We start from the raw sequence: 72,089 nt of genomic DNA, 5'->3' as shown, positions 1-72,089 counted from the left end.
CGCATCTGGCTAGCAAGGAAGGACTCTAGTTCCCCATATGCCTGATTGTGACTTCACAATGCATGGCTGAGCTGAGGATACAGATTGTGGGTGCCAGACCCTTTGACTGAGACCAACACATATTTATGGACCATGAATCCCCACATTCTGGTGCCTCGCTGGTGTCACACATGTGCATCACACCAGCCACCTTTGAGTCTGAGGTCCCTTTTAGTTCATGCAGCCCCCCTCCCATGATCAGAGAGGGCCTCACAACCACTTTGCCAACCGAGAATATGGGGTGAATCCTATCCTCTGGTTTGGGGCTCTGTCCATCACTCCCTGGACCTGCTGGTGTTGCTCAGTTTTGTGCTCCTGACCAGCCAGGTGATGTTCTTTGTCTTTCCATGTCACCACATTTTAATCATCCCAGAATCATCATGTATGATATTGCTCATCCAGACATCCAGGGAGATGGTCTGTACCTTTCCCATGTGATCCTCATATTCCATGACTGCCTGCTCAGTGTCCAGGAGCCTAGTGAGTGACACAGGTAATCAAAAACCACCATTATGCACACTCACTCAGACACAGGCCTCGTTTGGGCCATACAGACTTTCCTCTGCCAAGGCCGGAATGTGAGCCATCTCTAGTCTCCTTTCTCTGTCACCAAAAGACAGTGGTTGTCAGCCTTCACAATGCTACAACTCTATAACTCTGTGTTTTGGCTCACCCCACCACTAAAATTATCTTCATACCTATTTGATAACTGTAGTTTGGCTACATTCATGAACCATAAAGAACTTTGTGTTTTTAATAAGCTTTTATTGTTCACAACCTACAGGTTGAGGACCAGTGCCCAAATCCAAGCCTTCTGATGATTTTCACAGAACTCAACCAGTTCATAGCCCTGACCCCATTGTTCCCTAACTAGGCTCACACCAAGGCCTAGTTGATTGAGTCTGTATACCACCACAGGCCGGAGAGTGCACACAACCACACCAGACTCCAAGTTCCCCAAACTGTCAGGTCTAGTCTGGTGTCTTGAAGGCTTCATAATATTCTATCATTGAGAATGACCCTAACCCTGTCGGCCTGTAGGATCCCTTACTCCAGGTATAATATTCTATCACGGAGAATGACCCTAACCCTGGCGGACTATAGGATCCCTTACTCCAGGCCTTCGGTCAAGAAGCCCATGCAATGTCCCATCCCAAAGCCTCCCTAAGATCACAACAACACTTGCTGTCTCCCTGTCCCAAGATGGCTCCCAGCACAACATTGCAAGTTCACCCAGCTATACTGCTCCAGACACTTAGTCCTAGGTAGGGTACCATGTGCAACGGCCCAGCAAGGTGGGTAGGCAGATCCTCACTTGCACAGGCTTCCCCATAAAGCCAGAACTATGTAAGTTCCATGGCCTGCACTCAAATGTGAATGTGAGCAACACAGACCTGCCCTCCTGGGCTTTGTTCACATACCTTCAGGTGCAGATGGATTTGCATGGTTTGTGCACTAGGCAATCAAAGAGGTGCTCTAGTCCCACACATGCCTGACCATGACTTCACAATTCAGGTGCTAAGCTGAGGACACAGATTCTGTGTGCCAGTGCAAGGGTGTGAGTTGCAGGCCATCACCACAGTAGGATGCCTAGCTGGGGTGCCACGTGTGTTCAAGCTAGCCAGCTTTAAGGCTCAAATCCATTCACGCAACCCCTCTCTCCTAAGATTAGATAGGGTCCCATAACCATTGCACAAACCAAAAATATGGGATGACCCCAATCCACCCTCCTTGGCTCTGTCCATCATCCCTGGGACTTACAGAGGTTGCTATTTTGTGCTCCTGACCAATCAGGTGATGTTCTTTGGTCAAATTTGAATCATCCCGAAATCATCAAAGATGATGTGTGTCCTAATTAGACCAGCCTGGGAAAAGGGTCTGGACCTTTCCATTCATCCATGTGATCTCTGCACTCTATGAATGCTTGCCAAGGGTCCAGGAGCCTGCGCAACGCCAAAGCATAGTGAGTCACACAGGTCATTCCCCACCAAATTGTGCCCACTCCCCCTCCCCAACCCTGGCCTTACTGGGTGCATACACTTTTACATCTACCAGTCCTGGAGAGTAACCCAGCTCGTCCCCAACTTATATATCACCACAAGCCAAGATCTCTGCTGGTTCTCACAGGAACCAGCCAGGGGGTTGCTCCTTATCCTGTTTTTCCCTGAACCTGGCTTACACTGAGGCGTAGTTGATGCAGTAGTGTGCACACCACCACAGGCCAGAGTTAGCAAAACAGCAGGCCCCCAGAAGCATCCACCTTCCACACCTCCCAGGCCTAGCTGGAGCTTTGTCATCTGCATGCCACTTCTTCCTAATCCTGACCTAATCTTTTTAAAGTGCCCCCTGCATTCAGGTCGATGCCCCATCAAAATACCCATGCACCATCCCATCCTGGTGACTGTCTAACATGGCACAGATGCCCCACTCTCTTAGTATCCCCCTCATGGCCTAGGTCATGCAGCATGCACACCAGATGAACCTTGTGAAGAGTCCAAAATTTTACCTCCCATAGTGCCCCAGAGAATTTATGACTACCTCGGCTTCTGTCCCATGTGCAGTAGCCCAGCAAGGTGAGTAGCCCAGATCTTCAACCGCCCAGGCTTCCCCAAACTCAACACACAGTTAAGGTCCACAGCCTGTGCTCAAATCCTTCAATGTGAATTACACAGACCTGCCTTCACAGGCTGTATTCACCCACCATCACCTCTAGATGGATTTGCACACTTTGTGCACTAGGCAAGGACGGGACTATGCGAGTTCCCCACATGCCTGGGCATGACTTCAAATTGCAGGGCCCGGCTGGGGACACCGAATCTGTGTGTGAGTCCAAAGAAATATTTGCACCCTATCACAGAAGTCCCTCGCCTCTCTGGGGTCCCATATGTGCACCAGATCTGCCAGCTTTGAGGCGCAACTCCCTTCATGCTCATGCAGCCCCCTCTCCCAGGATTAGAAGGGGTCTCTCAAACATTTCATGAACACAGAATATGGCATGATCCCCGTCCACCATCCTTGGCTCTGTGCATCACACCCTGGACTTGCTGGTGTTGCTCAGTTTAATGCTCCTGAGCAGTCAGGGGCTGTTCTTTTCACTTCAACAAATTTGAATCATGCCAGAATCATCATGGATGAGCAGCCTGGCAGGTGGGATGTACTTTTCCATTTGCCCATGCTATCCCTCTACTCTTTGAATGCCTGCTGAGGGTCCAGAAGCCTGGGCAACACCAAAGCCTAGTGAGTGACACAGGTCATTCCCCACCAAGTTGTGCCCACTCACCCAGGACACGGGCCTTGCTGGGCACATGCACTCTTAGAGCCGCCATCCTGGAGAGTCACTCAGCTCTCCCTACTTTCTCTATCACCAGACGCCAAGATTCCTTTTGGTTCTCACAGGAACCAGTCAGGAGGTTGTACCTTATCCTGTTCTTCCCGCAACCTGTTTTATCCTGAAGCCTTGGTGATGTAGTACTCTGCACACCACCACAGGCCGGAGTGAGAAAAACAGCCTGCCCACCAGATCACCCACCTGGTCCACACTCCCAGGCCCAGCTGGTGTCTTGTGATCTGCATGCCAACTCTTCATAAAATCTGACCTAACCTCACACCTTTAAAAATTGTTCCGTGAAAACAATTGTTCCATGATTCAGGTTGATGTAGCATCAACAATACCCATGCAACATCCCACACTGGTGAGTGTCCAACATGGCACAGATGCCCCACTCCCTTGGTGCTCCCATCCATAGCTGGGGTCATGCAGCATGCACACCAGCTGAGTTTTATGGGGGAAGTTATCTGGAAGTTTAACCCTACACAATGGTCCAGGAAATATCTGACTACCTTGGCCTGTGTCCCATGTGCCCAGCTAGTTGAGTATCCCAGAGTCTCCACTGTGCAGGCAATGACATACTGCCAGGCAGAGTTAAGGCCCATAGCCTGTGACCAAAGCTTGCAGTGTGACTATCACAGCCCTGCATTCACAGACTATGTTCACATACCCTTGGGTCTAGATGGACTTTCACACTTTGTGCACTAGGCAACCAAGGGGACAGTTCCAATTCCCCATGTGCCTGTCCATGACATCAAGATGCACTGCCAAGCTGAGGGCACAGATATGTGTGCCATCCCAATGGCGTTGAGGCCAACAAACACACTTGTAGGCCATTAACACAACCTGATGCCTCATTGGGGTCCCACATGTGCATCAGACCAGCCAGCTTTGGGCCCAGATCCCTTTATGCTCATGCAGTGGACCCTTCCCATGTATAGAAGTGGTCACAAAACCCTTTCACCAACCCAGAATAGGGGGTGACCCGGATCCACCTTCCTTAGCACTGTCTATCACACACTTGGCTAGTGGGTGTTGCTCAGTTGTGTGCTTCTGATGAATCACGTGATGTTCTTTTGTCCATTTCGCCAAAGATTAATCATCCCAGAATCATCATGGATGATGTTTCTCATAGTTAGACCAGCCTGGAAGATGGGCTGTACTCTTCCATTCACCCATGTGACCCCTATACTCTATGAATGTCTGCTCGGGGTCCAGGAGCCTATGCAACACCGAAGCCTAGTGAGTGAGACAGGTCATTCCCCACCAAGTGGTGCCCACTCACCCAGGACACAGGCCTGGCTGGGTGCATGCACTCTTAGATCTGCCATTCCTGGAGAGCCACTCAGCTCTTCCCCACCTTATATATCACCACAAGCCAAGATCTCTGCTGGTTCTCACAGGAACCAGCCAGGGGGTTGCTCCTTAGCCCACTGCTCCCTGAACCTGGCTTACACTGAGGCCTAGTTGATGCAGCAGTGTGCACACCACCACAGGCCAGAGTCAGCAAAACAGCAGGCCCACAGGAGCCCCCAACTTCCCCGCCTCCAAGGCCTAGCTGGTGTCTTGTAGTCTGCATGCCACTTCCTCATAAAACTTCACATAATCTCATTCCATTTTATATTTTTGGTTGTGAGCCTAGCTTTTCATGGCTGACCCAGGTCTCCAGCCCTCTCATATCTTTTTAACATGGCCCATTCCTCAGGTCAATGGAGCATCAAAATACCCAAAGCAACAACCCATCCTGGTGAGAGTCCCACATGGCACAGATGCCTTACTCTCCTGGTGCTCCCATACATAGCTGTGGCCATGCAGCATGCACACCAGCTGAGCCTTGTGAGTTGTGCAGAACTTTATCCTTTAAGAGTGGTCCAGAAATTTTTATGACTACCTCCACTTGTGTCCCAGGTGCAACAGCCCAGCAAGGTGAGTAGCCCAGATCCTCAACTGCACAGGCTTGCCCATAATCCCAGCCCAAAGTGCAGTGCTCCAACACTGCAGTGTGTTTAACATAGTCCTGCCTTCACAGGCTATGTTCACATACCATCAGGTCTAGATGGATTCGCACATGTTGTGCACTAGACCAGCAAAGGAGGGCTCTAGTTCCCCACATGCCTGGCTGTGGCTTGACAATGCAGGACCCAGGTGAAGTCAGACTCTGCCGGCCCAATCCAGTGAGACCCAAACACACATTTGCAGCCCATTAGAGCAGTCTCATGCCTCGCTGGGGTCTCGCATGTGCATCAGACCAGCCAGCTTTGAGGTTCGGATCCCTTCATGCTCATGCAGGCCCCTTCCCATGATTATCTAGGGTCTCACAACAATTTCCCCCACCCAGAATATAGGTGACCCCAAACCACCCTCCTTGATTCTGTCCATCACTCCCTGGACCTGCTGGTGTTGCTCAGTTTTGTGTTCTGGACCAGTCAGGTGATGGTCTTTTGTCTCTGCATTTCAGCACATTGTAATCATCTCAGAATCATATGAGATGATGATGCTCATTGTCAGACCAGCATGGCAAAGAGTCTGTATCTTCCCATCGCCCCATGTCATCCCCATACCCTATGAATGCCTGCTGAGGGTCCAGGAACCTGTGCAACACCAAAGCCTCGTGAGTGACCACCACCTAGTAAGTGATCAACCACCACTATTGTGCCCACTCACCCCGGACAGAGGCTTTGCCGGGGCATACAGACTTACATCTGACAAGCCTAGGGTGTGACCCAGCTATACTCTACTTCCTCTGTCACTTGAAGACAATGGTTCTCAGCTACCCTAATGATGGAACCCTATAGTATAGTTCCCTGTGTTGTTGTGCACCTCAACATTAAGATTATTCCCATTGCTGCTCTTTTTCTGGAATTTTGCTACATTTATGATTCGTAATGAAAATATTGTGTTCTTAATAAGATTTTATTGCACACAACACACAGGTTGAGAACCAGTACCATAATCTAAGTTCTCTGGTGATTTTCACAACACTCAACCAGTTCAGTGCCCTGACCCCATTGTTCCCTCTACCAGGCTCACACCAAGGCCTAATTGATGTAGTCTGCATACCACCAGACAGGGACACACAACCACAAAAGAGTCCAAGTTCCCCGCACAGCCAGGTCCAGCTGGTGTCTTGAAGGTTGTATAATATTCTGTCACGGAGAATCACCCTTAACCCTGAATGACAGCAGGGTTTCCTTACTCCAGGCCTACCTTGGGTCAAGAAGCCCATGTAATGTTGCATCCCCAAGGCTCCACAAGATGGCACACAGCACCAGCTGTCTCTGTGTCCTACAACTGCTGGGGTCATGCATCCTGGACACCAGCATAACCTTGTAAGTGTCTGGCCAACCACCTATGCTTGCCCACAAACTTAGACCTTGGTGGGGTAGAGTACCATGGGCAACAGCCCAGCAAAGTGAGTACACTAGACCCACACTTGCACAGGTTCCCCATAGTCCCAGGCCTAGGTAAGGTCCAGGCCTTGCAATGTGAGTAACAAAGATCTGCCTTCACAGGCTATGTTCACATATGCTCAGGTCTAGATGGGCTTGCACACCTTGTGCACTAGGCAAGCAAGGGAGGGCTCCTGTTCTCCACATGCCTGGCCATGACTTCACAATGCATTGCCCAAGCAGAGGACACAGATTTTGTATGCCAATCTAATGGTGTGAGAATAACACACATTTACAAACCATCACCACAGTCTGATGCCTCACTGGCATCCCACATGTGCATCAGACCAGTTTCAGATGCCTCCAGGCTCATGCAGTCCCCTTTCCCATGATTAGATAGGATTCTACAACAATTTCACCAACCCAGAATAGGGGGTGACCATGACCCATCCTCCTTGGCTATGTCCACCACTCCCTGGACCTGCTGGTGTTGCTCAGTTTTGTGCTTCCAACCACTCAGGTGATGTTCTTTTTTTATCTCCATTTCACCAAATTTTAACCATCTCAGAATCATTAGGCATGCCATTACCCATAGTCAGACCAGCATGGGGAAGGGCCTGTACCTTTCCATTGACCATGTGATCCCTGTATTCTATTAATGATTGTTGAGGGTCCAGGAGCCTGGGTGACACCAAAGCCTAGGGAGTGACACAGTTAATCCCCATCTGTGTGCCCCCTCACCTAGGACTCTGGCCTTGTTTGGGGCATACAGACTTACATCTGCCAAGCTTAGAGTGTGACTCAGCTCTATGTACCTCCTCTGTCACCAAAAGATTGTGGTTGGCAATCTTCCTTGTGCTCCAACCAGATAATATTGTCCCTCACGTTGTGGTGCATCCCAAACATAAAATTGTTGCTATTTCATTACTGTAGTTTTGCTACATTTTGAATCATAATGAAAAGAACATTTTCTTAGATAATATTTCCTTGGCTGGGATCAAGAGGTTAAGAATAGGTGACATAGTCCAAGCGCTCTAGTGATTTTCAAGCACTCAAGAGTTCATACATTGACCCCATTCTTTCTTAAACCAGGCTCACACCAAGGCCTAGTTGATGTAGTCTGCATACCACTACAGGCCAGACAGGGACAAACAACCACAATAGAGTCCAAGTTCCCCACACAGCCAGGTCTAGCTGGTGTCTTGAAGGCTACATAATAATCTCAATGGAGAATCACCCCTAACCTTGCATGATGGCAGGGTTCTCTTACTCCAGGCATATACAAAAAGCCCATGCAATGTCCCTTCCCAAAGGCTCCTTAAGATGGCACACAGCACCTGCTTTCTCACTGTCCCAAGATGGCTGGAGTCATGCAGCCTGCATACCAGCACAACCTTGTAAGTGTCCAGCACTACCCCCACCTACACAGCCCCATAAACATAGGCCTAGGTAGGGTAGGGTTCCATGTGCAACAGCCCAGCAAGGTGAGTCCCCAGATTCTCACCTCCACAGGATTCCTCATAATTCCAGACCTAGGTAAGGTGCACAGCCTGCACTCAAATTCTGTAATATGAATCATACAGACGAAGTGCCTTCACAGGCTATGTTCACATACCCACAGGTCTAGATGGATTTGCACAGCTTGTGCACTGGACCAACAAGGGACTACGCAACTCCACACATGTCTGTCCCTGACTTCACATTACAGGGCTGGGCTGAGCTGAGAACACAGATTTTGTGTGCCACCCCAATCACGTGAGACCAACACAGACATTTGCAGCCCATCACCACAGTCTGATGCCTTGCTGGGGTCTCACATGTGCATCAGACCAGCCAGCTGTGGGGCTCAGATTGCTTCATGCTCATGCATCTCACCCCCTTCCCATGATTAGATAGGATCAGACAACAATTTCACCAACTCAGAATATGGGATGACCCCAGCCCACCCTCCTTGGCTCTGACCATCACTCCCCAGACTTGCTGGTGTTGCTCAGTTTTGTGCTTCTGACCAGTCAGGTGATGTTCTTTGTCTCTCCATTTCACCAAATTTGAATCCTCACAGAATCATCAAGGATGCTGTTGCTCACAGTCACAGCAGCATGGGAGATGGCCTGTACCTTTCCATTGACCAATGTGATCCACATATTTTATTAATGGCTGCTGAGGGTCCAGGAGCCTGTGCAATACCAAAGCCTAGTGAGTAATACAGGTCATTCTCCACAAAACTGTGACCACTCACCTGGAACACAAGCCTCATTTGGGGTATACAGACTTAGATCTCCCAAGCCTAGTGTGTGACCCAACTCTACCCACCTCCTCTGTCTCCAAAAGACAGTAGTTGCCAATCTGCCTAATGCTGCAATCCTATATTATAGTTCCTGATGTTGCGGTGCACTCCAACATTAAAATTATTTCTTTTGTTAATTCATTAATGTAAATTTGCCACAGTTATGAATCATCACTTAACTGTTGTGTTCTTAGATAATCTTTTCTTGGACATGACCCCCAGGTTGACAACCAGTGCCATAATCCAGGAGCTCTGGTGATTTTCACTGCACTGAACAAGTTCTGTGCTATGACCCCATTGTTCCCTCAACTAGGTTCACATCTAGATCTAGTTGATGTAGTCTGCATACCACCAAGGCCAGGGAGGGACACACAACTGCACCATACTCCAACATCCCCACGCAGCCAAGACCAGGTGATGTCTTGAATGCTGCATAATATTCTATCATGGAAAATTACTCCTAATCATGCCTGACAGCAGGGCTCCCTTACTCCAGGCCAATCTTGGGTCAAGAAGCCCATACAACGTCCCAATCCAAAGGCTACTTAAGATTGAAAATGCTCTCTAAGATGGCACCCAACATCCCCTGTCTCCCTGTCCTAAGACTTCTGGGGTCATGTAGCCTGCAAACCAGCACAACCTTGCAAGTGTCTGGCACACCACCCACTTATACTGTCCCACAAACATGGGCCTAGGTATGGTAGGATACCATGCACAACAGCCCAGCAGTGCAAGTACTCAAGAACATCAACTGCACAGGGTTCCCAAAATCTCAGACTGAGATAGGGTCTACAGCCTCACTGTTAGGAGACCAGCAAGAAAACCAAACTACACCACTGTAACATGTGTGGAGGGCCTAGATCAGTCCCATTTAATTACATTAACTTAGAATGTAAAGCAATAGGCTTCATTATGGCATTTTCTTGTGTATCATTATGATTTCTTATTTGTTCCCCTCCACTGCTTCCCAACCCCTGTTCCCGGTCCCCTCTGCCTTTCTCCACAGACTCCCCTATTCTGCTTCTTAAAGTCACATGTATTCCATTATGCTCTTTTCCATGCCCCACTTAAGGCTGCTTCATTGTATGGCATCTACATTCTTTTATGACTCTTAGCCATGGTCCCAAGATGTCTTTACATAAAGCGAACAACGAGGAGGAAGAGGAAGAAAAGAAACCAGGAACCTCTGCTTCCCTTCAAGCGCACGAAGCTCATCACATTGTAGGAAGCAGTGAAAGCCTGCATTTTTGCAAGGAAGAAATTAAACTTGGGTTCTTATTAGATTCTTTCCCAAAGTAACAGAACTGAAAATGTTCTGGAGGAGCTCCTTGAGGTAGTTTTAATTTTGTCTCTTTAATTCCATCTCAGCTAGACAGAAAATGGAAAAACTGTAGAGCTTCATGTTCCAAAACGGTTACTCACCCTAGCTCCACCCCCACTCCCACTGCCACCCCCATAATACAACAGTCCAAAAAATAATGCAATATACCTTTTGGGAAAAGTGACTTTATAGTTGTTTTGGAACCTAAGAACATACCCTTTTCTTGCCTGATGATTTCTCACCTTAACTTCCAAGCAAAGTGTTTCCTAATACAGTACTTCTGCTAGGGACAGCTGCTTCCCAGTCCTGCCCAGTCTCCAGTGGGTAGTAATACTGGAAACCTCAGCAAGTCTGCCAGCAAGCAGGATAGAGGCCGCCTACCTGGCCAATGACTTCTGTGATAAGGCTTCTGAGAAAGATGTTATTCTGAAAGAACACATATTTCAGTCCTGCCTTCTGTCATGAGGGTAGGGTACGTGTTGGAGAATATATGGAAGAGGGTGGACAGCGTGAATGCAGGATATATGGCTGTTCCAAGAAGACAGAGGTAGATGAAGAACAGACTCTTAACTCCTTTGTCTTGCCCCCAAGTAATATAGTGAAATAGTTGCAGAGAGAACGCAATTCATGGGATATAGCATATGAGAGATGTCACAATAGAACTAAGCCATGTATCTCAAAAGCTCCAGGGGATTATCTTGCTTTGTCTTGTGGGCCAGCCAGAGAGCACTAGAAGAGAACAGGCCTGCCATATGTACAGTGCTAGCCTATTGGTAAAATCTGGCATAATGTTTTGTTAGCCCTGACTCATTCCATTATAGCCAAGAAGTTCTTCACCTTGCCAAATCCATACCTTTCTTGGATACCAGCAAAGGCCAGTTCCTTTCAGCTGGTCTTCCCAGCTGGACTTTGATTAGGAGTTCAGGGGTGCTTAATCGTGCTACATTAATTCTTCCTGACTCATCCTCCTGAGGGCTCATCAGATGGGATGAGCCTCTGTTAAATGCCTGAGAGTGGGTAACTCCAACATGCTTATCCTTACTGACCCTGTAAGTAATCTACCCACACCCTGGAGTTCCCATCCATCTGACATTATCTGCCATGGCTACCTTTTCATTTTCAGGGTGGAAAGAAAGAACAGTAAACTGATTTATGGTTTAAAACAGGCTCCGAGGGGAAGAAATCTAAAGCTCATGGCAGAGAGGTATAGAGAAACTGAAGGCAAAAGATTTCAGCCACTGTCATTATAGGAAAAACAGAGTACATTTGAAGGTACAAATTAAGGAATGGTGTATGGCAAGTAAGCAAAAAAAAAAAAATGCCTAAAGACTAATAAAAGGTTCTATCAATTGCTTCTGTGTCAGACCCAGCCCAAAAAAACAGCTTTGTTTTTGGGAGCTAAATTTTTGTCTCAAATATTTCTACATAATTCCAAAATGTTTGCTCTATACATCAGACCTCGCATGTGCTTTAAAGAGTGGAACAATATGACTAGGAAGATTCACTTTACAGCACCAAAGAATGTGAAGACTAAGGCCCAGGGCTTTCATTATGAGTTCAAGATGAAACACGAAGCTTTCACAATGTAAATGTCAGTTAGGTTGCATGAACAAAGTATAATGTTCATCAGTGAGCCAGAATTTATATTCTACTCTAAGCTGTTAAGCCCACACCTGAGCTGGGTGTGGGAGCATCTCCTGTAATCCCAGCATTGATGGGATCTGAAGGGTAAAGGCAGAAATGTCAGAAGCACAGTCAGCCTTGGTTACACAGGAGTTTGAGCCCCCCACCCAATACATATACGATCTGCCTCAAAAGAAAATAAAAGAGGAGGGAGGGGAGAGAGAAAGTCAAGGAAAGACAGACTATACTTGATATCAATTGTCTACTGCTAGATACTAAACTTCACAAACAACAAAACTAATTCAAGGTGGAATCCAAGACTTAAAAGCCAAGGTAACAGGTACACAGAGTTACAGGCAAGTCTACCCAGGAGAAGTATGAAACATACTACCTGAATACACCTGATATTGTCTAATCTTGAGTTCAACACATTAACTTATGTTCTGTCCTTTAATTCAGTCTAGGCTGGATGTAAGGTGGAAGAGATTAAAAATGAAGACAAGGCTTTTCCTATCATCATAGTCAATGCTGACTGTTCAATATGTGAGAGACACATGGGAATAAGCATCTGTTTTTCAGAGGTCTGATAATTTCAAATATCCAACCTAAATTTTCAGATGATATGTTCTCATTTTTGGTTGGAAAATATGGTCACCATAAGTGTAAGGCATCCATGAAAATACACAGTATATAATTAGATCAGCACAATTCAGTTTGAGAGACAACATGGCCTTAAAGGGCTATAAGCATTAAAAGGAGATACACCAGAGAGGACCAATACAACTAAATGGACTTTAACAGACAGAGTTGAGTTGGGCCTTGGGAGATGGGTTATATCTGGATACAGTAAGGATGACATCAGGAGTGAGGGTCATCATCTAAGCAAATTATAGGACCATTTGTATTTGTATAAAATCTTGCTCAGCTGCATCTTACTACATCAGCCAATGTTTTTAGCACCAGGACCAGATGCTGAGATCAGTTGTTAAAAGGTTTTGCCCAATCTCTTGATATCTCATGATCCCACATCGCACATAGCCAGTTCATTCTCTGGCTTCATCTGCATGACCTCCCAAGATGGTCTATTTCCCCTAGTCAAGTAGAAGTCAAACAAATCTATTTAACTATGCGCAAAGAATCCCAACCAGTGATTTGATATGATCATAGCACTCAAGGCCAAAACTCATTCAACATTTTGTTCTCATATCTATATTGATTTAGAGTAGATACATAGATGTGCTGATATAAACCAGTAGGTAGATCATTTCAAAAGAGTAAGTAAAAACAAATAAATACAAATAGGAATCAAGTACATATATTAAGGAACTATATTATGTGAATAGTAAGTCCCATTAGTAGATAAGTGAACAGGGAAAGGCAAGAAAATTTTGTGACAGAGTAAGGTTAATAGAAATTATTGTTCCTTTGGCACGACTTAGGAAAGCTTGAGGTAATTAGAATATCAAAAATTGTTTGGCAGCTTTTGTAAAGGAATAAAAGTTTAAATGGGGCTTTAGCTCATCTGACAAGTATAATTGCCTTTACTCCTACTTATAGTTAGTTTTTCATTTCTAATGACTTTTAAAATAAACATGTCCAAACCCTTGTATCACCAAAATACTGGCAAACAATGAAGAAACCCTTCAGAGCTATGAAACTCAAATGGTACTGCCATTATCAGAATAATTAACATCAGACGCATTGACAAAGAAATAAGTAGAATTGATTACAAAAGAAAATTGTCATAATCCAGAGAGGTCCTGCGAGTGGACAGTTAGCTTCTTGAAGGCTTCCTATGTATTTCAGGTATCTTGCTAGCTGCATATATGTTACAGGCATTGTGAACAATTTCTAGGAATGACTTACCAACATTATACACATTGCCTAGGAATTGTTTACAATTCCTGATTTAACATTCTGCTGCAACAAAAATACCAGTTAATTTGAACTTCATCATACACTGGCTTCAAAGCAGAAGGCAGCATTTCTGCATGCTGGCCGGGTAACGGGAAGATTAACTTTGATGTAAACACATAGACAATGGCCAAGTATTCACTTCGTAGACTCATATGCAGAAGACTATGCATGAACTGACTGAAAAATAAGTACAAGGAAAATTTCCTTTCCTTATTTTTTAACTGAATTAATTTTAAAATCAATCATAATCCAAACATATAATGCACAAATATTTCAGAAATGTATTAATTTTTGTAAGTCTATATTTCTTTCTTTGCACTGTTTTTGAACAAATTAGCGATTAGCTGTATTTATTTTTAAATAGAGCAGGATTTGTACACTTCTATGTGTACTGAGCTGTCTGAAGCAGTCCCCTTGGGAACATGTTCTGATGTTGCTGGTATTCAGAATACTTTTGAAATGCTGCTTTGAGAACTGCCTTCTGAGCCAGTTTATGAGTGGGACAATCACAAAATCACATTGTTTTCTTATCACATTTCAAAACTTCGCAGTACAGCCATAGTAAGTATACAATTTGCATCAACCAGATTCATCTTAGAAATCAAAATGCAGCCACATTGTTACTAAAGCCCTGTCCCAGGCCACCCCCAGAACTTTTGCTCAGGCTGGATGTAAGACACCCCCTCCACTTTCCATGTAAGCACCCTAAAAGACATGTTCACTTGTAAAGTACTGGCTAACATTTCTTTCAAAAATCTAGACTAAGCTTTTCCAGTGAAATTTCATGGTACACTATGTTTGGCAGGACCAGGCAGCTAGACTGTAAGCTTCATGACAGCAGTGCAATGTCTAAAGCCATCTTGTGGATGTTGTCAATAACTATCTGTGGAATGGGAGGTGGATGGATGTGGGGGGAACTGTTAATGGATGTATGGATAGATGGATAAACTTCCTTAAAGAGTTATTATGGATCTATCTTGGGACATTGCTCAGTAATAGAGCACTTGCCTAGCATATACAAGTCCCTGGGATCATATCCCCAGCATAATAAAATAGCTATTATGGCATAGTAAGTATAAATGGAACAGCGATATGCAAAGGTGATAGCTATATAGAAAGTTCACTCTCTAGCAGTGAGTCCAGGATATCACTGTTTGCCAGGAGCGAACAAAGATCATGGTGGTGGCTCTAGTGTCCTTCGGGAGTGTAAGCTGTTAGCTTAGAGCCATTAGAAGTAGTTAGTGCCTTGATTCTTTTGGACCAGTTGCTCATGCACATTCCATTCACAGACTAGGCCTCTGATACAGGTCGGCTTGCCTGCAAACAAGTGCCACAGGGGTTCATTTTCAAGGGTAACCAGTGAAACACCGTTATCTAAAGAGGATTGATCTGGGTTATATAGCAAACTAATGGAGGATGGAAGAGCTTTGGATGGAAAATAAACTACAGGAGCCCCGCACTGCTCCTTCTATTCCTTTCAAGCTAGAACTACAATGCTGTAATCTCCTTCTTTGGTATGCTTACCTCCTCCATAGGCTAGACAAACAATGCTGAGGCCCTCTGCAGGTCCCCATCTAACTTGAGAATAGGTCCTGTTTCCGGTCTTAGTGACAACAGCAGCAGCAGTGCTAATAGTATAAAAGTAGTAGTAAAAATAAACATGAAAGCGCTGCTGGTGCTAGTATTGATAACAGTGCTGAACTTGCTGGGTGCTTTATATGCAATACGTTTTAGTTCTCTCGACCAAGCTATGGAGTCAGCCATAGTGCCATTAGTTTTGTAGTGTAACAAAGTGAGACTGTGCTAGGTTAACACATTAAGCTACTCTGGGGTCAAAGCCTTTGCCTGCCTGCCTCTGGTGCCAGAGAGTGAATCACAAGAGCATGCTGCCTCTCAGCATTATGTTCTGCCCTTTGACACATCCTCCATGGCCAACAATAAAGCTGCAAAAGAAAGCTAAACATACACCCTAGTTCAAGCCTTAAAGTGATTTGGTCCTGCTTTATTGTATGTGATAATAGTAGCTGCAAAGCAACCCAATCCTAGAGCCCGAACATCTGTTTTAAGACCTTGAGTGAGTATGTTTTTCTGGAATATCCCTTCAGAAATGTTTTTTTGGACATTTGTTCAAACAAGCTGAGGTCTGGACACCCTCTGATGCCTTTCTCGATTGGTTATGCGCCAAGTATGACATGATCTTCTGCATGTGGTTTGAGTTAGGGGGAAGTGTTGCACATGCCTGGGATACTGGGCAAGCCCATTAGAGCTGCCCCTGGATGCAGACAAGCCTGACTCCAGCAGGCACACTGACGAGATGACAGAGCTGGGGCAACTGCGATGGGAGCACCAGTTGGATGGGTTACCCCAACACCCCTATTTTTGCTAGGCCATATGTATCCTAACGATTCTTTCCCCCTTTTGCCTGGATATTTAATTGTGTTTGGGATGGGTTCCAAAAATACCCAGCGGATGTCTCAAGCCCTGGGATTTGAGAGTTTCAGGAGCTCTGAGCCTGAAGCACTAGGCTAGTTGCTCTGGTCTGGCTTTCCTGCTGCAAACCACATGAGCTCTACCTGCTGTGCCACGGGATCATTAGGGAGCCGATCAATGTCTTTGGAAAGTGCCTGCTCATGCACATAACAGAAAGGGACTATAATCCCGGACAGTTTTACAGCTTTGGCAGGATGGAGGTATACACTGAGGACAGATTGAATGTCACCTCTTGGCCTGGGTTCGTGGGAGATGGCTGAAGAGCCCATCCACAAAGCTGCCACGTGACCAAGTCCATGTGAGTGATGGAAACATGGCTGTGGGAAGAGGCCAAGGCCGGTAATGAGGGAGGAGACTCTCAAACCTATGGGGAATCCCTGAATCCCCAACATCTGTGAGAAAGATCAGATGAGGCTCGGGGGTAAAAAGCAACAAGAAAGCACTTAGCAGTTCTAAGTGTACATGGAAAGAAATGAAGAATGCCAGTCTGCCGTGGGCACAGCGGAACACAGGCTTCAAGCCTGTTTGAACATTCAACTTCAGAGGTACAGCACACAGTGAAAGTGCTTCAAGATAAAATATAATTTTAACTAGAGGCAAGTATTTCCTTAAGGCAGTATGAACTCCTGAAATTGCCTCCAAATAGTCTTCCCCTTCTTCAAAGCGAGATGTATATGAACTGCTAAAAACTAATATCATCGCCTCTCTCTACACTTAGCCTAACAACTGGGAGGAAAGAACATTAATGGTTGCATGTGAGTGTGTGCTTGGATTGATTGGGGTAGATAAGGTGCAGGGAAAATGAAACAGGTAAGGGTTAATCACAACATTTGACATGAGAAGCCATGAAGGCCCAATAAGTGGTGTCATCGTATAATAGGGAAGAGGTTGTCGATTGTGAGATGGGCTGTGAAGGAGTACTACCATGACTTAGCAACTGACTAGATTCATTAGGGCAATGGGAAAAAAATGTAAGTGCCGCCTGCATCATTTTTAGTGATCGATAAGATGAAAATAGTAGTGCCAGTAACAGCAACAGTGACCTCGGGAAAAGGCCAAGTCTTGAAGAGAAGATAAATAGATTTAGGGTGCCAGACTGAACATTAAAATAAGCATTTTAAAATTCTCCTCTGACCCAGGAGAGAGGTCAGGGCTTGAGACAGATGTTCAGGCAGGCATAGCTTGCATGGTCCTTTACCTAAGTCCAAGCCTGCTGGTTCCCACTCACTATCAGCAGAGACTGCAAACAATGGATATTTGAAACTCCTGCCTTCCTGCTGCTACCACTAATTTCCCCTGCTGCTCAGTTTCTTCTGTCCTCTAGCTCTAGAATGTCACAGGAGAAGAACCTAACTGGCTTCTTCACCCATTTGCAATCACAATACATGTAATATCTATCTTGAAGAATGACTCTTTACGTTCCCAAAGATATGTCAAATGTGAGTAATAAATGATTCCAGCAGATTACATTAATCAGCTTCTATTTCCTTGGACATTTATTACACAGATGGAAAATTTGACACATGAGAAAATCCTAGAAAGGAAGATAAGGTAAGTGCTACAGAGTTATGGTGACCATATTTTCTGAAACAAAAATTTGACACTGGTTCCTGTTGAAAAACTTGCTGAAGTCCTTTCTGGTTGAATGACGTCATTTGGGCATTTCCCAAGACATTTCAATTGTTCCCCAGGGACAACAGGACAAAATACTTATAGTGGGAAATACACAGAGGAGAATACCAATAACATGATATACTTTGTGGTTTTGTACTTTAAAGGTTTTTTCTTTTATTCTTTTTATATTCTATAACTTTCAGCCTAGATTTAACAGCCTTGGCATTTGCTCCTTCCCTAGAGAACTTGAGGGTCCAAAAATGCTACGGTCAGTGTAAGAAGGCACCTCAAAGATAAACTTAACTTTTGCTTTGTTTTTGAGACAGTGCCTCATATATTCCAGAATGTCTCCAAACTCAAATGTAGCTGATGATGACCTTAAACTTCTGATTCTCTTGGCCTCTAGCACTTAGGAGCTGGGGTTACAGACAGACATGTACCACTATTCTTAATTTATGTGGCATTGGCATTCGAACCTTGAGCTTTGTGCATGCTAGGTAACTACTCTACCAACTGGGCTATATCCCCAGCTTCAAACCATTCTTGATTTCTCTGAGACAGGGTCTTACTGTGTATCCCTGGCTGGCCTGAAACTCACTACATAGACTAGCCTCAAGATTCATCTGCCTCTGCCTCCTGAGTGTTGGGATTAAGGGCATGCACCACCACATCTGGCATCCATCACTTTTAAAGATATAAAGAAACTGAGATTCAAAATAAGAAATGGCTTGCCCAAGGTCATACACGAAGTCAAGGGCAGATCTAGGATTAGAATCTGGGTGTCTTATCTTGACCTTACAAACATCTTGTTTCCAAACACCAGGACTCCAATGGGGGAGCAGCCTTTCTTCCCCTTTGTCTTTGCAACTGATCCCTAACCTTTGCTTTGACAACCCTTGGAGGCATGGACCTCACTATCAATAGGGCACAGTATCAAACAGTCAAAGTCAAGATAGCCATGACCTCACATCCCCCTGATGTGCAGTAGCTCTTGGCACACATTACTCAACACCTTTCTCTTGTCTCAGCCAGGACATCCACGTCTTTGTTATACCAAGGATCTTCCTATCAACTGGGACATCAAGGGAAACAGGTGGAATTTGGGCACCTACTATTCCCAGATGATGAAAAGTGAGGCCTTTGCATATGTGTGTCAGCCCTTGCCACACCTTTCTGAACATTGTTAAGAGAATCAAACATCTTGCTCAGGGACAAAGATTCACTGCTGAGAGAAAATTCACTGCTGCTCATATCTCACTCCTCAAGTTTGCTAAACTCTTCCCTATGGTGAAGCAGAAAAGTCACATTTATTATATCTGCATATTTTCCAAGAAGGTAATTGCTCAAACCCAACCTAAGAGAGCTAAAACACAGGACTTAATACCATGTGTGGCAGAAGGCTGCTCCCTGGTCCTTATTCCTTCTATGAGGCCATCAGAAATGGAATTCCTTCTGTGGGACTTCTCTATATGGAACAAGCTTCTATAATGCCTTGAACCACATGAGACACTTTAAAAGGTTCCCTTCTGAGCCCATAAACTCCTGAGTATCTGGAAAAAGGGCCTGTAGGTAAGAGTTGTCTTTCTAGCTCTAAGGCTAATTATGTGGTTAACAACTGCACTACAAAGGCACAAAGATGGGAGTCAATTGAAGTAAGGAATGTAACAGGAGATTAGACTGGAGAGGAAGGCCAGCACCATAATGTGGAGGGTTTCACATGAAGCTTGAGGAATACACACTTTCTGACATAGGCTATTAATATGTATCTTTGTGTCTTTCACAGAACAAAACACTCTCAACATCAGTGTAGATCGCCAAAGCAAGTGAAAACTTTGAAAACTATCTCCTCTTTCATCCAGTGCCTATTCAAGAAGTTCTGGGTATTTTTTTTTTAATATTTAAGGAACTCATAGTTCCCAGGCACCAGCTTCAACATGTCGTAAGCAATTTCATTGAAGTATTGCATATACCTTGGGCTAGAAACCAAGTGCAAGAAATTTCAACCCATCAGAAAAATCATTGAGGCAGCTTAAGGTAATGGAAACTGGTGCTTTGGATTAAACCTGTCTTTTTCCATCTCTGTTTTTGGTGCCTAGATAATGGCCTTGAAAGAAAAAAAAAAACTAGAAAGCATATAGCTGCATATTTTGCAATTAACTGGGAAAGACTAAATGGAGAGACTAAGGAGATATGATCTAGTTTGTATCTCAGTTCCAAACCAAATCTAAAGAGAATCACTAATAAAACCGTCCAACCAATGATGCTCCACAGGTCAGAGTGCTCCATCACCACCACCCAAACTTAGAATACACTCTTTGAATGGAAATTGGGAACTGTAGCCTTTACCTATGTCTCTAACTCTTTGTAGTGTATTATCAAGACAGTATTTGTCAGACATAGTGTTTGAAAACAAATACTAAAACTAAAAAGAAATGAGTCCATCACAGTTTTAAATGGTTCAACAGTGGAAAATGAGAGATAAGAATAGCAAACACAGATGACTTTACCATTTTCAAAGATGCTTCTAAGTAATATTCCCAACATTAAGAAATAGTTAGTTTCCTTCATCTACCACAACAAGATATCATAGAGTGAGTGTCATAAACAATACGTTCATTGTCTCACGGTTGTAGGGGCTGAAAACCCAAACTCAGTATGTCAGGATTGGTTTCTGGTAAGGCTTCTTTTCCTGGCTTGTGGATAACCATCATCTTCTCACTGTGTCCTCAAATGGCCTTTCCTCTGTATTCATGCAGAGAGAAAAGGGGGGAGGGGGAGAGGGAAAGAATAGGGAGGGGAGAAGGAGAGAGGGAGGGAGAGAGAGAGATCTGATGTCTCTTCTCTTCTTATAAAGACAGCAGTTCTTTATTGGGGTCCCACTAATATTATCTCATTTAACCTTAATTACCTCCCTAAACATCTATTTCCAAATAGAGTCACATCAGGGCTAGGGCATCAAACTATTAATTTGGAAGAGGACACAATCCAGTCTATAGCAATACTGTCAAATGTACTTTTGGAGCCCAGATTGGTCTTGAAATTCTGACCCTACTCCCTCTACCTTGGATTATGGGTGTGTGCCTCCATGTCTAGCTTATTATTAGCTCAACTTTACCAATAAAGACTAAAGCTGAAAGAGGTTTAGTGATAAGATAGACTGGCAAATAGCTACAGTCAAGACTAGAACACATTACTTGTTAAGCCATGGACCTGCATTCTTTCTGGTCTACCTAATGTCTTCTGAAATGAATTAGGGAACACCCTTTTGCTTTTGTTTTCTTTCTTATGGGGGGAGTTGTAGAGAATTGATACAGGTTCTTCTTCAAAGAATTTTTGTTTTAATTCACCCATGGATCAACCTTGGTCTAATACTTTTAGGGGGATAATTATCAAACTAATTCTCTTAGTAGATACAGGCCTATTCAAATAATTGATTCCCTTTGAGTTTCAATAGATTGTCTTTTTTAATTAAAATTTTAGTTAGGCTATATATTAAAGAGTTTGGTGTATTGTCTTTGGAGGAATGGCCCATTTCATCTATTTATGAAATTTATGGTTATAATAATTCCTTATTATCCTTTTACTATCTATTAGCTTTGTCCCCTCTTTTAATTTCAGATTTCAGTCATTTGTGACTTTTTCTTTCATATTTTGTCTGACCTTTCTATTAGTACATAGTAATTGTGTTATTCTCATTATAACATCTTCATACCTGTCAATAATATACTTGAATCCTTTCTATTTATCCTCTATTGCCCTCTCATTTACACACATCTCCCATTTCCTGATGGTCCTGTTCCTCTTCCTGAGTAGTTCCCTTCCTCCTTTTATGTCTTTGTCTTAAAAATCTACATTTGCATAGCAGAGAAAATGTGATATTGTCTTTATGAACTTCAATTATTACACTTAATATGATGATTGCCAGTTCTATTTATTTTCCTGAAAATGACATGATTTCATCATTCTTTGTGGCTGGATAATATCTCATTGTATATGTACCAATTTCTTTTTTATCTGACCTGGCTGGATGATTATCTATTTTATTAATCTATTCCAAGAAATTCCATTCAATTTCACTTCATTTTCTCTATTTATTCTCAGTTTTTATGTCATTGATTTCTCTAATTTCTATTGTCTATAAATTTTTATGTCTTTGGGTATCATTTACCTTTTAATGATCTCCAATGGAAGAAACTTAAAATATAGACTTTAAAACTTTCTTTTATAATATATGCATTCAGTACTACGAACTTGTCTATAAGCACTGCATTGGCTGAATTCCACAAATCCTGATAAGTTATATTTTCATCTAATGCAAAGTATTTTTATTCCTTTAAAAAACTATTTAACCTACATGTTATTTTGAATTGTGTCCAAGTATTTGGGAGTTTTTTATCTATCATCTTGTTGTTCATTTCTACTTTAATCTTATTATTCTCTGAGAGCTTACATTGTATGGTTTCTATTCTTTAAAACAATATGTTGCAATTTATATACTGAAATGTGAACTGGGTAGCATTCTATTGGAATTGTAAAGGGAAATATACTCTGTTGTTGAAGTATTATAAAGATATCAGCTAGATCTAGTTGGTTGGTGGTCCTTCTTAGTTCTACTAAATTTTTCTGATTTTCTGCCTACTGAATCTATCAAGAACTAATAAACCTGAGGAAAATATTGAAATACAAAAGTATAATTTTATATTTTTGAGTCTTGGGTTTTTTAAATACAACAATGATAATATGATTCTTAAAGATTTACATTTATTTTTTTAATATTTATTTATTTATTATTATGTTGCTCTGCCTGCATGTATACCTGTAGGCCAGAAGAGGGTGTCAGATTTCATCATGGATGGTTATGAGCCACCATGTGGGTGCTGGGATTTGAACTCACGACCTCTGGAATAGCAGTCAGTGCTCTTAAGCTCTGAGCCATCTCTCCAGCTCCACATTTATTATTTTTAATTATATGTGTTTATGTGGATATGTACACATGAGAGCAGGTGCCTGTGGAGTCCAGAGAGGTTGAATACTCCTGGAGGTGAAGTTACAGGGAGTTGTGAGCTGCCTGATGTTGATGCTAGGAAACGAACTTGGGTCCTCTCCAAGAGCAGCACATGCTCTTAACCATTGAGCATCTCTCCAGCTCCAGCGGACTTTTAATTGGGAGTACTTAGATAACTGATGTTGAAATAAGCACTGGTAAGGTTGAATTAGTATCTACCACATTTCTTACTACTTCTCCGTTCCATTTGTTTCCTTCTTCTTGGTCTCACTTTTCTTCTACTCCATTTCCACCTTTAGTATGTCATATATGATTTCATTTTATTTCCTTTCTTAGCATGTAAGATACACTTTTTCCTTACTGCTGGAGACAGAACCCAGGGTCTTGCACTAGCTACATTCCATCCTTACATTTTAGTGTTTGCCATTGATGTTATAACATACATTCCCAATTGATCAAACTCCACCTTCAATTAACACTGCACTATTTCAAAAGTATTACGAACATAACAAGATTCCCAAAAGCATTATTCTCATTCCTTATAATACTGCTATCATTCATTTTGCCTATCTATAAGATAATCACCAAATATAGTGTTGCTGTTCACCTAGTAGAAAAAAATAAGAACAAGAGTGAACATTTTTTGTTTGTTTTTAGTGTATGAGGAAAAATAGATAATAATCATATATTTGAGGGAATTAAAAAATGAAAAATTTAAATTTACCTCTGTTTACTCACCCTCTAATAGTCTTCCTTTCTTCACAGAGATCCCCATTTCTTACATTTGTTATTTTGTCTATTTCTGAAGAACATTTTCAACACCTCTTGTAAGAAAGGTCTACTGGTGATAAATTACCTCCAGGTTTCTCTAGATATTTCTCCATAGTCTCCTGTTGTTGCTCAAAATTCTTGCTGGTGTGGTGGGAAGTACTCTGCAATCTCATAATATGGTCTCAATATTTTAGTAAGCCTGTGCTCCTTTCACAAGTACTACTCAGGTTGATTCCCTCCTCCCTGCTTATATGATACAAGAAGGATAAAGGGGACTAGAGTATTTATCTTCCGCAAAGTCATCTGAGCGTTCATAAAATCCCAGTCAGTCAAGCTCTGACAGAACATTTTCTCTGGACTATAGGCCTTAAGCATAGTAGAATGCTCTGAGTATATTTCCAAATGGCTACTCCTGCCCACTCCTTGCCAAAAAACAAGTATTTTTTTAAATATCTTTACTGCATAACCTAGAACAGATCCTGTGGATAAAACACATGCAATATAAAACTGCTTCTGTTGGAGCTTCTAATTTTCACACTTGTCTATTCTGAGCCCTTAGCAATTCATCAACTGAAGCTTGTTTTTCTACCCTACAACTGCCTGTAATGATGATGTGTTGCTCCTAGATTTCTGTTCCTATGGGCCAAGGTTGTCTGTATCTACCCATCTGTCCAACTGGGGGTATGTACTTCTCTCTGGTACGTGTAAGAAAAGTTGTTTTTTAAAAAACATTATTCTACTTATGAGGATGAGAATGATGACTTACAAGCTCATGCCATCATTCTATTTGAGAACAAATACCAGACATCTCTCTTGCCTTTTTCTACATACAATCATTTCCACCTGTAGATCCTTTTCTTTTTGCTATTGGAATCTCTAGTCCTAGAGAATCTTCAAGTCTGTCTAGCTTTGCTTCAAGCTCCCTTATATCTATGTCTCCTTTTCATATCGATAGAAGTCAATTAAAGCATGTGTGCTAATCCAGTAATATGGCTTTGTTTTAAGCCCAAATAATAATCTCTGTCCATGTTCAAGATTCCATTCAAATATTTGTGTTCCCTATAGAATTTGGCACATAGTAGGTATTCCACACATAGGAAGTTTCCATAAAAATGATTTTCATAATGATTTGTGTAAATATTATTATGTATATGATCAATTCCATGTGCTCGGAGAGAGCATCATGTTTTGGAATGACCAAGAAAGACTTCATGATGAGAACTGAAACTGAATATTACCCCAAAGAATGGACAGACTTTTCAATGATTCAGAAGAGAATTAAATGGCATTTCAAGTTTTGGGTACAGTATGAGAAAACTGCAGAAGCAGAATAAAAAAATGCTCTTTCTACTGTTAACAACAGCCAAAAACTTGGACAGCTTCATGGCTTGAGATCTTTGAAAACATTAACAAACTATAGAACTGATTAAGGAGGTTATGGGGAGAGTAAACTCAGCTTGAAAGATACCAAGTCAATAACAAACAATGACTGCATCTTTTTTCACATAGTACTTAATAGTTAAGCAATGCTTCTCTGCCAGTACTCAACACTAGGTCTTAATTTTAAATCCAGGCTTTCACTTGGAGCATTGCATGTCCGATAAAAATCAAAATATTGATTACTGGGCTAATATCACATTAACTATAGAAATTAAACATAGAATAATCTTGATTTCTGTTTGTTAAGAGGAGAACATATTTTGGAGAGAAATATCCACAGTACATATTCTACAAACCTGCTTTGTCTTTTTAATCCAAATAAGTACAAACTCAAGAAGCACTTAAGATAACATATTTTTTAAAAAAAAAAGATTTCTTATAAGATCTTGAATAATCCTTTGAGCCCAGACAAAAGCATATGTGTGAGAGAATTTCCTAACTGAAGTTCAAACTGAAAGAAGGCAACTTTCATAATATCATCCAGTGAAGTGTAGATCCTGGACACAAATTCATGTCTATCTAACTGTAGAAAGACAATGTCATTTTAACAGCCCCATGCTTTACCAAAGAATGAAAAAGAAAGAGAGAGGAGAGGAGAGGAGAGAGAGAGAGAGAGAGAGAGAGAGAGAGAGAGAGAGAGAGAGAGAGAGAGACTTTAAATTCTGTGCCTAGATCACTGTCAGAAAAGGATGTTACAGTTGTAATTCAAACATGGGGTTAAGAAGGTAGATAAGTGGTGCACACCTTTAATCCCAGCACTCGGGAGGCAGAGGCAGGTGGATCTCTGTGAGTTCGAAGCCAGCCTGGTCTACAAAGTGAGTCCAGGACAGCCAAGGCTACACAGAGAAGCCCTGTCTCAACAAAACAAAAACAAAAACAAACAAACAAAATGTAGATAGACTTGATCCTATTAAAGAATCCTAGCAACTCTGAGCATGTGTGATATAATCTAAATTTCTCAAGAACACGCTTTCCTGTCATATAGAGTAGACATACAAACAAGCGAACACTTACAGACACACCGAGCAACAGGATTTTTGCTTCCCAGAAAAATTCCCCACTACACATTCTTCCTTTGAAATTTCATTTCAGCTTCCCAATATTCTGTGGTTTTCTGAGCAGCAACTATCAGCTCAGGCTTCCTATTTTGAAATAAATGATTGGGCTCTATACCCAGGAATATTGATCCTGAAGAATCTGCTAGACAAAACTCAAGTTGTCCTAGATTCTCTACTATAAAATGTACGTCTGGTAAGTATTCTAAAATGTATGAAATGGCTGTACCTATCACCACTGTCATTTTGAAACACTATGAAGAAAACTGGGGCATGTACTTTCAAATCAAATAAAAAAGTATCAGGGATTCCTCTGAGTTAGGAAATCATTCAAATCTTATGATGTTACTTTTGCTTAATAGTCTTAGAAGTATTAGTGGAAATGAAGAAAAAATAGCTATTTACAACACACGGCAAATACTGCAATGTGGTTGTAAAAGTAACATTGGTGATGCACCCTCTCAGATTCTCTTCTCATGATGGCTTCCAGACATCTTGCCATTTCAGAGCCACAGTGATCAAATAAAGTCCAATGAAATGCATCTTCTGCTTCAGACAGCTGGGCAGAGATGAAGACAGCTTGAATCAGGCCTGAACTGCTGTCAAAAACAACATCTTACTTCATCTCCCTTCCCTCCCACCCTCTGAGTTTAGGGTCAGTCACCTGGAACAGGAATGACTATAAGGAGTAATTTTTTTTTGCTCAGACAGCAAGATAGGTTTTAGGAATAGTTTGTAAAATGGCAACGAGATTTTGTTATTTGCTTAAGCATCAGCTAATTCCAACAGTCCTGTTAGACTTCTTCAGAATTTTTTTTACTTTCTATTGAGTTACAGAAAACCTCTTTCCCTCTATCTCTTTTCCTTCCTTCTCAGGTGGACCTACTTAGCTCCTTTATATAACTATGAATGAGAGGTGGGAACTACATCCTCTCTCTCACAGCATACAGCAACTCAGAGAAGACCAATGATAATTTGACAACTTGAGGCTCCCCGGATAACAAAGGGCTATAAAATAATTCTTTAAATTCAAAATGTTGGTCCCTATTTGATGTTCACCCTCAAGTTTTAACTATCTTATTCTCATGTGTGGAAACTCAGAATATGATACAGCCTTTATATCAAAGGGTTTAGAGAACTGCTTGGGGTCAACAACCACCATTTGGCTATAAATTAAAGGCACGTTGGACTCACAAGTTGTAAGACTGTGGTAAACGCCTTTGAACCAGGGCAAAATGAAAGCAGTTGTCTGTAACCAGCAGTCTTTTCCAGTACTGAGTACGACTGAAAGGCTTCCAGGGCAGATTTTGAGCAGATTCCTTTGAGGAGTCCTCCAAAGCCTCCCCAAAGGGCTATTACAAAGTCTAAGATGGTAAGTTCAGTTTTCTCTGTGTCCAGCTGAAATTCCTCTATTGATAATCAACTTGATATTAGAAAATAGACTAGCTTGACTCTTACCATCCTTTAAAACTCCTAAGGATTCTGAATTTATGTAGTGTGAAACCTATCTAACAAAGCTTTCAAAGCCAGAGTAATAAGGTCACAGATCTGGGCATCTGAAATAGGGTCTTACTCAATGTGTGACTGAATATTTCCAACCACTCTGTATATTATATTAAGAAGAAAAGAATGATCCATAAAAGAATTTTAATACAATTTCACACAGTTAATTTACCAAAAGGTCAAAAGTTTATCTAAAATAAGAAAGAAGTGGGAATAAATCTAAGTCCTGAGCAGCCACGATGGGGCTCACTGTCTGTGGAAATACTTGATACTGAATTATAACAACAAAACCTTCTTACTGACCTCTGACTGTCTATTTGCACCTTCTTCTAGGAATACAGGCAAACAAGCCATGCTTACGTGTTCTCAAGGAACACCAGCAGGTACACTTGACACAGTAGTTTCTTTATGACTTCATATAGGACAGGAAAACCATACTAGTGAGCTGTATTCCCATCTATGTGTTTGTAATGAATATTTCCCCAGCTGGGCTGTGAGGTCTCTGAAGATTATTTTGTTTATTACATAAAGCAATGATGTAGATATATTGATATGTTTGAATAGATCATGATGCTAATAAATAAGAGTGTTATAAATTATATAATTAAAATAAGGAAAGAGTCAAATTTAGAAGCATATAACCTCATTTTTTCCCATCTCCTCTCTCTACTTAGAGTGAAAATTCTTGCAGATTTAATAAGGTTACTGCATTAGGTAAATGTTTCTGCATTGTCTTAGGGATAAAAACAGGAACCTTTTTATGACTAATACCTAAAACCATCTATAATGATCTCTACCTGCCTCATTTCTCACTGTAGTATGGATGATGCTACTATAACCATAGTTTACTCTCCATATGCACTGCAAGCTTCTTGATAATAATCTCATCCTATTTGTCTGTACCAGCACCTAAAACAGTGTACCTCGGTTCCTACTGAATATGTAGCAGTGCTTTCTAATGGCATTAGAATATTACTATATATTCGACTATCCTTCGATTCACTTTCACTTAATTTTGCCTCACAGACCTTCTGAAAAGTGTCAAATCATTATATATATTTCTACTGAGTCAGTAAACTCAGCATCTAGTCCTATCTATCCTGCACCATAATTTATCCGTGTATATGTCTTCTCATTTAGAAAAATAATATAACCTGTATTTTATGGATTACGTAACTCATAAGCTATTATATGTTCTGTACTAAGTTTATACAAATAAATAGTTTCATGTACAAATATTATGTTGAGCAAATAAGTAATTTTATAAATGCAGACTTATGGTTATAGTGGTAACTAATATGAGCTGACTGAGCCTGGAGACTGACCGCTTGGATTTGAATCCTGGATCAGTTGCCTGATCAGAGACTATTTTTATCATTTTCTTCCTCTGAAAAGTTGAGTTAATAATTATACTTCCTTGGCTTCTGTTGAAGGTTAAATGAGAAAATTCCTATGAAGTATTTAAACTATTACCCAAGCACATCATAGATACTTCAATACCAGCTAACGCTTCCAGTTATTTGCTACTTGATTGTGGTAGTGACTGTCAAGAGATCTATCAAAGAAAGACATTGGCTCTACATGCTTTATGGCTGACCAGGCCCTAAGAGCTGAACCACAGCATGGTCAGAGCTAGAATCGCCTCTAAATTCTATTCTCAGCCCCCAAATGCAACATATATGGCCAACGCTTGAGAGCATTCTAACATTTCACTTCAAGTATGCCATCTGGTCTTCAAGGTTAAGTATATTTTCATTAATTTGGAAACTATGCTTTTCCCCCCCATAGTAACCAGGTTTACATAGTTCCAATGTAAAAGCCAACTATTCTCTCTCTCTCTCTCTCTCTCTCTCTCTCTCTCTCTCTCTCTCTCTCTCTCCCTCTCTTGCTTTCGTTCACTTTGTCATGCACACGTGCATGTACACACACACACACACACACACACACACACACACACCTCAAATAGATGTGATATATAAAGGTTTCCTCAAAAACTGTTTCGCAGGATCCAGAGAATGGTAGATGGCAGAAGGGACTGTCCCATACTTTTCACATTCATTATCTTAGAATTGTAAATAAGAGTAACTCAGCCCTAGAAAGCCAGTTCAGCTATGACTACTTACTATGAGTTTCCCAAACCTGTTCAGAGGATACCATAAAGATCTTTGACTCAGACCAGAAGAAAAAGAAAGGGTAGGGGGAATGGTACTCGGAAAGTCAATAGGTTTCATTTTCATACATGAATTGGCAGAGTACAGTGAATTGGGGCTCCTTGATCATCTTAAAGTCACAGACTACCAGAGGTAGTAGATTTTTGTCTGATCTGAAAACAAAAGGGACTGTGAAAGGAGAAACTTTAACATAGGGTAGAGCTAAGGGGGATTTTAAAAGATGAAAGAAATTTAAATCTTATTTTTAACTTCTGGAGAGAGAGGGGCCTCAAAAAATGGATAGGAAAGGACTGCATCAAATAGTTTTGTGTCAAAAAACTGATCTGAAGATGAAAGGTAGCTTGGTTGGCTTAGTTCAGATTGGCTCATCTCTACGAGAGCCACTCATCCGACAGCAGATAGAGCAGCACTGTCTTGGTTTCCAGCACTCTGTTAGAGTTGAATTTATGACCCTTGCAGGAATTCTAGGTGTATTTTTAGTATGTGTGTTTTTCTCTACCCTCCCCCAACACTTTTGTTTCTTTTGAAATGAACTATTCTGGTTGCTTCTGTAGATCACACACAATTCCCAATAACTAATTTTAACTTTTTCATCTGGTTCCAGGAAGGAGCCAGTGCCCAGCAGAGAGTTGCTGTTTCTTTTGGAAAACTGCACTCTCCCAAAAGAAAAGTAAAGCATGAGCCTCTAATTCACCCGAACAATGGGCCTGAACGTAGAATGAGGACTCGCAGGGGCTGTGGGGTTTCTTTTAAGCCCCAAACTTCTCAATCGGACTTGTAATTCAAAATTATTCTTTTAAAAATCCTATATTCAAAGTAGATGTAAACCATCTAGTTTTCCAAGTGCTTTCTGATTTTGCACACAGTCAACATGGACTATCAAATAAACTATTTTAATAAGTTAGTTGTTTCTATCAAAGAATTAATCTACTCATAAAACTATCCAAATCCACTTTTTCATGTCCACGTAAAAATTCTAGACAAGTTTGGCCTAAAAACCATTCAATTAAGCAGTTCACCTGATGGTTTCATTTAGAGACATACTTTGGTTTAATAATGGCTGGATTATGCCAGCCATTAATTCAGAATAAGATTGTCTTAGTTTTATCAATTGATCAATCAATCCATTCACTCAGACAAGACTTACTAGATTGTATTCACTCCATTGGATGAATAAGTAAAAAATGCTTAGGACAGGAAGGTACAGAGTTCTGAGGAGATTCTGACAAATAAAGTAAAAGATAAATTATTTTATTCATATAGCTAAAGATATATGCACACATGTATGGGTGGTTTTGAGATGTGGCCCAGTCCTCCTGTCTCCATCTCACAAGTGCTGGGATCTTAGGCATGTGACACTGTACCTGGATTCCTTGTGTATATTAAATATGCCAAGTTAAATAAAACTCATAAAAACCTTAAAGAACAATTTGTAAGGAAAAAAAGTTGCCTACAGTGGCTATTCGTTCACAAAAATTATGAGCTCATAATAGCCTCTGGATATTTTTGTTTGTGTCTCTCACATTTTTGAAATATTCCAGTTATTTAAATTCCACTGGAAGAATGATTTTTCAATCAATCTTTATCTTTAAAAAACCATTCTATAAGTGACTCTCAATGTTATCAGTGCATTGAAGATTATTTAGTAAGAATGCTACCACACAGGGAAATTGGACCAAATTTCTATAGGGTAAATATACAGTAGATATTTTTTAAAACTACACTAAAATATTAAATTCAGAATGTGAATAACCATTAACCTGTATTCTTCTAGTTCAAAAGAGAATATACTTCATGATTATACCTTTGTAATAACATGGGTACTTCCAACTCTCAGAAGATATTAAGTTGGAAGCCCATGTTAAATCAAATGCCCTTACACTTCTACTTTTCCTTAATCCCACCACATGAAGACCATAGAGACACATGTTAAATTTACTGAAAATTTTTAAATTTTCTAGGAGGCATTCTTTTCTGCTTCTGACCTTGCCTCCATCCCCAATGTATTACAGCATCCAATTAAGATTTCTATGATAAAATGTCTCACTTATGGCTTTAATTTCTCTAGAATAGACAGCATAAGTGGATGAAGAGAGGGAACAGGGTAGGAGAAGGAATGGGAGGGGAATGAGGGTGGGCATCAGATATGGGGAGAGTATGGGCAGGAGGTCAGAGGGCTTGCAGAGAGAAGAGAAACCAAGGGTGGGGAACATCACTGAGACAAGCTGGAGACCTACAGCAGTGTAGCCTCCTGGGAGGATATGGGGGTGACCCTAAGAAAGACTCCTAGTAGTGAGGGTCATGGAGACCGAAGAGGCTACCTTCTAGCCAGACAGGACTTCTAGTGGAGGGAGTGGAACACCAAATCACCCACAAAAACTTCAACCCCAAATTTACTCTGCCTACAAGATGTCCAGGGATAAAAATAGATCAGAGATCGAGGGAATGTCCAACCAATGCCAGGCCCAACCTGAGACCCAGCCCATGGGAGAGCGCCAATCACTGACACTATTAATGATACTCTCCTATGCTTGCAGACAGGAGGTTAGCATAGCTGTTGTCTGAGAGGCTCCATCCAGCAGCAGATAGAAACATATGCTGAGACTCACCCCCAAACATTAAGCAGAGCATGGAGAGCCTCATGGGAAAGTGAGGGAAAGGATAGAAGGTCCTGGAAGGGACAGGAACTCCACAATCCGACCAACAGAGTCAACTAACCAGGGCCTAGGGAGCATATAGAAACTGAAGCACCAACAAGGACTGTCTAGGCCCTCTACACATATGTAGCCAATGGGCAGCTTAGTCGTCATGTGGGTCCCCTAGTAAGGGGAGCAGTGGCTGTCTCTGAAATGGACTCTGTTGCCTGCTTTTCAATTACTTCCCTCTGGCAGGGCTGCCTTGTCTGGCCTCAGTAGAAGACGATGTGCTCAGTACTGATGTGACTTGAAGTGCCTGGGTGGGTTGGGGGGCTCCCCTTTTCTGAGGAGTAGGGGAGGGGGAATAGGGGAAGAGAAAGGGAGGGTGGGACCAGGAGGAGAGGAGGGAGGGGGCTACGATTGGGACATAAAGTGAATTTTTAAAAGTTTTTTAAAAGGCCTTAATTTTTCAGCCTATATGACCACCAAGATGTACTTTAGTAATTGTGAAGAAATATCTATAATTATGAGTTCTTTTGGAATGGTTATAAGAGGAAAATGTTATGGTCTTCAAAATGACAATAGAATATGGACACTTTACTGCACAGTTATTTCTTTTTCCTATTCTAAAACAAAATAATGGAAGAAAACAGGATGATGTGTAATTACATATTCATTAAGCTCACTGAGAGGAGAAACTCTGTATTTTCATTAGGAGGCCCCCAACACCAGAATGTCTAGTATACAATATATGTATAACATATTTTGAAAATAAATGAATTGAGTCCTACAAGGCACTTAAATCATCAGCAAACACGAGTCTCATGTTTTCAAAGGATTCACAACATAGGAATCCATACAAGTAATTTAGTTGGAAGTAAAATAAGTGCTGGAATGGAATACAGAAGGAGAACTATGAGAGGAAAAGGACAGCAGTTAACTTGGACGCAGGGTAGTTTCGAAAGCCCCCTGAACCTATGCATCAGTTCCAAGTTTTCTGCACCCATTTTGTGCCAGGAACTTTCTGACATGGCTACTTTTACCCAGCCATTTTGATGTGGGTTAAGATAAATAAACCATCATGCTTTCGTCAGTTCTATAAATTACCAAGTAATGTGTAAAACAGATGTCCTTACCCTTTCCCTGGACTTGCCCCATTGCTAGCCTTTACCAGAAGGTCAAGTGCAGGGTGCAGAAGAGAGGTGGCCTATTTCTTCTTTCCATTTACAAAGAATGGTGGCCTGGCCTCCTGTACTCAGCCTTAAAGTTCACCAACTCTACTCAGTAAATTATATGCCTATTCTCTGAGAGTTTAACCCCCCTCTCGATATAGCTATAGATATAGATATATTCAATGACACACCACAGAGAAATGATATTTGAGCAATATTGTATTCTCTTGTTCTTAGACTCAGAGTATAAAGGAAATCTTTAATTGGATTCCTAACTGCAATTTCATGCACAATGTTATAACATTCCTTGAACTGGGGACTTTCAAAAAGCAGGACCAACAACCTAGAAGTCAACTTGTAGACACATGTTCTTCAATGGTACAGTGCTCGATTTGCAAGACCCTAGTTTTGATCTGCAGCAGAAATGTAGAGAGCATGAAGGGGAGATGTGGGAAATAAGTTAATCTAGCTAATGAATGTTTTTTTTATTTGTTTTTTAACTGTAAAGGTAACATGGTCGACATTTTAAAAATCAAGAACTGGACGTCAGATGGGAATGGAGAGATGGCTCAGTAAAGTGCTTGCCACGCGATCATGAGGACCCGAGTTCAAATGCTCAGAAGCTATATAAAAACTGAGCATATATGAGCACTTGCAGTCATAGCACTTTTACCAGAAGAAAGAGGTGGAGAAATGGGAATCCTTGTATGTTCATAGACCAGCAAACTTGACACACACAGTAGAGAGAGAGAGAGCCTGTCTCAAAGCAGAAGACATGGGATGACAAGGATGTTCTCTAACCTCCACATATGTGGTATGGATCACACATAGCCACATTCGCAAACATGCACACATGCACTCATACATACATATCACACACACACACACACACACACACACACACACACACACACACACACACACCATAGATACACCAAAAAATATAAGGGGTTGAAGAAGTCACCCGTTGACTTCTAACCTCCTCATACTCACATATGTGCACACATGTGCACACACACACAAGTGCACATACACACCCCAAACAATAAAATAATCATCCAAGAAGTAACACAGAAAAAAAGTAAACCTTTCCACTAACTGATACTGGAGTTAGGTAGGGATGTTACATCATATAGCAATAGTTTCAAAACAATTATAGTTCTTTGTTGGTTTCTTCATAATAACAGATCAAATGACATGTTTTGGATTTCCTTCAAGCTAGACATGGAGCCTAGAGCCTTGCCCATGCTAGACAACAACTCTCTCGCTGAGTCATAATCCCTGACTCCAGTACTGAGCCAGAAAAGATGAGGGTCCAGAATAAAAGAAACTGTTTAGCTAGTGATAACTGAGATCCTTACCAGAGTAAGGAAAACCATGTCATCAAATGAGGTACCATTCTGACCAGCAGCTGCCAAAAGGTACACCAACCATACCCAATGGAAACACAAGGAAACCTTTCAATATCCCATAGAAGTGAGAGATAAGTTAAACTAATAAAGATATAAAATTAGAAAAATTGAAAACCTGTTTACATTTTTACATATGTCTAAACTTACACCTGTTACATACTATGATAGGTAAGAAAAAGTGAAATGTTTATATTTTCACCTTATCTGAAAGACAATACGCTAAGTAATCTATCTCCATGGATCTAAAGTTTCAACCTATTCTCCCGTCTCCCAATTACTTCATGCCAGAAAAAATTAAACAGGGACAAAACCTGTGAACATGAATACCTGTACAAGTGGTCCACATCCTAAAGGAATATGATCAAAGCCAAGGACTTGAGAAAAATGAATATGAATACAGACAACTTTGTGCACGTCATTCTGGAGGTTCATATGTTAGAGGTTAAGGGCTCCTGTCTTGGTTTCTTTTGGCACTGAGCACATTGTTTCCTTTCTTGTCTAAGCATACAACATTCTTAGCTGGCCATTAGCAACGTGGCCTTCCAGAAACAGGTTCCATACTCACCCTTGCTCTTTGCCTCAGATCTTACACTGATGGACCGTGGGTAGTGGCTTAACTCGACTTGACTTCAGGTCCTTGGGAAACTGGCATGTTGCCATGACTGCTAGCCCTGTCTTGGAAGCTAATGTGCCATCTCATGTATAACAATAACACAGTAAAAATAACAGAACAGGAATTCCCTAAACCAATTAAAAAAAAAACCTAGCACATTAACAGGCATGCAAAACCCAACTGGAGGTGTAATTTCTTTCGCCTTCTTTCTACATTAATTTTTCGTCCTGATTTCAATTAGCCAAACTTGAATGGAGACATTACAGACAGTTCAACCCCACCTCGGAGCTGTGCAGACAGCTCTTGTTGCCAAGCTGTCTATCACCAGGACAACTGGGCCAATGTGCTTTGCTCTGGGTAAATAGCTCATCAGGGCCAGTTGCACAAGGAGCCATTTTACAATGACCTACCATTGGATCACAATCCTTATAGTTAGTGATCCAAAATAAGTTTCAAACATGGGGCTATAAATAAATAATCATTACTATTTTCACAAAATTCTTTACACTGATGAAGAGTGGCTTACTTCCAGAGGTCATTTGCTTGCAAGCTGATTTGAGGGATCAGTAAGTACAGAGTTCCTCTGTTTGTGAGTCATTGTTATTTTTTTTCCTTTGCATTAATCATAAGTTTCTTCCAAAAACCGTCTTGTCAACCACAAACTCTCCAAAGCAGTCATCAGTAATATAGCAATCTTCCTGTCTCTGGTCTCTTCTCTTGAAAACATTTTGAATAAAAAGTGATGAAAAAAATGTGAGATGGTTGGCAGGCATTCTTGCCTCCGATGAGGCAGTCAGCTGAGGTGAAGGCATGAACACAGTGCCGTTTAACGAAATCATATGTTCGATAAGTTCAGCACATACAAATGAGTCAGAGATTAAAAAAAAAAACAACTCAGCAGATTCGACAAGAGCTTTTTTTTTTTAATTTTGGAATAGAAGTTCTGAGTTTGGGGTCCTTAGGTGCAGAGGTGGCAGACCATTGTCCTCCCGTCCAGCCTCCATTAGTGCAGATCTACCCTCAGCAGCTTCGTGAGCAGCCTGTCACAGTTTTATTGTTTTCTGGTCTCCTTGGTGGCAGGTGTCTGCTAATCAAAGGCTTAAGAAGGTGTGGGGTTTAGGAGTCAGCTCTGACTGGAAGGAAAACTTTCCATTCAGCCTTGGGCAACAATATTGGAGCTTTTTTTTTTTTAATGTTGTAATCAACCCTGTGCCAAGTGGGGCCCAAGCTCCCCCTACACAGCCCCAGGAATCCAAAGAAAGAAGTGTTTTCAATTCTCTTCAGAACGTCTGATCTCCCACACTGCAGACCAAATAAAAACAGTCTGGGCCAATTGTGCCTCCTCCTCCCCCCATCTATTGTGGAATCCGCCTGGGAGAAACTCAGGAAAGCTGGCTTCAGGCCAGCACTGGCCTTCCATGGCAGCAGAAAATTTCCCTCACCTTCCCTCCATCAACTGCTTTTGGAAAACAAAGGACAAGCCCCCACCTCAGATAGCCCATGGGAAGGGACAACTGGGTGGGACAGGGCAGAGCTTACGATGATTTAACTGGACTAGGATGACTTGAGCTCTGAGGCCTGAGTTGGCACCTCCTGTGCACTTACTGTTTTGGTGTGTTACTTTGCTCCTAAAATAGACACTGGGAGGAAGAATGCACAAAGTTACCTGAGAGTTGAACTGGCCACAGATTGACCTTTAGCACCACTGCTCACTTCCCAAATACAGACTTAGACAACGTACTCCATAGACCAGAGCTCTCATGCCTGTCCTCCCTTGTCTAGCAGCGTGCCTTGGCCTTTGGTTCTCCTAGCATGGAAATATGAGGTCACTGCTAGTAACCTCCTTCAGACAAGCGCTTCAAAGCACTTCTGGAGTCCTGAGTTTTGAAAACATATGTTACTTTCCACCTCATCCTCAACCCTCACCAACCTCAACAGCCTGTGGCCTCTAGACATGTTTCTTGGGTGCACAGGTAGGCCATGCAACACGAAATCCACTACAAAAGTCCAGGTGGCCACATTCAAAGCAAGAATAACTCAGGAGCTCCAGGTTTTCTGGCCAGAGAGGCCAGTTTTTACACTCGTAAAGCTCACAGCAGAAATTTCCCTAAGAATTTCACCAAGCAAACATTGCCAGGTGGGTGAGAAGTACCTCAGAGAACATGGCTCAGGACTACCAGGGTTTTCAACTATGAGCGAGAGGTTCTCAGAAAGGCCTGGACAAGCACAAATATTGGAACAGGACTCTTGGAAACTAAAGCCTTCTCAAGGCCTCAATAAGCAAAGGGTTAAAGGGCTATCTCTACAGTGGCAGGTGCACTGGGGCATGGCAGGGAAGAGTTGGGAGACTAGAGCAAGCAGCATTGGAAAGAACCCCACGTGACTCCTTCCTTTCATCCTTAAGATAGAATAGTCCCTACCTAACGTTGGGGGAGGGCTGTGAGGGGGAATATAGTGGAATTCTAAGCAGAATAATGCTTAGTAGAAATGCAGGCTATTTCCATTTTCAAAATATTCTAGTCTGGATTTATTAAAATAAAAAAAAAAAGGAACAAGGCTAAACTCAAACTTACGTTTTTGTGTTCATGACACTAAACAACCAGATTTTAGTGAATTCTCCCTTTTTAACTCGTTGGTTGGTATTGTATAGATGCAGCCAGCATCTAATATGCTTTCAATTGTGTCTTCAGCCCTCAAGACCCTGGGGGTCTGAAATCTCAGCCAACTTTGCAATTTAATCCAAAACCCAAAGCAGTTCAGATTCCAAGTAACCTGTTACCCTCTGCTAGCAAAACATCACTGGTGGTTTGAAAAAGGCCATTTTTAATAACCCCTTTTCAGTTTCCTGGCAGGCCCCCAGCTTTACTTCAAAGTTGATTTTCCCCAGTGAGAGTACAGCTGGAAGAATCCAAAAGTGCGCCGTGCCATGCTTCCACTGCCCTGGACTTCGAAGGCCCAGCTCTAGGGCAATGAAGATGGCTGGGATTGGAAGGCAGACAGGGGGCTGGGCAGGCCGTAGCTCACAGGGAAATGGCCTCAGCTAGGGCCTTCCCAGAGACAAAACAGCACATCACCCATAACAGCGAACAACTACAAGAACTGAATGCAAATTGAATTTGGGGATTGTATCACTTTGGCTTAGTTTTAGGTAAATTTGATAACAAAAAGAAAGAAAGAAAGAAAGAAAGAAAGAAAGAAAGAAAGAAAGAAAGCCCTGTATTTGGGGCTGCCTCTTGAGTGTCAGGTTGTTTGAGGGGGTTGTTGTTTGTTAATGTTTTCTCTTAGTGGCCCGTTCTTTCGATGTCACACAATAAGATGCCAAGAAAACAATCTGAAATGAGACACTGGAGGCAGGGATGAGGCAAGAAGCCGAAGGGCATTTGTGTAGACAAATGAAGACAAATGCACACTGAGCTAGCCTTAAACTCCAAGACAGTAGCTTTGCAGTCCTGAGTTTTCTCTTGTTTTTCTTTCTTGCCCAGGACTAGTGAAGTTGGGGTTGCCAGTAAAATGACCACTTAGCTCAAAATGTCTCATTTAAACTCCAAGTCTTCTTAAAACAGCAGAAAAGGATTGGGGCCAGAAAGTGCTTTCTAGTACAAACACCAGTGCACTTTTACAAGGCAGGTAAAGCCCGAAATTATGTTACTAATTAATTTTATATTTCCTTCAACTACCTAGAACCAACTGCAGCCCAACATTCCCTATTGGGATTTTGCCAAGAATTCAGATAATGCCATTTATGGACCATGCCAACAGCTGAGGTCATGCTTTCTGTCTAAGGAGGAAAAAGAAATAGGGAGGAATTCGTGGAAAGTACATATGGGGGAGACAAAAGGGAGAGAGGAAAGAGACAAGAGATAGAAATCTCTCTATAGCAACTAAGCCCAAACAGACACACAGAGGAGGGGAAGCCCAAGAGGCTTCAGAGTTGGACAACTTGGGGGTGAACGTGAAGCAAAACAGACTAAAACACCATTCACAGGGGGAAAGTTCAAGAAACAGCAATGTGGAGTCACAGAAGCAACCCCCTCTAAAATTGTGAAGGCCATCAAAAGCCTAGTGCCTTGCAGCATGGCTGCTGGCAAAAGACTCTTTCCTTCATGCGTGCCAGGAGTGTGAAGCACCTGCCACCTGGTTCTGAGTTCAGGAATTAGAAGTGAGGTTCTGTTTCTAGCAGGGATTCAAGGATGTAAGGACCAGAGAAAAGCAAGAGAATCATGATCGCCTGACCATTCCAACTGGGTAGCACTTTGGATTTCATTCCATCTAATCACCCCTATTGTAGAGAAAAAAGTGAGATCCTGGATAGGAAAACAGCACAGGAGGTGTTACTGTCAGGCACAGAGAAAAGGCTGGCACCCATTCCACCTGTTCGTGTTGTACATTCCACTGTTTCATGAGAAAATGAGAAAGCAGCCCTATACAGATTCTTTCATAAAGTTAAAATTTCTAATCCTGATATTGTATCATCTCTACTTTTTAAATGACAAAGTATCTTTTCTCTCGGCAAACAATGACCCCAGAAAGTAACCATTGTTTTAGAATGGCTTCTATGCTTTACAATATAACCAGAAAAAAAAATAATAAGTTAGAAGCTTCACATAACACATCAGTATGGGGGTGGGGGCAAAGAGTTGACACTTAAAAATAGTAGTCTAGTCCAGTCCCCTGCCGCCTATCACCAGTCAAACCAAATTCTCATCTGAGCCTAAGTTTGGAATCCGTTGAAAATGCCACTGAAGTGTTGGTTGTGCAGGGAACAGTGGGTTGGAAATAGCATGGTCTGCCTGGGATGTGCATGGAGGGCAAGCAAGGGAAAGGGTGAAGCGCTTCGAAGACTCTTGAGAACCAAGCTGCCTTGGGCTCAGGCTCTCAGCATGCTTTTTGTTTTTTGTTTTTCTGTTGTTTTGTGATGACAACTTCAAATTACCACTACATCTTGCTTTAATGGCTAATATCTCTGCTACTATATACTTTTTTTTTTTAATTTGGAGCTGGTTTTTAAGTTTTCCTCATGAGGGAAAAAGTCATAGTACTCCTTTTTCACATGGTATGCTCTTTGCATGGAAATTTAGAGAGGTTACTTGACTTGCCTCAAATTACCTGGTTCCTACAGGTTGGGCTTCTGCCTAGATCTCTTGGTCCTTCCTCTAGCCCACATGCCTATCCCATGTACATTAACTTAGCCTCTCAGTATGACCCATGAGCTGGACAATGTCACCGTAAGATGTGCTATCAGCACTCCCTATTCCCCCTCCCTCCAAATGGTCAGCAATACCACTCTGCATCCTAGGCTTCAGGTAGCAGAAGCCTCCTGACCACCCACTGATGTAACCTGTGGGAAGTGTCTGCCCCACTTGTTCCATTGTCACTGCAGCTGCTCTGTTGCTGTCACTTCCAGCCGGATAAAAGCCAGAGCAGCGAACCTACGTGCCAAATTGCACACCCACTAGAATCATTGGCATCAGATTCTCCTGATCTTCCTTGGGATGACTCGACTAAATAACCGTGGTAGGAATATGCTTCTTCCTAGGCACCACCCTGTACTACTCAATTAAGAGGCAATCTGATCATGAGAAGAGATTTAATCATTAATCTTAAACAAGAAGAATTTCAAAAGTAGAATAAATAGTACCAACAAAATAAACACAATATTCCAAATCTAAAGCTGAATGCTTTTTAGATTCTTGTTTGGAACTGTGGCTGTTTGGAGTTGTTGCTAGCTGAGATCCTGGCAGTTTGTGATGAGCCCTGTATATATTCCCCTTTATGTGTGGAAGACTCACATTTTTAAGTGAATACAAAAATGTCCTCTGGCTCCTGGTCAGTTTGGTGGTTGGCCCCTGACTCAGCAAAAGTACTGGGAGGGAAGAAGACCTGGTAGTCACTTAGCTCAGGCCTAGACAGCACCTGCATCACTCAAACCAAATAACATTTGGACGAGGTTGAACTTGTATCTCTGGGCAGCAGGACCCCAGCACAGATCATAGATATGACCCATCAACAACTGCTTATCTCTCAGACCCTAGTGAAATAAAACAGGACTCAGGGGCTTTGAGTAAAATAGGCAGCTTCCCAGCCTCACATGGGAATGTGAATATGGTGGTAATGAGCCACTGAGATCCCGTCTGCCCCTGTTACAATAACATGTCCTTTCATTCCTACCAACAGCTCCCAAAGGACACTGTGGGCAGCCATGGTTTCTGGATATTTCGCTCCCACTCCACAAGCCTATGAAAGCAAACCACTTCCTAGCTCTTCCAAAGCTTTTTTTTTTTAAGATGTGGAATCCCCTGTCCCATTCTTTTTTTGTATATTTATTATAAATTTTCCTTCTCTTATGCCTTCTATAATTTTCTCTTTATTCTTTCAATGGTTAGGGTTTTTTTTCCATTGGTGCTGCTGTTCTCTGTTGATCTCTTTTATATTTCTTTGCTCTTCATGTCATATTTTAGTAAATTTTTCTCTGTTCAGCAGAATTTACTTTTACTGTTTTTGTTGGATTTCTAAGATTCCTTCGTTTTATTTTTCTTTGACACTTGCTTGCTCCATTTTTAATTACAATTTGCTTTTCTTCATCTCTCTTCTCTATCCTCTTTTCCCCATTTACCTTTTAATATTTTCCTTTGCTTCTTTTTATGCTGTTTACATTTTCATGTTTTAAGATAATTGTTTCAATTTTATGTCTATTAAGTTTTTAATTTTTACATTATAATTTCTTGGTTAAAGAAATTAATAGACACTAAATAACTAACATATCTTATATAGCTAAGAGGAAAAAAAAGATGTAAAAGGAATACTATACTCTCAATCTCATCCTCTAAGACTCACTTGCAATACTATTTACTATCTACTGGATTTCTTACCACTCTTGAAGGTTGTATCGCCTCCCAGAATGACCATCACATCCTGTGTTGTAGGTTCTAAGAGGGCCTACTTTCTTCAGTAACTCTGATACATCCATGGTCATAATAATTAAACTGAAAATTGCCTAGGATATCAAAGTGATATTGCATATTGAATGCCTTTCTTGAATATAAGCATCCACATTAAAATCACCTTAGGAAGCTATGAACAAAGGAGCTGCAATCCTACACAGCCCTTTCCTACATTGTTTTAACTCTTAGCATCAAGAGTGTGCTTGCACACTCGTGTGTACGTGTGTGTGTGTGTGTGTGTGTGTGTGTGTGTGTGTGTGTGTGTGTCATACTCAGTGAACAACTAGGAAACAAGGATAAGTGGGTTGAGGCCTCAAGATCTTGGAGAAGAAGCCTTCATGAGGAGTGTACATGCATGTGGCTGGAAGGCATCAGGAAGACCCCCAGATGTTTCACAACTCTGATGGCCTACTTACAGGCCTCACCCTGTCATCACTCTCTCTTTCTCTCTCACTCAACCTAATCTCTCCCCAGGTATAAGTTATGGAAAATTGACATTCCAGGCCTGACCCCATATGCATCAAGGCAGCACAAAGGCAAGTAAAGCTCGGTCACTGATTACTTTGCTCTTTTGCACTCCAGTTTCCCTCAGTGAGGAAAACAACAGGCCAGCCTTTCCTGACAAGCCTTGCACATAGAGCTTCTTTTAGGTGTAACCCCACACAGGAGCTTGGCAGGGGTTGGGGTACGTGTGAATTAGATGCCCTCTACAATTCCTTTCTGAAAGTGAGAGCTGGTCCTCTGAGGGCTTTTGTTGTTGCTGTCAATTAAGATTGACACCAGGAGGTGAGCAGACATTGAACTAGGGCAAAACTAGATTACTTTTGGAACTGAGGAAAGGCGAGGACATCATTCAAGCTCCTAGCAGAGGCCTTCTCCTCCTGCTCCTTTTTGTTGTGGTGCTGTGTGTTTAGAAAAGAATCCAGGGACAATTCTATATGATAATGTATCAAAGTTTCATTCCAACCAATTAGAGGTGGGTGATGCCGCAGGTCCACAACCCTGGCCTAAAGGGCCATTTGCTGATGGTGGAGATCAACTCTACATTGTCACAGAGCGCTTCTTCCTATCTTTTGCTTGCCTCTATACATCAGTCAAAACCATATACTGGCACTGGCCTCAAAAAGCACATGACTTTATCTTCCTTCAATGTGGTATTAATTTTCACCAGGAAAAAAAAAGTGGTTAATGGAAATCGGGCACTTAAGGTAGTGAGAGGGACACTTTTGCCTTAGGGCAACACATAAGGGTTTGATTTTCTTTGAATTTTCAACCTGATTCTGAGGTTAGCAGTAACTAGTATAAGGGCAGTGCAAATACATGAGGTGAAGCCCTCATCTTGGAGCCAGCAGAATCCACCAGCTCAGCCACACAGTGCCTTTGAAAAGTCCACATAGTGAAGGGCTTTTCAACAATGTGATCCTCATCCACGGGGACCAGATTGAGCAAGTCTACCATGCAAAGTGAGCTCAAACCGGCAAAGTAGCATTGGGGTTGAGGGGGACATCAAAAATGGTTCATAAGTATGATGGAGTTTCTGCTCTTCTGGGTCATTCCTTGTCTGCAGCAGAGGAAGAAGAGATGTTTACAAGGGCAGACAGATATAGGAGATGCTCAGAAGGCCTCCACACAAGCATCAGCCTCTTTGAGCCTATATAGATCACTGGTGGTGTTAGTTCGAGCATTGGGAATTCCCTAGGCTGACTTTGGTGGGGGGGAATCAAAGAAACCATGACTACTGAAGTAGAGCTAACCAAGGAAAACTTGACGTTGAGAATGTAAAGTATGTGCTTTAAGGGAAACAGTGACTTACAGAGCAGGGAGTGACCATAGAGATATGCTAATTAATCTTCAAACCTTATTATAATAAACAGTTCCCAAAGACTAGCATTACAAATGACAGGGAGATTTGAGTTGAAAGTAGAAAGACACTATAATTTGTATAGAAAGGGTGAGGCAAAACAACTGGAAAAAAGTTTTTAGGAGACTTAATATGTGACCTTGAGTTCTAACATTAAAAATAAATTTTCAGTGACCCCCAAAGCTAGAAATAATTCTTTTGAATGGCCATATGTATATGTAATTTTTTCAGTTCATGGTAAGTAAATTAATATAGGTACTTATAGGACTTAATTGAAATAGGATGTTTCTGTTAAAATAAATACACAGGCAGCCAAGCCTGATATTACAGGCCTGTAATCCCAGCTACCAGGGAGACTGAGGCAGAAGGATCACAAGTTCAAGACTTCCTGAATTACCAGTGGTGGTCAACTTAGTGGGCTACCTGGTCTCATAAAATGACTGTTAGATGAGGCGGTTGTATTTCGTTGGCAGATAGCTTATCTGGAGTGCCTTGCTTAATGAAGGCTTCTCCCCTGTCAGATTTATTTCACAGCAACATATAAGTTACACAGTGTGCCAGAATCACCAAAAGTCAGGCAGGCACCTGCCTATTTCATATACAGAGGAACCAACTTCCAGGAAGAAAGTAGCAAGCGCTTTGAGAATCCATAACAAACCTCAAAAGTATTAATCTATAGTTGACAGTCTATAGAGAGAAAAAAATAATATTTGTCAGTGTTTGTACCTATATCTTTATCACAATGAGTTATAAAGGTTTGAGTTTTAGTAGCACTTGCTTTGTGACTGTTTGCCAATGGTCCTAAAGATTGAGCCCACGGCTTTGCGTATGCTAATTGGTCATTTTACCATGAGCACCAGCAATTACAATGATGATTTGCATAGGTGGTTTGAGGGTGCCTCCCAACTTTATATGTTGAAATTTCTTCCCCATGGTAATGTATTAAGAAGGTACAAAATGAATTCAACAATGGTGTCTAGAGGAAAGGCCTTTAAGAGGTTGACTAAGTTTAAATAAGGCCAGTGTGGTGGAGCTCTCATAGTTAAATTCTGGTAGATTAAGGGAAGGTACAGAGTCACATGCATGTTCTTTGCCCCTTGTCATATGATGCTCTATATAGCCCTAAAACACTGGTTGCAAAGTTGAGGGGCCTTGAGCTAATGTAGTCTTTAGTTTATAAACTGCCCTGACTCATGTATTTCATTACATAACAGTAAATGGATTATATGCTTAGACTTCACAATGCTGTTGTTAGTACTGAAAGAATTCATGTGCATAAAAGTGTTTAAAACAGCCTTGCATAGGGTAAGACTAGCTGTGTGTTAGCTACTGTCATCACTATAGCTGTTTTTGCTGTGTCTCCTGGTGCTACTTCTGTGAAAGAAACCATCTTAGAATTTCGTGAAGTTACTCCATATTTTTTTTACAGTTTTTCCTCACAGGTTTCTCCAAACATGCGAGTGGCTGTCACTGCTCTTTCTCTTAGATACCACCCCCACCAAGAGCTACACTTGAGAACCAATTGTCAATCAAAATGATACCTCAAAAACTCTCCTGGACACAAGGAAAGCTTCAACTCCCTGCCTGCCATTAGAGAAATGGCATCACAGCATCACTGAAACAAACTGCTGCACATGTCATTCCTGACTACTATTCTTGCATAGACCATGGAAAGGCATAAACAGATCACCGTGCACTCTTGGGGAATTCACCGCTTCCATTCCTTTGTGAGATTCAGTTTTCCGTTACTCCTACACTTCTCCATGCTTCTGCACAGTTGCCTGTTACTGGCTAGCCACAGACAATGCCCTGCCTTGTCCTGTTAGCTAGGCCTTCAGCCAGGCAGCTGGGACTGCTAAGACAGGCTGTATTCCAGAGACACTGCTTGATTCCCATTGTAGCTGGAGTCTTCTGTCTCATTCTCATACGTTAACTGAGCCTCGGCTCCTGGTGCAAGCCTTTGCACGATCAGAGGGATTTAAACATCTGTGGGATGTTGCCCTGATGCAACTACCATAACCTCTTCCTACACCGACACCATTTATCCACATCCTCAGCCACACCCAGAACCTTTTTGTCACCTCAAAGTGTTCCACCTGTGTCATCTTCTATTTGTATATCATACTTTCTCCTGCTTCTGTCCCACAAGGGCTCTTCTTTGTTTCCATCAACTGCATCTTAGAGCTCTTGGTTTCTCCAACTTCTCAGACTCATTTGGCACCAATTACCTTCTCATACTGGCCTGGGACCCGCAACCCATTGTTCCAGTCACTGCCCTTCTCATACTCTTAACTTTCTCTATCGTCTCCTGGTACCACCTGCAAATCTACCCACTACTGCTTCAGAAGAGTTCTTCTGGAGACCCTGGCCAGTTTCCACCCTCATCCCCTCTGTAGTCTCAGACATGTCTTTCCATTGCCCACTGCCTTACCAGCCGAATCTTCACTCCTGCCCTCTTGAATGGGAACAGTTTGCGCAACCCTTTCATTTTTTAAGGTAAAGCGTCTCGGCCTTACCTCTTCACTTGCTGCCCCCTTCTGCCTCCTTTCCTTCCTACGGTTTTGGAATAAATACTGTATATTCTCTGTCCCTTCCCACAGTGCAGCCTGCTTCTCTTGCCTGGGCATATTCTCTTACCCCTATCAGGACTGTTGCTATAACTAGTCGTTCTACCATAGCTATTACTAGACATAAAGACCCCAAATGGGAGCATCTTGTCTAACTCAGCTCTGTGGCCCCAGAGCCTAGCACAGTGCTTGATTGATAGGAGGTGCTCAATAAACGAATTATGTCACAAACACTTACTGAGCACCTACTAGGAACCAAGCACTGTATCGGCTCTCTTAGAATCCACAATACTTGGGCTCTAATCCATCACAAATCCCACATTCAAGAACCATTGACTGTCACTGAAACCATTGTGAGTGCTCATGACGACTGCTCTGTGCTGGACCTTCATCAAAACAGGCATTCAAATTTTGTTGAATAAGCCTGATAAAACGCAGCAGATCCCAAAAAGACTAATTTGAAGAGTTGCTCATGTAAATGGCCGTGCGTAGGTCTGTTGTGAGGTCTGGTATCTGACAGGGGGCTTTCCAGGCTTTCAGAACCATTTTTGAAGAGCTCTGGGTAATACACTCACTTGCAACTCTATCTCAACATAGTTAAACTTTACTAAGCAGCTCCATCACCTCTCCCTGGCTCTTTTCTTCAGCTTCTCTCAACAAATCTTTGTTTCCAGGCTTTTATCTTCCACCCTCAAACCAGTGCAGAAGGTCCCTTGCTCTTCTACTTAACAGTATGAAGAAATCCCAGTACTAGACGTACTGTTGACTTCAGGATCCCACTTCACATAATGTGCTTCCCTTTTCCACATGGAGGCTACCATCTTATTCTGCTAGTTGAGTCCTGTGCCAAATGGTCAGTAAGGGTAGAATGTAGTTTTAAATGGCTGAAGAAAGGCTTCGTGGAACAAGAGGGGATACTTTGTGACTAGTTCCACAGGTGGAAATGTTCTGGATAAACATGAAGAGTTGTATGTGTATGTGTGTTTCATAGTTTTGTTGGAAGAAGGTAGCATGTATATAATGCAAGATGAAGAGGTACAAAATGTGTGATTACTATGTTTCTTCTGTGTCCTAGAGATGATGGACTCATCTATAAATATTGGCACATGTGTACTCTAGTCACTGACTTAACATGGTCTAAAACACCATAAGCAGAGTAAACTAATATGTGTAGAAGTGTTAACAAAGTAGGGGATACCCTCTTTAATCCAATATACCATTCTTAATTCCCAAGTGCTTTTAGTAGCCTTTTCCATCCTACCAGGGCAGGGTGCAAGTTCAAATTTCTGAAAACCTCCCATTGGTACCATGGTCTTCAGTTTGTTGGGTATGGTCATAGCAACTGTTTCATATAACTTTGGTACAGTTCTGTGAATTAATTTTCCCCTTAGGTATCTTTGCATTAGAGTTAGGCCAGTTAATAATCCCTCCACTGGAGCTAGTTCAAGAAATATTTCCACCTACAACTACTTCTAACGACTTCCACTGTCCATTTGCAACTGTCTATCTTTCATGACTCCATTGAGTCTCATATGCAACACTGGAATTGGGAATGAATGCCTACATAATGGCCTCAAGCATATTAGGGAAGATTTAAATGGCCTAAGTGCTCTTGGAGTTCACGAATACTTCACAAATATTTGGTTCCTTCTCATGCTCTCTCTGATATCTCGTCCCCCCCACCCTTTACACATTCTTCACATTATATATCACGTGACTCACCAGGTGGCATACAATTCATGACATATTCCTTTATGTCTTTTATCTATTGGAATTGAAATGAGAGCATTAGACATGACAACTTACCTGACCCCTAGAGGAAGCTACTAGAAAGTTCCAGGTACATACATCCTAGAGGAGAATCACTTTCAATGCTTATTAAAGCCATTGACTTCAGAGTGTAGAATGGCATCTCTGTCATTTAGAAGCTGAAAAGGTCAGTACTTACCCTGCATTTCAACCCTAACATTCTACATATCCTTTAAGACTCAGCTCCAAAGTCATTGTTTTCTTGAAGCCTTCTAAGATACTGGGACAACTCATCTATTTTCACAGTATTCTCAATGGTTACATTTCCTTTTTGTGCGTTGCCAAGGTGAATCTGTTCTTCCTGGTCTAGTGCAATACAGTAAGACTCCATCCCCCGTTCCAACTCACCACCCCACCTCATAAAACATACCCCACTGAATGCGGTGGGTGGCTGCTAAGGGGCAGGTTAGGAGGTCCCTCAACTTGTGTGTACTGAATTATACTTAAAGTGTACCTGACCCTGAAACTGATTTATTTTTGACATAACCTGCTTCAGTGTATATGATGCAAGTGTAACTTAATTTTTAAGGTATATGTCATCTGCTTTATTTCAGTACAGTTAATTTTTTTTTTCATGTCAGCAAGTGCTCTTTGAGAATAATTTAGTGATTTTGTAAGGCTTTCGTCCTGTTTCTATCCATAGTACATCTGTTCTCCCTCTTAGAAGGCTCCTCTATTTTTTCTTTTCCTCTATTTTTTTTTTGCTTTTGCAAATAACATTATATTAAAGGTATATAAATCTGTAGCTGAACATCTATTTCTCAGAAGACATGCTTTGAAGTTCAATTTCTCAGACATGATACACTAAAATTTGTACAAGTTTTTAGAGAGGCTACCAAGCCACTTCCTATGATATCATCCTGTTTTAACCCACTGGTAGTACACAAAAGAATGATAAGATCATTGCACTGTGGCCAGCGCAACTCATAAATCCTTTCTAATATGATAGGTAACGACACTGACCTGTCATTGTTACGCCAAATTTGAATTCTTGTATCATTAGTAAATGGAAGTTTTTCAATAGTGTTAGCACGCAGGATTTGGTTGTCCCTGTCTAGTCATTTAACCTATGTATTTCTTTAGCCTGCTTTTTTGATAAAGATCACATTGTTCCCCTCATAAAATCGACATGCAGTTTATGTGATCCATATGTTTGATAGTAATCATGCTTCTTGTTATTCACGATTGATAAGTTTGATAAAATCATGGCAAACACTTTAGTAGTGAACGCTGACTCATGACAGGTAGAGATCTGACTCATTAACAAAATTACAGCCAGCAGCACTAGTCACACTTAGCTGAAGCCCATGTGATAGCCATAGTTTATCTGTAAGGTGCCCTCTCAGCCTTCTTAAGCTTAGAAGCACTCGGCAGCACCATACTTGGGGAGTGTCTTTAACAGTGAAATCATTTTTAAAAAGTGATGATTGTGACACTTAACACACCATGCAGAGATCTTTATTTACAGTGTTAGACTAGAGACAAAAAGCCATAGCTGGCTTCTGCTGGAAACCAGCACTGTGGGTGCTCAGCTGCTGCACTTACCCAAATGTGACCACACAAACACCAGAATTGATCTTGGGTTTATCACTAAATTGCATCAAATTGCAATTCTGCAAATACACAAGTCCCTTAAGGACAGAATGCACCTTATTATATTACTGTCTGAATGCCCAGATGTCTACTTACATTTAATCACATTCCTGCTTTTTATAGAGTTTTATGTTTTTAATTATGTAAACATATAACACTTCCCCTTTTGTTATTTCATATATTTAGTCTATCCAAAGCTGAAATAATGTAATCACCTATATTTTTATATATGTGGGGGTGAATTTTAGTATTCTAAATATGCTCTTTAATAATACACCTGAAACTTCATTTGATGGACAGTGTGGAACCATTTGCATAGGTACAAATCATAATAAGCCCATCATGAGCACTGTGTCATTCCAGCTCCTGGTGCAGGCTCCTTCAAACACAGGTAGGCCAGTTCTGAAATACATAAACAAGTTCCAGAAAATAGAAAATAAGCGGAGAATGGCCTTACCTTTGCCACTCCGTGAAGGTGCTGGCTCTTAGGCCACTTAGTAGCTGCATCCTGTGGAGCAGCCGGGTACCAGGGAAGCCAGAGGCTGATGACTGGCATGGACTAAGATAGTGAGGGGGCTGATCTCTCCAGGCCACAAAATGGTATTCGAATTTCCTGAAGTGCTTCTAGAACTGGTTCTGTGCCTCACTGTGAACCTGTTGAATCAGAACATAGGTGACTGGGTATCTGGCATGTTTTAATTCATGGTAAACCATCAAGAACATGAGGTTTACCACTCAATCTTTTTAAATTATACAGTTCAGTGGCATTTACCACACTCCAATGATTCCAGCTATTCAACCCCAGAGATTTCTCAGCCTCCCATATTGAAACTTTACACCCATTACACAGGAATTCGTATCGTCTCTCCTACCTTGCCAGCATTAACCACTATTCTACTCTGTCTCCTGAATTTCTATAGTCTAGGTAATCTATAGTAGTAAAATCCTACTCTATTTGCCGTTTTGTGTAAAAGCGGGGTTTACTCAGAAAACGGTCAATGCAAAAGCATATCCATGGCTCATGCAGCATAACTGATTTTTTAAAAATCTTATGTTGCCCAGGGACCACTGAGGGTTCCAAACCCCGCTAGAGTCAAAATTACCTAGTATTAAGAAACTATGTAGGGCCTGGAGAGATGGCTCAGTGGTTAAGAGCATGGTCTACTCTTCCAGAAGTCCTGAGTTCAATTCCCAGCAACCACATGGTGCCTCACAACCGTCTGTAGTGAGATCTGGTGCCCTCTTCTGGCCTGCAGGTGTACATGCAGGCAGAGAATTGTATACATAATAAATAGTTCTTTTAAAAAAAAAGAAAAAGAAACTATGTAATAGAACTGGAGGGATGGCTCCAAGATTATGACCACTTGCTGCTCTTGCAGAGGATTTGAGTTGAGTTCCCATCACCCACATCAGGCAGCTTGCAACTGCCTGTAACTCAGGATCTAGGAGATCCAATGCCCTCTTTGATCTCCATGGGCACTGGATGCAGTTATATAAACACACACAGATAGAGATGCATGTGTGCATGCACATGCGTGCACACCACAACACACACACACACACACACACACACACACACACACACACACACACACACACACAAACAAACAAACATAAATCTTTTTTATTTAGGTTTTTTGAGACAAAGAGTTTTTCTGTGTATCCTTAGCTGTCCTGGAGTCACTTTATAGAGGAGGCTGGCCTCGAACTCACAGCGATCCCCCTGCCTCTGCCTCCTGGGTGCTGGGATTAAAGGCATGCACCATTACGCCTGGCTATAAAAATAAATCTTAAAAAAAGAGAAGGAAATTGCAAAGTTATTCACTCTCCTTCCTTCCCAAATGGGATTCCAGAGGCCACATCTATGGCAAAAGACTGAATGAGGGTGACACTAAGGACAGTTACCCCCCAAAATGAAAGACCACAGCTCCTAGATAGTTTATTTGGAAAATATTAATTATTCCCATTCAAAATAAGTTTTGTGAACTTTTAAAAAAATTATTGGAGCTGTTCTTGAATGAGTAGATTTGTGAAGTCTGATTTCAGTTCTAGCATGCTATGTATCAATAGACACAGCCTACACAAACAAAATGTCCAAAGATCTCATAAAACATTTAAGACTGGCCAAGCAAGCTGAGTATGGGTACACACAAATATAATTACAGGTATTGTAGAGACTGGGGCAAGTGGGTCAAAAGTTTGATACCAGCTTAGGCTATGTTCATTCCAGGACAGACTAGATCACTTAATGAGACCCTCTCTCAAAATTAAAAGAGATGGCTGTATGGCTCAGTGGTAGCACTTGCGTAGAAGACATAGGGCTTTTGGTTTGATCCACAGCTCTGAAAAAAAAACAGTGTATGTAAAAGGGAGCTAAAATCAAATTGCAAGCCAAGTATGATGCGGCACACCTGTAATCCTAGAACTCAGGAGGCTGAGGCAGGAGGATCACAAGTTTAGAGGCCAGGCTAGGCTAGATAGCAACTTCAAGGACAACCTGAGTTACATAGTAAAACCCACACTCAAGGGGCAGGGCTACTTTTATTTTAACCTTCTTTACAATAAATGACACACCGACTGGCTCAGAATTGGCCTTAAAAGAAAATCCCAGGTGAGGCTCATGAATGTCACTGCCACATATAACCATCATATAATAATGACTCAGGAAGATAGTATAGTTTATCAAGGGTACTGCTAAAACACTTAAGGAATTTAGCTCTAATCCATATACACATGTGTAGGTAAGGCAGCGTTGAGCCGCAGAAATGGAAATGAAGCCCTAGGATGCATCAGTGAAAGGACAGTGCCCAGTATGAAGGAGGTGATGGTTTTCCTTTTACTCCATCCCATTTCAGGAGTACTGAGGTTAGCCTTACAGTGCCGGATACCAAAAGTGACAAAAACAAAATGCCTTATGTCTTTAAAAGGACAAATGAGTGAGCAAGGAGACTGGAATCCAAGACAAATGCAGAATTATCAAACATGTTGCATCTAGGCCTAGCAAACCCAGAGAACTGAAAAAATATGTAGCTGAATAGCCATCTTGTGGAGGGGATTTGTCTGCCTTGGTGAGGTCATCCACACATGTGCCTTTCTATGCCATCTCCTTGGCTAGTAAATCTTCTATCTGTTTATCAAGAAGGAGACACTTCTCTTAACTTCAGCCCTCCCCTGGTTCCCTCCATCCAGACTTCCTTAAGTGCCTCCAAGTCCACAAGAGTAGAGGCAAACTGTTAGTCCTATTTTCCCAAGTAAAGAACGCAAGGCCCAGAAAACTCTTAGTGGATTTCCCTCTAGGGTTCAGGTAGAGAATCTGTCCCAGTCTTACTGACTCTGAAGTGTGTAGTACCTTTGTGTTGCTATGATGCTAGCTTTTATAATAGTCAGGAAGAAATGAGAACAACCCTATGGGCCTATCTTGTAGCAAGGTACACGAGGGAATTGGTCTTGCTTCAAAAACAAATGTGCTTGAAGCCTACATTTTCTGATTATATTTAAAAATTAATTTCTGACACCACCAGGAGCAAAATCATTAGGGAGAAAAACTTGGAGAGGTCCCTGCCCCCTCTCTAGACCACATTTTCCGGCTCCTTAAAGGGGAGGTCACCATGTCTTCTTACAGATGGGTCCTCCCAACTGCTTATAGAGGACATTCTGGGGAAGGTACAGACATTATGAATAAGTGCTCATGCCATTTGGCCTGTGTAATAGCGTAGCTGTGTTCCAACCTCATCCTCCAGGACCCGCTGGGCTGCAGGCTGATCATATATCTTCACAATACTCTCATCAACTCCAGGCACCCAGCCCAACATGACGTACTTGTGCATAGTCCTGATGCACCTCTGGCACTGTCAGCATGTTCTCAACTGGAGAAGTGATCAGGTAAGAATGAAAACCCTGAGGCACAGACAGTATCCCTCCAAGCACCCCCAAGGCTCTGCTGCATTCCCCTGGACCACTTACTAGCTGCATGGCCTTGGACAAGTCTTGGACTCTCTCTGAGCCTCAGTTTTCTCATCTGTGAAGAGAAGAAAGGAAGGTAATATACAAGCTAGGGATGTTGTTCAGCTGGTAGAGTGCTTCCTTAGCATGCACAAAGTCCAGAGTTCAAGCCCCAGCACCGGATAAACCAGTTGGTGACACATACCTATGATCCCAGCACTTAGGAGGCAGGAGGATCAGAAGTTTAAGGTCGTCCTTGACTACAAAGCAAGTCTAAGGCCAACCTGGGTAACATGTAAAAAATGGTGAGTAATATATAATTTACCTAACTGTTATGAAAATTCACATCTTTGGCTAAGTCAGGCCAGCCAATGCCACCATTGCCTTGGATTCACTAGTTCTTATCAAGGTCCCCCTACCGTGGCTTTCTACTCTGATCATTGCCCCATCATCCACCAGGCAAAGAACACTCAAAAGAACTAAGGCTGCATCTGAGGATGCACAGCCTTAATCACTAGAACAAACCAAGTGGCTTCTGCATCCTTTCACAGGGTGCAATCTCCTTCTACCCAAGTGCTCTGACCCACGCACTTCCATTCTGCTTCTTGAGGTCAAACTATACAGATAAAAACCTCTTTGTCATAACAAATGTAAAAATGTCAGAAAACAACAATCATGTCCCACTGTCCCTCTAGGCTCCTTTCCTTCACCTCCATTTTGTTTTGCTCCCTTTTTAAAGACAATATAGCCAAGTATAGCACTTGAGGTGTGGTTCTCCAAATAATGATCAGAATAAAACAATCCTGATAGTTTAGAGCCTATACTATCATTAATAGACCCTGGGTTTACATTGACTTTTCCTCCTTAAACATGGGTTCACCCTTTAGAATTGTAAATTTTTAAAAAGAATTTTGTCTGCTTTATAAACCAAGCATAAAATCTCACACTTGCTCTTATCAAATTTATTTTGTTATTGTTGGATTATCTCTGTGGTCTAGTAAATTCTTCATAGATTCCTAGCCCTGTCATCCAGCATATTCCTTCCCCCTTACATCCCAGGTCTGTCTTCCCACCTCTTGAGTGTGCTGTTCCACAGCTCCACCCAAGACATGAACTAAGCTGCTGAAACCAAGCCAGAGCCAGGTAGAGCCCTGCAGCCTGCTGCCAAGGACCTCTCTTTATAATGATGAAGCTCAACATTTTCTTTAACTTGATGTGCGGGAGAGACCTTGCACCCACTCATTTCCATCATCACAGTGCTCACATAGCATCTTAGAGAGCCAGGGAATGGCAGGCTTCCTGAAAAAAAAAAGTCAAACCTGGAGAAAGGCCTTTCTCCATGCATTTTTGCAAATCCCAAGGAGAATGGGTCCTCATTCTCCACACTGAGTGAGAATTCTTGCTCCAAGAAAAATACAGACAATAACTGGGACCTTTGTGAATGGTTGTTTCATGTGTATGGGTGATTCTGAGAAGTAAATAAGCAATGTATGTAAAGCATCCAGCATGTTGGGCACATAGTAAATACTCAATGAAAGATTACCTTCAAAAAATCCTGTCAGAATCTAACTAGAAGAAGAGAGCTGACTCATAGTTCCTCCATCTTGTTCACAGAACACCACGACAAAAAATCTTTTCCACGCTCTTCTCTGTCCTACAGACACATTGTAATCATCAATTAAGTAATTGATCTCATCCAAAAGGTCACATTTCCTGGCTCACAGTTCCCCAACACATAACACAGTTCCCCCATGGGAATATTGTACTTAATACTACACTACACTGATTTTTTTGTTTTAAAACTGAGGCTCTGCTATTCCTGTGCCCCTGACCCTCAGCCATGAACGGCAGCATCTGGCAGCCACATTCTCTGCAGCCTACATCACTGCCCGTCCAGCTGATCCTTTACCAGATCCCACTTTTTACAGGGCCAGTAACAGAATCCAGGCAAGGTGACCCCAGGCTGGTCTTGAAATCAGGTAGTGTTCACATTTTTATGGCTAAAGGGCAGATTGTGATACCCCGCTCCACTCACACCCACGTCTCTGATGCAATCCCCAGCTCCCTCACTCCTGCCTCTCTCCCATCTTGGGTCTCTGTGGCTCACAATGTTACATACTATATCTCGAGGCTTCCAGTCGCCATAGGTCCAGGGTGAAGTCGAGGGAGAAGTCAATCTGGAATCCAAGAAATCTGTGAGTGTGCAACACCAGAAGACATTTTATACTGAGTTTCTCTAGTACTGCATAGGTAATGATCAACATGTTATTTTAGAAATAGCAAATATTTACATGCATGTTTTATAGTTTATAAAAATCTCTAGTAAATAATTTTCCCTTTGATCCTTAAAATAGTCCAGTGGTTTCATTTGTGGAAAAACGTTGCTAAAATTTTTTAATTGTCTGTAGAAAACTAAATTAATAATAATAATAATAATAATAATAATAATAATAATAATAACAACAATAATAATAATAATCCCTGCCATACAATCCAATTAATATTTTTAAAATGTTGAATGTCAGCTACTTTGCCCCAAAAGGTATGAAACCCTAGATTTCTATCTCTTAAGGAAAATGATAAAATATCATGACAATTCTCTAAGAGGTTAATTTATTCAAAATTCACATAGCAAAATAAAAGTGATGACACTTAAATCCCAGATTATTTGACTCTAAGCCTTCTAATTTTTTGCACCTCAACCCTGAGAAGGCCATTCAACTGCCTTCAGTAAAATGGCTGCCACCCTCCCTTTGGAGAAATGGGCAGTGGCTAACTGAAGCCATCTTCCTAAACACACAGAATCCTAACAAATTTTCCAAAACTTAAAAAATAAAACAAAATAAAATAATATACATAGATAGATAGATATAGATAATCAATTTCTCTCCCAGGCAGCCAAGTTTCTAGATCTTTCTAGGAAAGGTTTTTTTTTTCCCCTTACAGGAAGGGAGCCAGAGAACCGCATGCACCCCTGTCAGCTGCGCCAGACGGCTCCCACCCCACCCTCCATCTTGCAGCAGCACATCACTAGTCATCAAACCACTGGGCCTGCCCACTCATCCTGCTGCATCAGAACTGCTGCAGTCTGTGAAAATGGCATTGTTTTCATCCTCCATGTCTTCCCAACCATTCCACTGCAGCCCCCACAAAGGACAGGAACTCAAGCACATGACAGAAATCCAGACCACACAGTCCAGTTTCTAGATCAAGCCACAAGCCCTGAGGAAAACCCACATCAGGGATGAGAAATGAAATACTACCCTCAACCTCCCACTTTCCCTAACTACCTTGCTTTAAAAAAAAAATAGGAAGAACTCCAACTCAGTTCTGAGCATCTACTTATTTACATCCGTCTTACCTGTTGTACTTGGCTATTTCTTCAAAATTGCTCCCTCCCTCCTAATTTAAATGACTAGCACAGTTAAAGGAGTGAAAAGGTAGTCATTTGTCGGCTTGGGACTATCATACAGCCTGAGGTTGAGTCGAATATAAAGAATGACCCTAAACAGAGGCCTGCAGAGCCAGACATCATCATTGCACCACCACCCACCCAGTCTCAGCTCCTGCCTATAGGATGATGTCAGCATCCAGCCTGCCTCCAAGATGCCGAGATGCCGAGATGCCTGCGTTTAGAGACTCAACCCCTGCACTGCTTCCTGGAAATGACCTATCAACCTCTAATGACAAAAATCGCTTCAGGTTAACCAACCTCTTCTGCACTTCCCTCTGTCAACCCAATTTCCTGGATTTCCCTGGTTCCTTATCCAGATTCTTTTCTTTCTCGCAGACTACTTTCAACTTCTATAAATACCTGGCTCCTTGTCTGGGCTTGAAGTCAGCATAGTCTTCAGCCATCTTCCTGGGTTTACGGACCTCAGGCTCCTGCTCTGCGCAATTATCTGAAACTGGCTCAAATGGATTTTAACTGGTCAGAAATCATTTTTCCCCTCTGTCATAAAAGATCTAAAGTGATCAAGGGCAATTTCTGGCCATTTTTCAACCCACTTGGTCCAGTTTACAGTGCTCACGCAGGAGTAAGGCATTGAGGGCCACCTCGGGATGCATCAGGCATGAGATGATACTGCGTCAAGTCTGCTCAGAAGACCAGTGGGGGACAAAAAGGACCTGATGCTTAGGACCATACCATTAGTAATGGTGATGCTAGAGGGGGGATCAGAAAGAGCCTAATAGTCCATGAGGTAGGATCAAACCACTGTGGACCCCGGGGGAGGGGCTCAAAGCCTGATGCTCAGTGACGCAGTATCTAATCATTCCTGTGAGACAGGAGGGGAAAGATGCTGATGCTCAGCACATAGGAGCAAACCACTGCTGTGTAGAGGGCAGGGAGTGGGGATGCTTTCGTGGAAGACGCCATCAAACCACTCTAGATTATGAGCTGGATAGTCAGAGTGAAGACTAAAAACATAGAGGGCCTAATAATCAGGGAGACAGGAGTAGGCACTCAGGACTTTTGTTTCTTCCTGAAAAGGATGCTGTTCTAAGAAGCAGGACCAAACCACTGGGGAAAGAAGGGGAGAAGGAGAGAGATGAAATCTCTTCAAGTAAATTTAGTTTCTCCCTAGTGACATAGTCTCCAAGCGTCTATGAGACAGAATCAAATCCTATTTCATAATTTTAATGGCTTCGACATACACATCTCTTTTGCTCTTTATGAGCCCTGATGGTTGGATCAGACCATCTTTCCACAAAAGCTTCTGTAGAAATTCTGAGCTGAGCCTGAGGGTTGCTAGGCAACAGTGCAGCAGCTGCCTAGCAAACCTTGCCCTTTTGACATTAACCCCTTAGTTTCTGAAAAGAAAATGAGATGTATGAGGGGTTTTTTTCCCCCCGTTTTTTGTTTCTCTTGGGATTTGCTTTGTTTAGTTTTGGTTTCTTTTTTTCTTTTGGTTTTTCAAGACAGAATTTCTCTTGTAGTCCTGGCTGCCCTGGACTTGTTTTGTAGACCAGGCTGGCCTTGAACTCACCGAGATTTGCCTGCCTCTGCCTCCTAAGTACTGGGATTACAGGTGTGCGCCACAATGTCCAGCTTGAGACATATGAAAAATGAGGAGCAAGTTGAGGCAATTATCAACAAATGCTAGTCAAGGAGGAGTGAATCATGTACAAAGCCGTAGAAAAATTAAATGTAGAAGTGAGTGAGAGAGTGAGAAAGGATGGATACACAGAAGAGGAAACATTTTGGCACAGTGACCATCCTATAGACTTTAAAGAATCGAAACCAGGCCCTGGTCAGGCCTTTGAGTCTTCCTATGACATCTCTAACCAATGCCTCTTGAATATCTTTTATATCCTTTTTAAGGTAGTGGTTGTAACTTCCTGGGAGACATATCCCATTTTCCTATAACTCTGGTTGTTCTTTTTTCACTGGAGACAAATATTCCCATTTTTGTGAGTTCTGTCTTCTAGAGTAGTGGTTAATAAAGACAACCCACAACTCACAGGTCATATCCAACCTACTATGTTTATGCAGAACACAAGCTAAGAATGGTTTTGATATTTTGAATACCCCCCTTTTAAAGCAAAAATAAAAATATTGCATATCCCTTCATTTATATACAGTACGGTCGCTTCCCTGCCACCAAAACAGAGTTGAATAGACACACAGAGACCAGAAGATGTCTCAAAATCATAACACACACTGCCTGGCTCCTTTGACAATGTGATACATCTCATGAAGCCTGCTTTTCTAACTGGGAAAGAAAACTGGCCCTATAGCTTGGTGGCCTTTCAGTTAGGCAAGCTTAGACACTTTGGAGACTCTCTGTCATCCCTTGCTCCATATTCACCTTATGAGACTGGACATCTAGGGAAGAGGTAAGGCCTGACCTGAGATACAGGAACCATGCAAAGAAGCTAGTTCTTTCTGGTACTGATGCTGCAAGGTCCTTAGGTCCCCCATTGTGCCTGACTTCATGTGCTCAGGGCTAAATAACCTGGTCATGAAGACAAAGCCCACAGTGATGTCTGCCAGGCATCCAGTCCCATTTTCCATGGCCTCTGTTGATCCTGGAGCCAACCTTCAGGCTGGACTCAACAGATTCAGGACGAAAATAGGCGCTTGGCTGGGCAGGCTGGCTTTCCACAAAGTGCTCTTTTCCCCAATGGCCAAAGCAAACGCTGCAGGCTGGGGCTAACAGCCAGCCAGCCGCTCCCCGACCTCTGCCGGCCAGCACCAAGGAGGCCCAGAGTCAACAGTGCACGCACAGGTCTGCTATTTCATTCCTCCTTAATTACTCCGACATCAGACTTCCCTTCAGTGCATCTGAAAAACCAAATAGAAGGCAACTCTTGCCTCTAGGAGAAAGTCAGAGACTGTCTACGAACCTCCACTTCAACCCTTCCGGTCACCTTCTGAAGCCCCAATTTAAACTAATTGCTTCTGTTTCCTTAAGGGGAAAAAAGGATGTTTGCAGGAATGAGCAAACAGCACCCTATGTTCTGGCTGGCTCACAGGCTAAAGGAAGAATCAAAACAGTCAGACCAATCATTCTTCCTGAATTAGGTAGCTGGTCTCCCCTTGCTATGAGGAGAGCTTGGCTAAGAGCCAGGATTTGGACCCTGGGTGAGAAGGAGGGCACGGAGAAAGGAGGGGGGAGGCAACAAAGGAAAAGAAGAGAAAAACCAGGAAGACACTGAGGAAAAGCTTGCTTGCTTGGTTTTGTTTTGTAGTACTGAGGATTGAACACAGAGCCTCACAGACACTAGGCAAGGACTCTATCACTTTTTGTTTCGAAACAGGCTCTAAATTGCCCAGGGTGGCTCAGAACTCAGCCTGCAGCCCAGGCAAGCCTTGAATAATAATATGTAATACTGAATAATATATAAATTGAATATAATATATAGTAAATATAAATGTGATGATCCTCCAGCCTTAGCCCCCAAAGTAGGTGGGATTAACCACCCAGCAAAGGGAAGTATGTCCATCTGGTACATGAAATCTCTTTTAAAGCAATGACTTGTGATCAGTGAGTGATGGGGAGGGGGCGGAGCTGTGGGAGCAAACCTAGAAAATGGCACCACATTAGGTATGAACTTTTCTTGATTGTTCATGTAGAAACTTAATCTTCCAAAGAACCTCTTTCTCTAATGATAATAGACATCTCCCAATAATCATCATCCTATAATTAGTGAGAAATATGTTCTTGGCCATGTTTTATATTTAAGCTGGTCACTAACATACCCCAGGGTGACCAACAACAATAACAAAGGTTATTGTGAGATATTTTAAATTTTTGAGGGAAACATATAGCTCATAAACTAGTACTGTTGCCATTTTTATACCTAATTGCTCAATAAATACAAATGTGACACAATTCTTTTCACTTAGGGGAGCCATAAAGAAAATTACTGAGGCAATCAGAGTACAATAAGCCAAAAATGTACTGGGCACTTTTAAATATGCATTGCATGTATTATTTCATTTATCTCCAGTCATTATGAGGTAAGTTCTAATATTGTTTCCATTTCTTAGATAAAAAACTAAGGCTACAAGAGATTAAATCATTTTCCCAGGGTACTCAGGTGAGAAGCCAGTTATGGGAAACTCCAGAGTCTGTTTTCTTAACCTGTTCGCAAGACTACTTCTGCATAATTGGCTTTAGGCATATTGAAGACACGAAGGCTGGGAGGAGTGTCTTCAGAGGAAAGAATGTCCTCTGGGGTATAGAAATACTAGTCCTATTCTAGATGTCCAGAATTATCTTATTTCTAGATCAATATACATACTGTACGAGGCATAAGGAAAGAAGTGCTACTTAAAAAAAATAAATGCTAAATAATAAAAAAAAATTGGGTTCCCTTAAACTATTCCAACTATTCAACTGCATTTGAACAAATTTGGGGGGATCTCTGTGCTTTATATAATCTTAATTTTTGTCTTATTAGCCTGTTTGCTGTACATAGTACTATGATGGATTTAGAAAGGACAATTTCTTTCAAGGATATAAAGTTCTCTGATTATACCCATTTCCTCACATCCTCTCTTTTGTCTTCCCTCTCCTCTTCCTCCTGCCAGCAGTCTCCTTTATGCTTTTATGTTATATTGTCTTGTGTCTCTATATAAACTATAGGATCCATCAATGAGAGAAAAAATGCAATATTTGTTTGGCTCATCTCACTTAAAATGATGATCTCAAGTACAGTCCATTTCTAGCACACAGAATAATTTTATTCTTCAAGGCTGAATAAAGCTCTATCATTCATATGTACCATATTCTCTATCCATTCATCTGTCAACCGAGCCTGAGGCTGATCCTGTAACTTAGCTTTGGGAACGGCAAGTAGCTCTGTGATATGATGACTTGGTGTCTTCTGAGCATACAGCCAGTGGTAGTACAGATGTTACTTTAAATTTTAATTATCTTGAAGAATATAAATTCACTTTTACTATAGTGAAAGAAGCAATATATTTTACCTAATGGAATATAAAATAGCCCCAGTTTCCATTGCTCTCCCCCAAAGTGGGGAAGAAAACACAGAAAAGTCAAGAGGCCCACAAAAGAAAGGAGCCAATGTCATGGCTGAACCAGTATGTAGCCTGTCCAAATTCTGGGCTTTCCTATCATGTGAGGAAAAACTCCTTAGACTTTTTTTTATCCATTTAAGTTCAGTTTGCCACAATTTGCCACCAAAACATCCTTTGTGGGAGTTCCTTTCCTAAATAAATGAGCACAATGTTTGGTATGCCCACACACATATAAGACCCAGTTTCAGTATCAGCTACCCACAGAAGACTGATATGAACCACATACCACAATTTATTGTTCCATCCAATATGTATACATAGGCCATTATTCACAATTTTACTGTATAACATATTGCAGTGAGTTATTTCTTTATGGTTCCTTCCTAACTATGCTATTTCCTACTGCATAGAAAATCTGCACTACCTTACAAGTGTCAGAAGACCCTCCAAAACCTGAGGTCAGTTTCCGTGTCCCTGTTGGGCAGAATGATGTCCAGCAAGCCCTACTCTTATTACAATTTCTGGTGGCTTGAGGACCTGATCTTTCAGCTCTAGGCACACGTAGAATAATTATGCATAGAAAAGTTCAGTCTGCTAAACCAGCACCCAACACTCCACACTGAACCTGACAGAAGCCAGTGAAGAAATGGCTGGCATGAGCCACAGCCTCAGTGAGCCCAGCACACGCAGATGGGAAAAGTGCCATGTTGACTACCATGAACGTGGTCAACTAATTACAATCAGAATACCACAAAGACATTTCCAGGAAGGCCCCCAAACGTACCCATCCAGGCCTCTCTTCCATCCTAGCTCCAAAAATGTAACTGTCATAGACATCGAACTGTTGTTATAACTGAAAACTCTGAACATTTTCATACTCCGATGCCTCCCTGGGTAGCAGCTCCTTCTTTCTAAACCCCCACATGGTCATGCAGATTCTTCTGTTAACTTATTTTATTGACTTGTAACCATCTGTGGATGTCTCTTTCTCAGTAGATTTTTAGTTTCTTTTTTTCTTTTTCTTTTTATCTTTCTTCTTCTTCTTCTTCTTCTTCTTCTTCTTCTTTTATTTTTAATTTCTTAAGGACAAGAATTGTGTCTTCTCATCTTCAGCATCCCATTAACCTAGCAGAAAACTTCAAATATGACAGCTACCAAGAAAGTGCTTTTCATTTTTCTAGTACATATATATTTTTTACTTTTATTTCTCAGGCGTTACAAAGCATTTTAGCTTAATAAAAGCATCAGAAAAGGTTTAAGTATATAATAATATAGTGCTCAAATACAGATCCAAGGTAAAATTATAGTTTTCAAAGTACAGAATATAGAATTCTCTTTAGGTGAAATTTTGTCTATTAAAATTGTAGAACAGTATTGTTAACAAAATGTTTTGGTTTTGTGCAAACATTTATGTGCACATCTGTGCAAGAGTATGTATGTATGTGCAGGGATGGTGAGAACAGAGGTCAAGAGCGGTAGTCTTCCTCAATTACTCCCACCTTAGTTTGGAGGACAGGATCTCACACCAAAGCTGGAACTCACTGATTCAGCTAACCAGTCTAGCCTACAAACTCCAGGAATCCATCCTCCTGCCTCTGCTTCCCCAGCAGGGGGGTGGGGGTGGGGTAGGGGTGTCACAGGTGTGCACACCACAGCCTGCCTTTTACATGGGTGCTGAGGATCCTAGTTCTGGTCCTCATGCTTGTGCCTAAGTACTGTACTGACTGGGCCATCCCCTCAGCTCCCAGTGCATCCACTGAGCCACCTCCACAGCTGCCAATGCTTTTATTTCAAAGAACAGATCATACAAACTTTCATGAAAACTAAAGGCCTAATCACTGACTAGAAGAAAACATTCAGGGTTCAGATGTTTAATTTTAACAGAATCTAGCAGCTATATTTGCTCAATATAGTGCAACATCTACTTCCTCTTTAAGCCAGATAGAAAGAACGATGTTTGAGATGAATATTTGCTGAATAATATCAATGTCTTTGTTGTGCAATTATAAAAATTAGAAACATAATCTTGAGAACTAGTGGTTCTAAAAATGTGACCCTGGGGTCACTGGAATCCTTTTAGAAAATTTACAAGTTCACCCTACTTTCATAAGAATGCTGCAAAGTTTTTTGGTTTTTGTTTTTTCTAAGCTGAGTGTACACTGATGTGGCAGAGGCAGTGGTGATAAAACCTTGGGGCATTACTATGAGTCCAGGTGGAGAACCAAAATGTGTTAGTGAGCACTTAGGGAATGTCTCATCTTGTAAAAGGGTTGAGTTCATTTATGATGTAATTGAAGTGCTTTTTAAAAATCATAACCTTTTTTTTTTTGCCTTGGCCTACATGGGGGTTTCTTCAGAGTGCTGTAGATTGCCGTCACACATACGGATGCCCCATATCCACCCACCTGAGAGGATTGCTGTTGTTGTTGCTATGGACCTGTTGTCTTTTCTCCATTAGACTGTCCACAGATTTTATCCTTTGTGCTCCTCCTTCAGCAGTGTTCATGGTTGGCAAATGGCAGTGGGAAGAATGGTCCAGAATTGCAGGCACCAATAGTCCCAGAACATGCACTACAACAGCATTCTTGCAGACAAGAGATCTCTCTTATTCAGTCACTTGTCAGTTGATATTGACACCAGTTTCGGTTTTTAGAGCATTTGCAGGCTGGATAGTGAGAGATGTCATCTAGGCGCATAGGTGATGATGGTGAGAAGGTCACCTCTCACTGCCAACCTAAAGCCTGCTCAATTCAGCTAGTCACTGCTTTTGCGCATGCCCTGTGACTTTTCCACCTTCCCATCTTTGCTCTTCCTGGTCTGGAGGTCATAAATGGATTCTTTCCACTTCTCAGTGTCAAGTGCTAATTGTCCTTCAAACACAGTCACCTGGCTCAAATTCCACCCATACAGTAGCCTCCCCATGGAACCTAGGAGTTGTTTTTGTCTCTTTCATGTTCCCTCAAAGCACCTGGGTCCTGCCTCTTCCTGTATTACCATCATCTACCTCAGTTGAAGTTTCCAACTAAACCTCTCCACCTGCACACTTACCTCTTGCCTCTAATACCACAGTTGCATACAAAGAAGCTACCATTATTTCTTTCCAGCCTAAAGGCTTCATTATGCTCTTGCCAAAGGCAGCATTCTAAAATGCAGAGCACTGCTCTGATTTAAAGCTTCTCGTTGTAGAAGACTGTAAACTTAGTAACATAATAAACCACAGTAACTCCATGAACTCAACAGATCAGAGTCATGGGCCGGGCGGAGATGGAAGAGTAGTATGTTTAGAAAAGTAGATTCCCAACAAGATTTGGTTTCCTGAAAAATCTATAATTGTAAAAGCTTCACAGATCAGCCAAGGGTGGCAAATATGTTTCACCTCATGAATCAATTCAACTTGGCTGCGAGTAGCCATTTGGAGTACTGTGGCGTGCTGTGTTGAGGATTCTAAGTCCCATCCAGGCTATGCGGGAAAGAACATCATGTCTGATTAACGGTTGCTGCCAAGAGCAGGTTATAACTGAGAGTGGTGATCGTGCCAGACATTTACCATACCTACCCAAGAAAAAGAACAACACCTCTATGCACTGTTCCGCGTGTCATCTGAAAGAACACCCACCCACCCACACACACACACACACACACTCAATCAGCCCCAGAGTCCCTAGAAAACTCTGAATCATCCTCCAAGTTCAGTTCAGTGTCTTCCAGTCTGGGAAGCTCTGGCTGACTTTCCACATCATTCCCTCTCATCTGGCCTCTCATAACAATTTGTTCATGAGCAGAACATACTATGTTTGCCATTTCAAATCTCTTTTTTAATAAGGGTAATAGGAATAAATAAAACTTTTTGAGACAGGGTGTTGCTCTGCAATCCAGACTAGCCTTATTCTCATAATTCTGTCTCAGCCTTGTAGGTACTCAAGTTACAGGTGTGTCCCACCGTGCCTGGCCAATAAACGCATTAAAAATTGTAACTTATATTGCAAACCTTTGTGTATTGCTTGCTGTTTTATTTAACACTGGTGTACCAGCATCAAATGGTTGTACTCTATTCAGCTCTTATTGTATACTAAGCCCTCAGCTCAGTGCCTGGTCTCCTTGATGTGCTCAGAAAGCATAGACTAAACTGAAATCAGACCCCATGTAAGGCTATCAGTGGAGGAGGAACCAAGGAGTCTGCAACCATGTCAAAAACATCTTTCCTTGGAGAACAATGGAGATAGAGGATTGGGTCCATGGGTGCAAGTGACCACTTGTGAATGAAGGAACACACAGCATCAGCAAAAACACTACCTGAAATAGAGACAGATCTATTCTTTCCTCTGTAACGCAGTCGGCTTCACCTTCCATGGCTACCCACTATTCTTAACCAGCACTTCCTATCTGTACTTCATAATCTGACACCCATTTAACTAAAGCATGTGAGTCTTGCCTCCATTGCTACAGTACTCTTTGTTTAAATGTGTGTGTGTGCACACGCGCGTGTGTGCATGCATTGCCTGTGCTGTAGCACACCTGTGGAAGTCAGACAACAACTTTGTAGAAATGCTCTTCTTCCACTGTGTAAGTCCCAGCGATTGAATGTAAGTCATTGTGCTTGGTGGCAGGTACCTTTACCCCCTGAGCTATTTTCCTAGGTACCTTGAACACCCTCTAAGAAGAAGAATCAACAATGAAATCTTTTTTAAAAAGATTTATTTATTAATTTTATGTATCTGCATGTACACCTGCCCGCCAGAAGAGGGCGCCAGATCACATTATAGATGGTTGTGAGCCACCATGTGGTTGCTGGGAATTGAACTCAGGACCTCTGGAAGAGCAGCCAGTGCTCTTAACCACCGAGCTATCTTTCCAGCCCTCAACAATGAAATCTTAAAGCACTCCATGCATGTTGCACAGATTGAGGCCCCCAAAATACAGTCATTACTATATTTTAAAAAATATGTTTAGCTTTCCTGGACACATACACACACACACACACACACACACACACACACACACACACACACACACACACTGAAAAAGAGGCCATGAGTTTGAAGGAGAGCAAAAAGGGGTATAAGGGAGAAAGAAGAAGGGGGAAATGATTTCATTACATTATAATCTTAAAACTAAAAGAAATAATTTCAAATGATGTTATTTATAGTATAACAGATTGAGTGGTTATGAAGTACTTGCTTCTTCCGTATTTATTGGTCTCCAAAATTAGAAAAAAAGTTAGGCAAAACTGTATGGAAAAGCCAAGTTCTTCCACATCAATATTGTTCTCCTCAGAGCTTATAGCTCCAGACAGATAATGCCTTGGGCTTTGCCTTGGGCTTTGCCTTGTAGTTGAGAAATAATATGGATTGGTATGCCCAGCACAGTATAAGGGAAAGCTTTGGATCTTGAATCGTATGACTTGAATTCTTATTCTGACTACCCACAATCTGCTGAAATGCTCCCTCTCAAGACCCCTCCCCAAATTCTTACTCTATTACACAAGATAAATAGATAGAAGATCCCTAGGGAGCCCTTTCTACACCAAGTTTCATTGTTCAATTAAGACAAGTGGAATATGAATATGGAAGAATTAAATAAAAATTGTCCTTAGGCCTCATTTATTCATTATCCAACCGAATTTTGTCTACTGGGCAACAAATGCTTTTCTGGAATCTGGGACTGTGGCACGGAATAAAACAAGATACCCACTCTCTAACTCCTTGCATTCCAATTAGGTGCAAATGGACTATAATCAATCAAACATATACGATGTCAGTGAGTTCAATCAAGTAGGAAAGGGGGAAAGCCGGGCGTGGTGGTGCACGTCTTTAATCCCAGCACTCGGGAGGCAGAGGCAAGTAGATCGCTGTGAGTTCGAGGCCAGCCTGGTCTACAAAGCGAGTCCAGGACAGCCAAGGCTACACAGAGAGACCTTGTCTTGAAAAAACAAAACAAAAAACAAAAAAAACAAAAACAAAAAACGAAAAAGAAAAAAGAAAGAAAGAAAATAATATTTAACTAAAGACACAATGAAGGAAGAGAGCCAGCAGTGTACATGTCTGGGAAAAATAATTCCAAGATAATAAACAAAAAGTAAACAGTCATATGAAACGCTATGCTGGAAGTGTCCGGGGCTACGGGACTGGAGCAGAGCAGGAGAAAAACATAAGACAGCAGGCAAATAGAGCACAGAAGACCCTTGAGCGTCATTATAATACTGGATTTTATTCAGAGTCGGTTTCTCTGGGGACTACTGCAAGGTTTGCTCACGGGAAGTGATACGGTATAACCTGTATCTTCAAAGGAACGCCAGGCTGTGTCCTGAGACTAGAGTGTAAAATGGACAAGAAGGATTTGGAACAAGACAACCAGTCAGAGGGCCATGTTAAAATGCTGCTATCTGGCTGAGTATGTGGCATATGCCTTAAATCTAGCACTTTGGAGGCAGAGGCAGAGTCAAGTAGATCTCTGTGAGTTCCAAGCCAGCCTGGTCTATATAGTAAGTGAGTTCCAGTACAATAAGGGCTATGAACAGACGCCGCCTCAGAAAAGAAAAGAAAAGAAAAAAAGATAATATGATAGCTGATTGAAAAAACACAGACACCTGGACATGGATCAGCGAGAGTCTCAACCATCAACGGCATGACTGCACGTAGAAGTGATGATGGGCAGGACCACATGTGTGAATGTACTTGTCATAGACAGGCAGAGCCTCCAGTTGCGTCTTAAGAGATGAAGAGGGAAGATCTAGAAAATGGGAATAAGATGAGGGTACTAGGTTTGAAGGAGGAAAATTCAGTTATAAACCAAGCCCATGGCCTATACCTAAGTGTCCTACACTCTCTGCCTTATGCCCTTCCTGCTATAATTTAGATGCCTTGTTTTCATCTTGACTTAGACATTCATATTGCTCAGGTGGTCAACTCGCACACATGTGGATCCCATATGTGCCCACAGCTCAAAGACATCATCTAGATTTCCCCATCACTTTTCAAGGACTATTTCTGTACCAGAAACCCTGTTCAGAACTGGTCTAACCTTGTGAATCTTTGCCAGATTAATCCTATTTTGCCAGGCTCAAAATCATGTTTTTCCTCTGTTCTCCCTTTTCCTTTGTCTCCTTGGTATTTCTACCTCCATCGTGTCTGTCGCTGGGATTCTGAAGCCTTATCTATGATTATAAGTCTCATAAATAGACTCTGTCTCTTGTCCAAGTTTCATCTTTCTCGTTAGCACTCAGCACCATCTAACACAGTGTGATTCACTTACTTATCCTGTTTGGCTGGCATACCCGCCATCCACAAGGTAAGCACTATGTTGGTAAGTAATGATGCTTTGGTTACTGCCATGCTCTCAATACCATCAACAGTGCTTGTCAGATGTTAGTCACCCAGTAAACAGTGAATGAATTGAGTGGGGACAGTACTATATAGAACATAGGTTCCCATTTTGTTCGGCCATTAGCAGCATGTAGCTTCTCCTTCCTGGTCCAAATTGGTTACGGGGAAAATAAATGTGAAAGTGACAAAAACACATCTCCCAAATTATACCCAGCTCTTATACTGGGCAAAATCTAGCCAAATTGTCATATCTAGTTGCCAGAGAGCCTTTGAGATACTCAAGCTATGCAGCCTTGTATCTAACTTGATATGTTCTTTTTTTTTTTTATCAGTGAGAGAGGTTTATTTTTTTTGTCACCCCAATGTCTTTTCTTTTCTTTAGTATTTTTTAATTAATTTATTCTTGTTACATCTCAATGGTTATCCCATCCCTTGTATCCTCCCATTCTTCCCTCCCTCCCATTTTCCCCTTATTCCCCTCCCCTATGACTGTCCCTGAGGGGGATTACCTCCTCCTGTATATGCTCATAGGGTATCAAGTCTCTTCTTGGTAACCTGCTGTCCTTCCTCTGAGTGCCACCAGGTCTCCCCCTCCAGGGGACATGGTCAAAGGTGAGGCACCAGAGTGTGTGAGAAAGTAATATCCCACTCTCCACTCTACTGTGGAGAGTGTTCTGACCATTGGCTAGATCTGGGTAGGGGCTTAAAGTTTACCGCCTGTTTTGTCCTTGGCTGGTGCCTTAGTTTGAGCAGGACCCCTGAGCCCAAATCTGCCTACCATAAAGTTCTAATTGTAGGTTTCTAGGATCCTCTGGATCCTTCTACTTTGCTATTCTCCCATGCCTCTCTCATCCAGAGTCTCAATGGGATGTCCTCCCCTCTGTCCCAGTTTCCTGGTAAGTGAAGGCTTTCATGGGACATCCCCCTTGGGCTAGTATGCAGATATAAGTGAGTATATACCATTTGAGTCTTTCTGCTTCTGGCATAACTCACTTATTATGATCATTTCTAGCTCAATCCATTTGTCCACAAATTTCGGGAATTCCTTGTATTTAATAGCTGAGTAGTATTCCATAGTGTATATGTACCACAATTTCTTTATACATTCTTTTATTGAGGGACACTTAGGCTGTTTCCATGATCTGGCTATTATGAATAAGGCTGCTATGAACATGGTTGAGCAAATTTTCTTGTGTGCTGGAGCATCTTCTGGGTATATTCCAAGGAGTGGAATAGCTGGGTCTTGAGGAAGCCCTATTCCCAGTTTTCTGAGATAGCACCAGATAGATTTCCAAAGTGGCTGTACTAGTTTGCATTCCCACCAGCAATGAAGGAGTATTCCTCTCTCCCCACATCCTCGCCAGCATGTGGTGTTGCTTGAATTTTTGATATTAGCCATTCTGATGGGTGTAAGATGGAATCTCAGAGTTGTTTTGATTTGCATTTCCCTGATAACTAAAGAGGTTGAGCATTTCTTTAAGTGTTTCTCAGCCATTTGATATTCCTCTGTTGAGAATTCTCAGTTTAGTTCCAAGCCCCATTTCTCAATTGGGTTATTTGGTTTGGTGGTGTTTAATTTCTTGAGTTCTTTATATATTTTGGATATTAGACCTTTGTCAGATGTAGGGTTGGTGAAGATCTTTTCCCAGCCTGTAGGCTGTCGCTTTGTTCTCTTGACAGTGTCTCCTGCCTTACAGAAGCTTCTCAGCCTCATGAGGTCCCATTTATTAATTGTTGACATTAAGGCCTGGGCTGTTGGTGTTCTGCTCAGGAAGTTGTC

At 41.8% G+C, this 72,089-nt stretch overlaps 1 long non-coding RNA gene across 2 annotated transcripts; it reads right to left on the bottom strand.

Annotated features, from left to right (window-relative positions):
* Positions 1-14,207: 14,207 nt before the first annotated feature.
* LOC311602171 lies at positions 14,208-58,604 on the bottom strand. 2 transcript variants are annotated; one of them, XR_014780699.1, is made up of 5 exons: positions 58,314-58,604; positions 56,619-56,692; positions 54,521-54,575; positions 51,015-51,211; positions 14,208-20,750 (listed from the first exon to the last, which is right to left on the bottom strand). It is a non-coding gene; the product is annotated as an uncharacterized lncRNA (long non-coding RNA). The 2 variants fall into 2 exon arrangements; XR_014780700.1 differs by lacking the exon at positions 14,208-20,750 and adding an exon at positions 56,043-56,153 and having other exon boundaries at positions 33,326-51,211.
* Between the last annotated feature and the right edge of the window lie 13,485 nt (positions 58,605-72,089).

The sequence above is a fragment of the Acomys minous genome, assembly GCF_964271855.1.
Source record: "Acomys minous genome assembly, chromosome: 7".
Taxonomy (NCBI): domain Eukaryota; kingdom Metazoa; phylum Chordata; class Mammalia; order Rodentia; family Muridae; genus Acomys; species Acomys minous.
This window is presented reverse-complemented; position numbering and strand designations above follow the sequence as displayed.